The sequence below is a fragment of the Quercus lobata genome, chromosome 8 (genome assembly GCF_001633185.2).
Source record: "Quercus lobata isolate SW786 chromosome 8, ValleyOak3.0 Primary Assembly, whole genome shotgun sequence".
Lineage (NCBI taxonomy): Eukaryota > Viridiplantae > Streptophyta > Magnoliopsida > Fagales > Fagaceae > Quercus > Quercus lobata.
Window position 1 is genome coordinate 32,453,717 of NC_044911.1, and position 72,089 is coordinate 32,525,805.

At 33.6% G+C, this 72,089-nt stretch overlaps 3 protein-coding genes and 3 pseudogenes across 6 annotated transcripts; all 6 read left to right on the forward strand.

Moving 5' to 3' along the window:
* The first annotated feature begins 7,455 nt into the window (after window positions 1-7,455).
* On the forward strand, window positions 7,456-11,109 carry LOC115958510 (putative receptor-like protein kinase At4g00960). 3 transcript variants are annotated; one of them, XM_031076921.1, is made up of 7 exons: window positions 7,456-8,227; window positions 8,409-8,531; window positions 8,604-8,797; window positions 9,393-9,603; window positions 9,719-9,956; window positions 10,048-10,198; window positions 10,810-11,109. In XM_031076921.1, exons 1-7 carry the CDS (start codon window positions 7,456-7,458, stop codon window positions 11,107-11,109), a joined length of 1,989 nt encoding a protein of 662 aa, XP_030932781.1. The 3 variants fall into 3 exon arrangements, with proteins under 3 accessions (XP_030932781.1, XP_030932783.1, XP_030932782.1); XM_031076923.1 differs by having other exon boundaries at window positions 8,658-8,797; XM_031076922.1 differs by having other exon boundaries at window positions 7,480-8,197; window positions 8,409-8,529; window positions 8,593-8,797.
* A 4,570-nt stretch (window positions 11,110-15,679) lies between these two features.
* On the forward strand, window positions 15,680-18,798 carry LOC115956743 (annotated as a pseudogene).
* Window positions 18,799-20,537: 1,739 nt separating this feature from the next.
* On the forward strand, window positions 20,538-24,216 carry LOC115956744 (annotated as a pseudogene). The gene is made up of 8 exons (XR_004084305.1): window positions 20,538-20,546; window positions 21,196-21,931; window positions 22,011-22,124; window positions 22,194-22,401; window positions 22,513-22,723; window positions 22,831-23,068; window positions 23,431-23,581; window positions 23,674-24,216. The product of XR_004084305.1 is annotated as a cysteine-rich receptor-like protein kinase 10 (transcript).
* Window positions 24,217-25,009: 793 nt separating this feature from the next.
* LOC115956745 (putative receptor-like protein kinase At4g00960) lies at window positions 25,010-28,618 on the forward strand. Its single transcript, XM_031075043.1, has 7 exons — window positions 25,010-25,781; window positions 26,927-27,037; window positions 27,113-27,303; window positions 27,399-27,609; window positions 27,739-27,979; window positions 28,073-28,223; window positions 28,322-28,618. The coding sequence occupies exons 1-7, from the start codon at window positions 25,010-25,012 to the stop codon at window positions 28,616-28,618; spliced, it is 1,974 nt and encodes a 657-aa protein (XP_030930903.1).
* Window positions 28,619-35,840: 7,222 nt separating this feature from the next.
* Window positions 35,841-39,650, forward strand: LOC115956746 (annotated as a pseudogene).
* A 20,919-nt stretch (window positions 39,651-60,569) lies between these two features.
* LOC115956747 (cysteine-rich receptor-like protein kinase 10) lies at window positions 60,570-63,893 on the forward strand. The gene is made up of 7 exons (XM_031075044.1): window positions 60,570-61,344; window positions 61,439-61,546; window positions 62,054-62,259; window positions 62,553-62,763; window positions 62,911-63,148; window positions 63,353-63,503; window positions 63,594-63,893. Exons 1-7 carry the CDS (start codon window positions 60,570-60,572, stop codon window positions 63,891-63,893), a joined length of 1,989 nt encoding a protein of 662 aa, XP_030930904.1.
* The last annotated feature ends 8,196 nt before the right edge of the window (window positions 63,894-72,089 follow it).

Sequence of the window (72,089 nt, forward strand, 5' to 3'; positions counted from 1 at the left end):
TTTTTTTTTTTTTTTTTAAGTCAGCTAAACCCTTGTTCATTAAATTATTGCACAATGAAAGTTCAAATAGTGTACAAAACACCCTTGAATGTTTAGACCCCCAATTACAAAACAGCCAATTCAAGCTTTATGACAAACACTAAGTGTGCGGAAAATGAACACAAGCTATAAACAGAATTGGTAAACAATCTAAGCCAATTAAAATCACATCCACAGCAGAAAATAAAAGGCAAAGATTAAGGGAAGAGAGATGTAAACACAAGGACAACACACGATGTGTTATCGAAGAGGAAACCGAAACCCTTAGCGTAAAACCTCTCCGCCGCCCTCCAAGCGGTCAATAATCCACTAGAAAATGTAGTTGGGATACACGAACAGCAATAGACCCTCCAAGCCTAATCTACCTGATGTACCTAAGCCCTCCAAGCTTCTTGCTCCAACGAGGTTGCGCCGAACCTTTTTCTTTTCTAGCTTACCGGATTCTGCTATAATCCATAGCATCCGCCATCCTTGACATCTTCCAATGCTTTCCAAAACTCCAAAAACACTCAACACTCTAAATGGGTATGGGTAGTGTTTGGATAGAAATTTCCTCTCAATAGGTATGACAATGAGAGAGGGAATGAGAAGCGACTACAAATATTTCTCTCTAAGAATGAGTAGCTTTCCCTAATTGGGTGGATGTTTTTAAGAAACCTCTCTTAGGGTTTTTCTTTCTGAATAGCCACCCATATTTTGTGGGAATGAGGGGTATTTATACTGGTGTGAAAATGGAATGCAAAGAGTCAGTTTTTCCAAAACAGGGTTGGCTGGCGACTTGACCTCGCAACTTGACTGAGTCGCGAGTTCAAGCCGCGAGCTAACTTAATGGCCAGTCTGGATTTTTGTCCTGTAGTGCTCCAGGTGGCATAACTGTTCAGCTCTCCTGCATGCTCTGCGCGTATACAAATTTTGGCGGCTTGAAAGCCGTGAGCCTCCCGCGAGTCCCAGTCGCGAGTCTCTGCTTCACTGCACTGTCTTGATCATTTGTTCACACTCTCTCACATACTACCCTTATACGATTCCCACCTAAATACAGGGTTTCTAAGTGCTGTATTACAAGTAAATTTGTCACAGAATAAAGCCAACACATGGTTGATTAAATTTAACCTTACAATCTCCCCCTTTGGCTATTCCGTGACAAAACACCCTAAAATAGACTCTAGACTTAAACGTGAGTTTGGGAATAATGGCAGAACTCACTCACACCTAAATCTAGAAGTTGTGAAGCTCTTGAATCATATGAGCAAGAATCTCCTGAAACACAACAATACACCATGATCATTGTATGCAGAAAAGCCTGAAATGCATATGAAGCAGGCATGATGTGATTAAGCAAAGATGGAGTAAAGAAACAAATCATGGCTTGATCAAACAAGCAATCACTACAAGGTAGTGACCACAATGCTCATTCACACTTGGAATGAACACTTGAACATACAAGCTAACAAGAACAATGCAAGTCACTTGTATGCCCAACACTCAACTAATGCATAATACACTAAGTATATGCATCTAGGAACAATCCTACAAGGGCAAAAGAGTGATAGTACTTAACAAGAAAATGCATGACATTTAGTTAGAAGTACTGATTTAACAAAGTATAAAGGCTGCATAAAGCTTGGTACAAACCATAAAGCCTACAGAATTATGGAAACAAACCCTAAAAACTTACAAAAGCAACATGGGCATAAACCACAAAATACTGAATAAAAACTTAAACAATATAAGCTAAAAGTGCTTAAAATTTCTCCCCTTCAAAGTGATGAGAAGCTGTGATGCACTTGGAACATATATACTTGTAACCTGAAACACTTGCACAAAACACATTAGACCCTCAAGGTAAAGCAAGTAATAAAAGAACAAGTATAATGTAACAAGTAAATTGCGATCAAGTAAACATGATGTGAAAAATGTGAGCAACTTGATCATACACTAAAACAGTCATATAGAAATGACTACAATGATCACATAGCAAAGCAAATGATCATCTGAACATGCATTCAATGGAGCACAATAGCATAGGGATATATGCATGTCCAAAACAAAAACATGATGCGATGAGAACCACAAAGCATAACTCAAAGCACCATAAAGCCAACATGAAAATAAACAGAACAAAGTTTTCTTATTATCTCAATGTCTTCTCCCCCTTGGTATATGCATCTCCCCTATGAAATATCTCTCCCCCTACAAATGTGCATGAGAAATAGAATTTCTCCCCTTTTTGTCAGGAATAGACAAAGGGTCAAGAAGAAACGAGGGCAAAAGATGAAGGTATGAACAATGCTAATGATGCATGAGGGGTGCGAGATGAATGAGAAAATAAAGCTTAAACGTAAGACAATGTAAAATGCTACAAAGCATAAGGTAGACATGACATGCTAGGATGAAGAAGTAAGGTCTAGACCAATCCAAGACAAGGGTAGCAAAGGTGTGTGCAAGAGGTGGCTAAGTGCAATGCATGACCAATGCATGAAAAATGCACATGTGGGGCAAGGTGTGTTAAATACACAACCAATGAATCAAACATGTTCCTGATGAGGAAACATGAGAAACCCCAAAGTTTGGTACTCATCAGAGTCCAAACAAGCGAGAAAATGTCTAAGAGGCATTTTATCAAACACCTAGCATGCACACTATGAAAAATAATGTGAAACAATGTATGAACAACATGAAATCCACTCTTAATACATGTTCTTTTTGCCACAAGGGGCCAACATCCAATGCAAATCAATAAAAGAGACCAATTCCATGAAAAAATTTGACAAAAAATAAGTTTTCCCAACTCCTATGATGAAAATCCCAACCAAGAGCACAAAACTTTCCAAAACATAATCTAAGGATCAAAATTAATGAAAAGAGTTTATAATTACCTTAGAGATGTTAATGGAATGAAAAATCATTCAAATTTGTTGGGTTTTGATGTAAAAATATTGAAAGAGGGGTTTAAGAGAGGATGTGAGAGGTTTAAAATAAGTTTTCCACAAAAAGCCCTTTAAAAAGCTATTTTTGGGTGTTTCGCGACTGGGCGAGTCGCGAGGTACAGTCGCGAAAATTTTCGCGAGTCACGAGTGAGTCGCCAAAGGTTCTGGATGAACTCACGACTGGGGTTTTGCGACTGGCGAGTCGCTAGCTAAGTCGCGAAAAACTCTGACACCTGTTTTTCAAACCAGAACATGTTTAAACAATTAAAAACAAAATAAGCACTAAACATGAACACCAAGAGTGATAAAAATCACTTCCAAAAACATATAAAATGATCAAAAATGTTTTTGGATTGAACCATATATAGTTGAGCACACATACATCACATTTAAATAAGTACAATCGAACAAATGAGTAAGACATTCATTGAACATTAGGTATGTGTGTTGTGTGTGCATATCAAATGTGGAATAATCCTTAATCTAGAGTGAAGTTTCAATGATCAATTCAACCAAGTCATACACAACTAGTACTAAGTCAAGTGATCTATCTCAATTATAGAAATGAACATATATGACTTCCCACAAGAAAATGATTATATAAGATTGAAACTTTTCATTTGGCTTCTTAAAATTCATATCATTTGATCATTTTAAATCAATACAACTCATTTTGAGCAATGCATCTCATTTTTGAGATTGATGCTTGAAATTTTTGATATTTCAATTTGATGAACAAGCCTTTGGCTTTTGGGCATCATACATTTTCATATAAGTCACTTTCCTTTTTTCCTAGTCGAATACTAGTATGTGCGATGGCTTTTACAGCTCATTATCTCTTTTCATTTTAAGATTTACATTTATTGAGCTCTTTAAGCAATAAAAATAAAGAGTGGGAAGAGATATAAGCACAAGTTTACGTATGTATCAAAACTAACATGACTATTGACTAATCATTCATGACAAGCTTGAAGATCGATTTACAACAATCACACAAAGAGGTCAAAATTTTTCCCACAAAGATATAAGTGCAAAAATAACAAGCTAAGCTTGTAAATGTACAAAGCCATTTGTACAAAGGTACAAGGCTAAACTCACATGTGATATGTGCTCAAACATATACGATCAAACTTTTTGAATTTTTTAATTTTTATGTGATTTTAGATTTTTTACTCACACAAAACTGGAACATAAAAGTAAAATAAAAAATGAAACAATGCATACAAATAAATGCAAGATGCACAAAATGCATGAAGATATGACATTTAATGCATGAAGGGTCCTACAAAGATCGAAAGAATTAGATCAAGGACCAAAAGAGCAAAAGCTCAACCATAGGAACCCTTCCTCATCCAAACGGAACGATTGTTTGGAATGAGTGTCTCAAGAGAAATGAGATGAGGGTTGGAAGAATGAGAACCGGAGATGCACATAGTCAAGGAGTTAAGAGCATTAAACATTTTCTTTAACAATATGCTATTTTCACTCAAAACCGGTTTACTCTTTTTAGCACTTCCAAAAAGCTCAAGTTTCTCTTTTCTTTTAATTCTTTTAAAACCATGAAACTTAGAGCATTGAGGTCTTAGATGACCAAAGGCACCACAATGATGACACACAATGTGTTTAGGTCCACTAGGCCTTTTGGGAAGGGATCTAGCAATACGGTTTTGTTCCCTCTTCAACTTATGACATTGAGGTCTTATACTACCAATCACACCACAATGGTGGCAAGTTGGAACAAACTTTAGATCCATCCAAAACCTTAGGTTGAGACCTAAACGGAGGCTTTGACTTAACAGCCTTTCTCTCCACCTTTTGATTTCTTTTATGTGGAGGAATGTACACCGATTTGTCATTTAAGATAGAATACACACTAGGCACAAAATCGGGTATCACAACATGATTGCAACAAATATTATCATCCTTTTTAGCAATAGGTTCAGTAATCAAACACTTGACATGCATCTTAAGAGATTCATTTTCACATTTTAACTCATCAACAAGTTTGTTAGACAAAACAAGTTTAGCATCCAAGTCCACATTCAAACATTCAAACTCTTTCAGCTTTTCAAGAGAAATTTCAGCAAGTTTTTTATATTTCTCAACCAATTCGTTGGATTTATTGAGCTTAGCAATCAAATCATCATTTTCACAAAATAACTTGCTCAAATTCTTTTGAAACTTCTTAGCATTTTTCTTCAAGAGTTTGTCAATAACACCCATAGATTCAAATGACATGTCATCACACTTATGAGGATTAACACTTATAGAGGCATTTTCACAAACACGTGGCATGTTACATTTATCACCAACCAAATCATACAAAGAGGCATACAAAGCACAATCCATGACAAATAAACACAAGGGGTCAAGGATCACACTTAAGTATTTAAACCACAATAAGTGTACTCGCTCTGATACCAATTGAAAGTTCAAATAGTATATAAAACACCCTTGAACGTTTAGACCCTCAATTACAAAACAACCAATTCAAGCTTTATGACAAATACTAAGTGTGCGGAAAATGAATATAAGCTATAAACAGAATTGGTAAACAATCTAAGCCAATTAAAATCACATCCACAGCAGAAAATAAAAGGCAAAAATTAAGGGAAGAGAGATACAAACACAAGGACAATACACGATGTGTTATCGAAGAGGAAACCGAAGCCCTCGGCGTAAAACCTCTCCACCGTCCTCCAAGCGGTCAATAATTCACAAGAAAATGTAGTTGGGATACATGAACAACAATAGACCCTCCAAACCTAATCTACCCGATATACCTAAACCCTCCAAGCTTCTTACTCCAACGAGGTTGCGCCGAACCTTTTTCTTTTCTAGTTTACCGGACTCCGCTATAATCCATAGCATCCGCCATCCTTGGCATCTTCCAATGCTTCCTAAAGCTCTAAAAACACTCAACACTCTAAATGGGTATGGGTAGTGTTTGGATAAAAATCTTCTCTCAATAGGTATGACAATGAGAGAGGGAATGAGAAGAGACTACAAAGATTTCTCTCTAAGAATGAGTAGCTTTCTCTAATTGGGTGGGTGTTTTTAAGAAACCTCTCTTAGGGTTTTTCTTTCTGAATAGCCACCCATATTTTGTGAGAATGAGGGGTATTTATACTGGTGTGAAAATGGAATGCAAAGAGTCAGTTTTTCCAAAACAGGGTTGGCTGGCGACTTGACCTCACGACTTGACTGAGTCGCGAGTTCAAGCCGCGAGCTAACTTAATGGCCAGTCTGGATTTTTGTCCTGTAGTGCTCCAGGTGGCATGACTGTTCAGCTCCCCTGCATGCTCTGCACGTGTGCAACTTTTGGCGGCTTGAAAGCCACAAGCCTCCCGCGAGTCCCAGTCGCGAGTCTCTACTTCACTGCACTGTCTTGAGCATTTCTTCACATTCTCTCACATATTACCCTTACATGATTCCCACCTAAATACAGGATTTCTAAGTGCTGTATTACAAGCAAATTTATCATGGAATAAAGCCAACACATGGTTGATTAAATTCAACCTTACACACAAGTTTATGCATAATTATATTCTTGACAGCCACTCATTAGTTTAATAAAGAGTAAATCTTTATTTTCAAAAATAAATAAATAAATAAAGAGTAAATCTCTTTTAGTTAGGCTTTCTATAAAAAAAAGGGTAAAGGTTTTTTCTTAGTCATTTTCTAGGGTAGGTAAAGAATTGCAAAGTTAATAAGTCAGAATAAAACTGTTAGGTAAAATAGACTAATTATAGTTTATAAGGCCATTCTACTGACCTTGATCCGTTGTATAATTGACCCAAAGCGGTCACAATGAGAAGGTTTTTTATTTATTTTTTTTTTTTTAATAGACCATGAGAAGGTTTTAACATTCAAAGTTGACTGGGAAGCCATCCGCAGCCTCTTACTGATTGTACCATTTCATAGTTCACACGTCTGAAATGTAGCAGAATTGGATAAATAACTTGTTACCCAATCCATAATATCAAATTAATAGAATGGTCATACTTAATTAAGCTCGTTCACGTGATTTAACCTCTTAACAACTAAGCCACTTGTTTAATTAGTCCTTAGATGGTATCAACCATCACTTTTAGTATTTAATAGAAAGCAATATTAATTAAATCCTATTGGACATAGTCACATAGATTAAAAACTACTGTGGGCAATTTATAATTATGCCTAGTATGATGTCAATTTTTTTTTAATCGAGTCTTGTCAAGGTGTACTCCATTGACTTTCGATAATAATAATAAAATGTAATTATAGTATTAGTTGCCCTGGTCAGTCAAGATTCAAAATAATAATAATAATAATAATAATAATAATAATTATCCAAGTATTTTCCTAAATCTAATTCCTAGATGTCTATGACTTTTCATGCATGACATTCTGAGGCCTTGTATGCTTGAGGTGTCAGCTTCTACCCTATCCATCTCTTCTTATTCCTTCTATCTAAAGTAGTTATCCTGTGTGCTATCATATTTGGAAGATGGAAAAAGATGTACTTTTAATTATGCTCTTCTTAATTATACCACTGTTTTTGCTCCCTATCCTTGCCAGTGCAGACCCTATCTCTATCTTTTGCCCCAATGATTCCAGAAATTACACTCACAACAGCCCATTTGAAAACAACCTCAAGCAACTTCTTGAGTTATTGCCTTCCAATACTTCAGTAACAGGTTTCTACAACACCTCTATTGGGGATAACCCAGATACTGTCTATGGCCAAGCACTTTGTAGAGGGGATTTCAATTCCACAGTTTGTCAGAATTGCATACAGAATGCAAGTCAGGAAATCTTATCACAGTGTACAAGTGAAGATGCAATGATATGGTTTGAACTTTGTCAAGTTCGCTACTCATATCAGATGTTCTTTTCCTTGATGGTTTATGCTGGAAAGTATCCAGATGATCAGAATAATCTGGAGCTGAATGTATCAGATCCTGTTCTGTTTGATGTTGTTCTAAAATACTTATTGAATAACATCTCAAATGAGGCTGCGTATGATCCTTCTAAACGAATGTTTGCTACTGGGGAAATTAAGTTTTCAAAGGACACAATTTATGGTCTCGTTCAATGTACTAGGGACATGTCTGGAGGTAACTGTAATAGTTGTTTGCTGTCTGCAATTGGAGATCTTGAGACATGCTGCTTTTCTCGTCAAGGTGGAATAGTCCTAAGTAGAAATTGTAATGTGAGGTTTGCGATGTACCAATTCTACAACACCTCAAGTTTGGTATTGACCTACCCATATTCCAAAGGTAAGTAAAAATGATCTTTGATTAATTGTTTGTCAATGATCTTTGGAACTTCTATAAAAGAACATATTAATGTTGCAGCTGGGCTTTGTTCAATCCTCAAGTAAATATGCTTTATAATTTTCTACTTGTCCTAAGGGTTTAAGCTATTAAAAGAATTGTGAAAAACATTATTATAACACAGGGGCTAAATGGAAGACTTGGATGGTCGTGGTGGTCACGTGTGTACCACTGTTAGTTCTAGCAGTTCTCAGTGGGTCTTGTGCTGTTTATCATAGGCGGAAGAAGAGAACACAACCAGGTGAGTGTTATCTAAATGGATAACCATCATAAATGTAATACAGAATTACCAACAACCAGGTTTCAAGTTCATTTGCAGATGATGAGAAAAGCCAAAACGCACTATTACATGAGTTGGCACGCCCCACTGGAGTTGAGATTACAGAAGATGGTGAATTGGTACCAGGTTCTGAAGATCTTCATTTTATGAATCTATTGACTATAAGGGCGGCTACTGATGACTTTTCAGATTCAAATAAGCTTGGACAAGGTGGGTTCGGCACCGTCTACAAGGTAACCAAAGAAGGAAGTTATTTAGCTAACCTTTTTACTACTTTTGCTATTCCACCTACTTTTATTGTAAGCTATAAAGCTAATAGCACATGCGTTTGGATAATCATCGGTGTTAGTGCCAAAAATTTAGCAATTTGGTAAAAAGTTTATTTATCTATTTTATTATTTTATTTTTCAGGATGCCTAATATCAGTGATTTTATTTTAACATTTAACATAATAAAATAATATTAACAATACAATAAAATAATATAATAACTTTTAATAATATATATATATATATATATATATATATTACCATCTTAGCTACCATGTATAGCCATCTATGGTTGTGCACTGTAGACAGCTAAATTTTTTGGCTTTTCCTCCACTATTGCAACATGCTTTTTTGTATTGGTGGTGCTAAAAATAGCAATATGACTTTTTAGTACCACCAATGCTAATGCTCTAATATATTTGCTGAAAGTTGGTAAAAATACAATTGTAGGTAAAACAAATGTGAGATTTTAAAGAACTACACATAAGCAAATCAACTAAAATTACTATTGTAAGCCACTTGGCTTAGATTTATGCTTGATTATGGATATTCTTATTAGGGTGTCCTGCCAGATGGTAAGGAAGTAGCAGTTAAAAGGTTGTCAAGGAGGTCATGGCAAGGCTTACAAGAATTAAAAAATGAGGTCATACTTATTGCAAAACTTCAACATAGAAACCTTGTGAAGCTCTTGGGATGTGGCATAGAGGGAGAGGAAAAGTTGCTTGTGTACGAATTCATGCCCAACGGAAGTCTTGATTTCTTTATCTTTGGTTTGTTTCTTCCACTCTCCTTCTTATTAGCTTTATTATATTCCAAATTGGTCATACAAATTGCCTTTAAACATGATGCCATACATTAACTCTCTATTCTAGTACTAAATTTCAGATTCAGAAAGACGCACTCAGCTTGATTGGAAGACATGCTATAACATTATTGTTGGCATTACTAGAGGACTTCTTTATCTTCATGAGGACTCCCGGCTTAAAATCATTCACAGGGATCTAAAACCCAGCAATGTATTGTTGGACAATGAAATGGTTGCCAAAATATCAGATTTTGGAATGGCAAGGATCTTTGGTGAAAACCAAAACATAGCTAATACTAGGAGAGTCGTTGGAACATAGTGAGTTTTTTTTTTTTTTTGGTCAAGTTTTCCCCAAACATTTTCTTATTTCATTTGAGAAGAATATGTTGTATTGTGGTGCTCAAAACAGCGGATATATGGCTCCCGAGTATGCAATGGAAGGCGTATTTTCTGTAAAATCCGACGTTTTCAGCTTTGGCGTGATCTTACTTGAGATTATAAGTGGGAAGAAAAATAGTGGCTTCTACCTCACAGGACATGCCCAAACACTTCTTGCATATGTATGTTTCTTTTGTTTGCTTGAACTAAATATTATTAAGTTGGAAAAAGATGGTTCTGTTTTGGTGAAATTGACGGTATTTATGAAATAAAATTTTATTTAACTTGCATAGATTTTGATACCATGATAAATTCCATCTCTCCTAAAAGTTTAAGTTTATTGATATTCTGAATTTATCTTATGTTTGGAAGGTGAGAGATGGAGGTGAGAGAAATGGAGAGGAGAGGAGACTATCAGTAGAATGTACTAAATATTAGTATATTCTAGTCTAGTCACTTTCCCCTTATCCCTCAATCTCCTTATGTTCCAAACATACCTTGAATCATTTAACTATAATACTCTAACACATTGATTTTCCCAAAAAAAAAAAAAAAAGATGCCCTCCAACTCATTACATACTTTTTGAAATTAAAAATATACTCGTCAATAATTCATTGGTTTGCTTGCATAAATTTATAATGATTGTTTGTCTTTTTCTTAATATTTATGCACAATTTCACTTTTCTTTTTTTGTAAATTATGTAAAATCATTATTTAATACAGTATTATAGGCACATTAACAAGGCCTAAATAAATAAATAAAATCTTTTATTATTTAATGTGCATGGACAGGCATGGAGGCTGTGGACGGAAGGGAAAGAATTGGAATTTGTAGATCCTTTGTTGATGGTATCTGGCCAGACAATAGAAGTATTAAAATGCATGCATATTGGGCTTTTGTGTGTGCAAGAGGATCCAGCAGACAGACCCACAATGACATCTGTGGTAGTCCTTTTAGGAAATGATTCAGTAGCTCTTCCTCAGCCAAAACATCCTGCATTAGCTATAGCTAGAGTAATTCAGACTGATCAGCTTTCAGCAACAAATCCTTCTATAAATGAGCTTACTTTATCCAATGTTTCTCCACGTTGATAACTGACAGTATTAATGCCTCTCTTCGTGGTTTCAGCATCATTGTAAATGTGAAGCAAAATCTAACATCAGAATGTAGGTAAAAAAAAAGAGAAGGGTAAATATTTCTGTAATTATACATGGTGGGCTTGTGGACCAATTGCATTTGTGTTCCCGTTGGTGAAAGAGTCTTCGTTAATATTATTGTTATTTTTTATATTCATATATAGTTGCCCTCTGGCAGTATGTTATTTAAGTATGCACATGAGTTGTTAATTTGACTTTGTGATATTTTAATTTGGAAGTGATCTTCTTGTGGAATTTGAGTCATTTGACAGGTTAAGTAAGAAAACTTAGGGTCCGTTTGGTATATAAACTTAAACACATATTTTCAGTTTTTAAACAACATTACACGTATTTTCACACATTTTTTCATCCACACATATTTTAAAAAAAAATTGAAAATTGTTGTTTAGATATATGTACCAAACGAGCCCTTAGGATCCTAAGTTTTCTTACTTAACCTCTCCCCTGTTTTCTGTTCATCAAATGGGCTTAGATCCCCATGGATGAAAGTGAAGTATGTGATGTGTAAGTGAAGGAAATATTCATTAGAAAAAGACAAAAAAAAAAGTTAAAGGAAATAAGTGCATTCTTAAAAAATTACTATAAACATAATTTTAAAAAAAAATATCAATTAAATTTTTTATAACCTTATATGTGTACTACAAAAAGTATATTTATTAAACTACAAATTGTACTAATATTGACAAAAAGTTTTAAACTCTTTTTTAACTTAGATAATTTAATCAACAATCCCTTAAACACTAGACAAGGTGTGGGGGATTCAGTTTGATTTGAATTGGAGAGACCTGTTTAACAATGGGTAATGTAAGGTGTGGTCATATTTAATTCCTTATTATTAAAATTGATGACATATTATTTAAATGTTGTCACACCATTGCTCCGTTAGCTAGTAGGCATTAAGGCTAACAACTATTAACAAAAGAACCAATTGTACTTATTTTTTAAATTTACTTATTTTTTAAATTTGAAAGGTTAACTACACTCGTTTAAAACTCAAGAAACTAATAGCATTGAGTAGCCAAACTTTAGGAACCAAGATTAATTGTATTATACAATAGACTTTACTTATTAGTAGAAAGAATATTATACAATGGATTTAAAAAAAAAAAAAAAAAAAAAAGGTTTTTAAGCATATGCATAATGCATGCATGAGGTATAATATCTATTACAGGATCATTAATTTTATGAACTACACAATATGACAATCACACAACAGATTCTGGTTATCCACTCTGATTTTTCAAATCTCCTCTTCCCTTGGACTGCAAATCAAAATTAGATGCGACAAATTTAAAGTAAATACTATATATTATTTGGTTATCAAACATAATTTCCCGATAATTCCTATTTTGGAATAGGAGTATAGGACAGTCATTCATCTAAAAAAATATGTTGAACTTGTCTTACTTTTAATAAAAAAATCATTGCCCACATGCATACAAAAAGTAAGTAGAAATGAGACGACTTTCCTGGATTTTTACACCTGTGAAAAGAAAAAAAGAATAAAAAAATTGTCATTTTCTCATATAGATGTTACTAGTTACATATGTCTCACGAGGTTCGCGACTTAGATATCTAACTTGGAACTTACGAAGGCTTTATTTTTATTATTATTATTTTTTTAACGAAGTTAATTAGTAAGACTTTTGGGTCAGAAATCAATGAATCATTTCTTATTTAAAATTCGAGCCACCTCCAAAGTAGACTTGGAGACACGCATTCATGCCGATGAGCCAGTAGACAAGCATTTTCTTTAACATAAATATAATTACAATTAACAACCTTCTCTTTCTTTGATTTCAATTTTCTTATTTTTTTAGTTCATTTTCTGAACTCTATCTATATGTCTTTTCTCAAATAAACCTAGCGTGTAGTTTAACACGTAATTGACTTCCTCCATATCATGTCGATATCTTGATCTTGCATACATTATTGTTAGCCCAAAAACCAAATGACATTGTCTTTATTATATGATTAAGTAAGCAATGATGATATGGTTCTATCCGGTATTTTCATTACCGTGGACGGGTCATAAAATCAAATGAATTGGAAATCTTACCTGGTAATTAATTGTCTTATTAGAGAAGACAAACTTCTTTGCCATTAAAATAATTTTCAACTTCCATATAAGGTGGGGAATATTCCAAGGTGTTAATTAGTTTAATATGTGTGTTAAAAATTAATCGGCGCCCATAAAATATAGGATTAATATGATGTAAACATAATGATGTAATTAAGTTTGTCTATATGCTCTTGTTAAAGAGATGCTCAGAACATTGGTGTTTCTAATTGGATCCACAATGTCATTTTTTTTTTCTTTTTTACCTCCATGAACTATTTACAATTAAATATGGGAATATTCGGAAATCGTCTAAAAATTCTCAAAAACCCTAAAAACATTGTTGCGGATCAAACTACTAGTGAAAAGAATTTGACCCTAATCATATTTGCCCTTCCAACATAGAGTGATGTGTCAATTGACTTAAAGACCTTAGCTTTCTATTGATGTAAATTTCTTTTGGATAATTCAGAGAGAATATATTGCAAGTAACAAAATTACAAACTGTACCTTCCTAATTAAAGGGCTTGACTTTATTTGCTGCTGCTGACACACCTGATAATAAGATTTTAGGAAGGAATTGCTCTTGGATATATATTATAAAGCATATAACAACTGTTAGGTTATAAAAATTTAGAACAATTGGCAAACTGTGAGTACAAACTTGTTTAGATATAGATTCCTAGATTTATAGGTTTGATTAGACAGTGTTCAAAGTGTTACAAGTTAGAACACAAGAACATACAAGATGCAGAAAGAAGAATTCAAATTCCGTGAAATTTGACCGATCGAAAATCGTAGAAAATCAAATTCTACAAAATTTTAATTAAGCCCAACAGCCCATTGTCCCATTATGTGATTAGGGTTTCAAATCTATTTTACATACTATATAAAGAAAACCCTAAGGCACGTTTTGAAGAGACTTTGGAGGTGCTCTTATGAGATCTAAAAAGTATTGTGCCTTCCTCTGTTAAAGTCACTGTCGGAAATTATTCTCATATCATTAGATCCGGTAGATCTGAAGTTATTGTAACAAGATCAACAACTACTGATGATCTAAACCTTTAAGGGTGGTCTTGGAGTCACAAACTAGAGAGTTTGTGTTGCAGTAAATCCATGGAGAGAAGAAGTCTATAGATTTGAAACTTGCACGTGGTCGTATCAGTAAATTACTACATGAGGTGGCAATAGATTTAGAGTTAAATCTTTTGTAAAAACTTCAATTCTCTTATAGTGAATTTACTTTACCTTGAGAATAATTAGGTCAAATCCTCTCTAGATATTTACCTTGAAACGGTTCATTTCATCAGTTTTCCTGAGTCATCATATTGTGCTATTATTTACTTTTCTGCTACTGTGCATGATATGATACATGCTTGTTTAATCTAGATCTGAATAATAAACCTAATAATCAACTTGGTTAGTTAATTAGGTTAAACAACCTGTTTTAAGGGGGTCTAAACAAACAAACAACAACTACCTTTGTGCTTGATGAGTCAAAGGGAAGAATTTGGGGGAGAGAGGAGGGAACTCATATACTAAAGAACATAAACACATGTAAATTCTAGCAAACCGTGTACTTATAATGGTATTTTTTTAAATCTTAATAAGGTGAATCTTTGGGTTCCAATGGTCATTGCTGTGGGCATTTTTGGGTAATTAGTTGCTAGTTACTGGACAAAATCAAATGCACCTCCCAACATTGGGCAAATAGATAAATTGCCATGATAATTAGCTACAGTTTATCTTAAAAGCTTAAATAGATAATAAATGTAGAATTTTAACCATTCAATGTAGTCTATGCTAATAGGTCATGTATATATTTGGACAAAACAGCATGTGACAAAATCTACTATGCTTCCATTGTGTGCATGGCCTAAAAATTTAAGAAATAAATCTCAAGTTGGTCTACAAAATGTCAAGAATTAGGCTCAGTATATTTTATATTTATTGCAAATATTACACCTTCTAGGAATCACGAAAACAACTAGTTAAGAAGCTACCAAAGTATTTTTTTTTTCTTATTTTCCTATGGTCTTCTTCTTCTCCCCTTATTATTATTATTTTTAAATGAAGGATATTAGAAAATCCCAACGTTCCAAAAGCTACATAATGCTTGTACCTTTTTTAATTAGACAGCAATAAATTAAAATGACCTATAACCTTGAAAACATAACACCATTACGCGTATTATTATATCTTGCCAATAATTAAATATTTATTAAAAAAAAAAAAAAAAAGTCATAACAAAACCTTACCGTGTTTCTGACTAAAATCTTTTGACAGTGATTGATTTAAGTAGATTTTTGAAGTCTTCCAAGAAATTTAGAGATTATTTGAATGGTTAATATTTAATAGAGATTACTCCCACGAGTGCATGTTATGTACATAGCTACAAAGTAGGACTTCACCATCATCATTGTGCTAGGGCAAAGAAACCAAGATATGGTTCATTCCCACGTTGATTGCTTTTGCTTTACTCGAATTCTTTTGTTCTATTCTCTCTTCGTCCTAGCTTTTGCTGAACCTCCTTATAACTTTTGTTCAAACACTACTATTGGCAGTCCAGTTCAATACAATCTCAATAATCTCTTCCTTTCTTTGCACTCAAATGCTTCAGTTTCAAATTTCTATTATACGTCTATTGGAAATGGCCCAGATAGACTATTTGGCCTCTACATGTGCCTCGACTATGTCACAAATGTAAGCTGTCAGGATTGCATAACAATGGCTTCAACTGACCTCAAGAAACTTTGTCCGGAAGCAAGGGAAGCGGTTATGTGGGAAGAATAATGTGAAGTTCGTTACTCATATAAAGATTTCTACGGCCAGTACATGTTAAATGTCACAGGAAATCTTTTTACAGATATAAACATGATGAATATATCGGAACCAGAGCAATATAGATCCATTGTGAATGACACACTAGGTGATCTTACAAAGCAGGCAGCTTTTGGCTCTTTGGCCAACATGTATGCTACTGGTGAAGTTCCCTTCATAGATAGAACCATCTATGCTTTAGTGCAGTGCTCAGGAAATTTATCTGCAGAAGATTGCAATTCATGCCTTCACATTGCTATCACAGAAATTCTAACTTGCTGCTATTCTGCTATTGGTGCTAGAGTTATGGGTACTAGTTGCTATTTACGGTATGAGGTATATCCTTTCTATGGTGATGCACTAGCACCACCAAAAAATTTGATAGCTGGAAGTAAGTATTTATAACTATTTATTTCGTTTAACACGATTTGTTTATATTATAATTTTATGTAACTGATTGTCAATCATAAACTTCAAATGATTGGTTTAAAATGCAGGTGGTGGAAGGAAAAAATGGATGATCATAATCCTTACAATTGTATCAGTATGCCTGGCAATAGCACTTTTAGGTTATTGTGTCTACTGTCATGTAAACAATAAAAGAACTCAAAAGAGTAAGGTTATTGTGTTTGCTTTCTCTTACTTTCCTGTTAATTTTATTGTTCAGGAAAGAACAAAATTATGATTACTCCAATAACACATGTTCCAGGAAGAAAAGACATGAAAGATCAGGAATCCCCTAATATTAGTTTGACATCTATATGTGAAGCTACTAACAACTTCTCTGAATCAAATAAGCTTGGACAAGGTGGCTTTGGTTCTGTTTACAAGGTAATAGTTTCTCTGACAAAGTATGCCATTGGTATTTGAGTACAAAACATTAAATAATATATTAGGAACTCTACAAAATTTGCTACATTAAATTTATAAATTCATATCACTAATCATAAGAATATAATTACTTCAAATGTTTATTTATAATATTATTAAAGTGGTACCAAACACATTCATTGTTATGTATATTTGTAAGTATTTTGTAGTAAAATTATTAATAATTTTAACATTTTTCTTATCTATTACTGTATAAGTTGATGAGATTTTTTTATATATAATTCTTTTTTGGTTACTTTATAGGGTTTATTAAGTGATGGAAAGGAAGTAGCTGTCAAAAGGCTTTCGAGAAGTTCTGAACAAGGTTTGAGGGAATTCACCACTGAAGTTCAACTAATTATGAAACTTCAACACAAAAATCTTGTCAGGCTTTGGGGTTTTTGTGTAAAAGGAGATGAAAAGTTGCTTGTCTACGAGTATATGCCTAATAACAGCCTTGATGTCTTTCTCTTTGGTTTGTTTCCTTCATTTCCTTCTAAATTTCTTTTGCCTTAAGAACTTAGATCCAATTATGTTCAAATTGAACATTTAAAGGTAAGCAATACCGAGGTGCTTATCTTACACTTTGAACTTTATGTCTATTTGCAATGGATAGATCCAAAGAAACGTGTGCAGCTCAATTGGAGTAGACGTCTTAGTATTATTAGTGGAATTGCACGAGGTGTTTTATACCTTCACGAGGATTCTCGACTTAGAGTCATTCATAGGGACCTTAAAGCTAGCAATGTGTTGTTGGATCATGACATGAATCCAAAGATCTCAGATTTTGGAATGGCAAGAATATTTGAAGGAAATCAAAGTGAATCCACCACAGGAATAATTGTTGGGACATAGTAAGTTAAAGATTTTTCCAATTTTTAGTTCAATTTCCTCAATATTATCCCAAGAATGAGTGGGACAAAAATAAAACAAAATTATTACCATGACATATGTTTCAATATCAATAATATTAAAAAATTCTAAAAAAATCAATTATATTAAAAGGTACAAATTCATTTGTTAAATGATAATTTTTTTTTTCATTTGTTTTTCAACGTATGCCTATATTGTTATGTATAAGTAGGTTAGAAAATGTGCCAAAAATTAGTTTAAATTTTATATTTATGCTTGAGTGTGCTACAAACTACTACAAATTTTACAATATAAGCTATATAAATCGATATGTAACTTTTAAACACAAAACAAAAATGTTAAAAGTTATTTATTATTTATTTCATTTATTGTTAATGTGACATCAATTATATTTATTGTCATGTCAATTTTAAGTTTTATTGTAAAATTACATGTTATGTAGTAGCATAGATTGCTCATTGATTCATTTTGAATAGTGGATACATTGCTCCTGAGTATGCTATGGAGGGAATATATTCCGTTAAGTCAGATGTTTTTAGCTATAGAGTTCTCTTACTTGAAATCATAACTGGAAGAAGGAACGGCTCGAATTGGTCAAATCGTGGTCCAGGTCTCCTAACATGTGTAAGTCATTATCTAGGTAAATTTCTAAGGGTCACTGCACCTACTGGAATGTAGTTGATGTTGTAAAATGATGCATGCAGGCATGGCAGTCATGGAATGAAGGGAAAGTGTTGGAGTTAATGGATCCTTTATTGACTGATTCATGTGATCCAGAAGAATTTTTAAGACACGTCCATATTAGTTTACTTTGTGTTCAAGAAGATGCATCTCATAGGCCAACCATGTCTTCTGTTGTTCTTATGTTGAATAGACAGACCGTGACTCTTCGCCCGCCACAGCGACCTGCTTTCTCTGGGGGACGATTTTCTGATTACAAAGAAACCAATGTCATTTGCTCTGTCAATGCTGTTACAATTTCTAGTATTTTGCCTCGCTGATGGAAGAAAGGAATGGGTTAATTTCAAACTTCAAATGTGTGCCTTGTCGTTAGAAACGGTTTCACAATTCTGTTTGGACCGTAGTTTTTGTTTTATTTAATAGTTAAAGGTGACAAAATTTTATTCAAGGGGATGCAAGAGAGGGCAAGGAAAACATAGGGGAACCTCCTGCCCAAGGGAATACAGAATGTTCGCAAGACCAAAAATTTGGTCAAGGATGTAGTTACCTAAACAATGTATGTGCCTTTTCAATTTCATTTGTGGACTTGTGTTTGTGATTCCAAATTTTCCAATGCCCATCTTTAATTCCAACGGAAGATGTTCCTCATTTCTATATATTAAAAAAAAAAAAGACTTACACATATGAGGCAGAAAAGGACACGCTAAAGCAATTCACTTCATATTCTTCTAATTGTAACCTGCAATATGCCCCATTTTCTTATTTATGAAATAACCAAGGTTTAAAATAAACAATAACTATCTAATTTAAATTTGACAAAGACAGGAAAGGCAATTGACATGTAATATTATTTGTTGACTTTGAAGCACGAAACACATACAACTAAAATGACCTACACCTAGCATTCTTAAATACTGCAATAAATAATAATAAAAAGACTTTGCATTAAATTATGAAAATATAAAAAGAAATATTTATAGTATAAAACTAATGGTCCAACCATGTGTACTAGGCTACTAGTCATATATAACCATTATTTATATATTTATTTTTTGGTAGAAAAATATGACCAATATTTACTGTCATCACATAGTTACTAACATGAAATCTTGTATAGATTCGTTGACTTTTGTTTGGAGGGCAATTTCCCTTTCATTCTTTATTTCAGTTTATTTTCTGGTTGGCTAGAGGGACAGCAAGAGTTGCTAAGCCGAGCGAAGGTGAACTATTTTAGCATAATTATTGGATGGGGAAAAGCTCCTAAGTTTTATGATGGGGCAAACCCCACAAGCAGATCTGAAAGGCTCTATCTAAAACTAGGCCAGCTCAATTGAGCTGGGCCTAAAACAATGGACCCAGGTTGATTTATAGTTATCCTCCAAGCTTAAGGCTTGAACAAGTTAGTAATTCTACTTATCTGTTTGAGGACGGCCTATTTTGTATTGAGTTGATAAAAAATATTATTTTTGGATTTTTTTTGTTAAATGTGTTACAAAAATTTAAAAGCTAATTTATATTTTTTTATAAGAAAAAGCTAATTTATTTAAAAATACTAAAATATAGATTATTTGCTAAAAGGTTGAGAAAAAAAAAAAAAACTTTTTTCAAAAATTACTAAATTCATAATAGGTAAAGTTGAATAGTTCCTCCAGCGGAGCTACAGGCATGAGGTACTTTGAACTAAACTCAAATTAACCTATTTTTTAATGGTTGACAGTTAAGCACCACTACCTAAAATTGAGTGCCTACAGAAAGCCCTCCCCCTTTGATATCAGTATTTATTACTTCCTATCAATCATCGTTTGCATTAAGCGAAACACAACAAGACTTTTCCTTTTGTTGTACTGGTGAATGTTCACTAGGCCCACCTTAGGGGAAAATATACCTTACGTTAGGTATATATTTCCTTTCTCTTATAACTAATGGCTCTACACTAAGGAGAAAGACCCACCAAATGTGAGAGAGGAGAAGCATATACTATACTTGATGCAGGGTATAACTTCTTCTATCTCAGTGAATGATATGCTCCCATATTGGCCCATTACTTAAGAATTGCAATATGATTAAGGTTGTGTTTGACATTGGTTTAAATTTTTTTTTTTTATTACTATTTAGTTTATTTTTGCTACTATTTATGAGTTCTACTGTACTATGTCAACTACCTTTTAGTTTTATCTATATTTCTTTCATCAAAAAGGTTTTAGTTTCAACTAAATAAACTGTTCCCAAACAGACTCTAAATGAAAAAATTAACTTACTTAATAAGTACAATAGATGGACCGGGGTTTCATAGCAAATGAAAAGATAATGATTTATACCTATTCTTATCAGGATTCCTTCATAATTATGAGATGTTTCGTTGTTTTTAGTCACTTTCAATTGTGGCTCTAATTCTCTCCCTTGAGTCTTTCCCTACTTGAGCAGGTGAGCTCTGATATTTCTTTGAATTTCTCAGTCAAACAAAAATTATTTCCACAATGTGCTCAGTGGAAAAATCTAGGAAATGATTGATACAGAAATTTTGGCCTAGGAATTCTTCCAAGAAATTATGTATCAATTTTAGTGACTCCATGATTTTTCGTATAAAATAATGACAAAATTATATTATAAGGCCTAAGGTGAAACAGGATAGAGTCCATTTCGAGAGACTCGGCCATTTTCATTTTGGTAGTAGTAAGAATGCAAAGTATGCTTTCAAGAATGATTAATTGCTTAAGCTTTGTTCTTTTCTAGCTCTCATTTATGAACTTGCTTGTGCTGACCCTCTTAATGATCCTCCTGATGAGCTTTGTTCAAGCACTACTAATTACACGGCGGGTAGTCGTTTTGAAAATAACCTCAAAGATCTCTTCCTTTCTTTATCTTCAAATTCTTCTTTTACTAGGTTCTACAACACTTCTTCTGGAAACGACCCAGATAGAGTTTATGGACTGTATATGTGCTTCAACTACGTAAATGGAAACGACTGCCAGAGCTGTGTAAGCCTTGCAACAACAGATATTGTGAAGCTCTGTCCAAACAGTAAGGAAGCATTTGTAGGGGAGGAACTTTGCCAATTTCGCTACTCAAATCAAAATTTCTTTGGCCAATTGAATGTTACAGGAAACATTCCCAAACAAAATGAAGTGAACATTTCAGAGCCACAATTGTTCAAAGGTGTTGTAAACAATGTATTGAGTAACCTTGCGAAAAAGGCAGCTTTTGATCCTAACATGTATGCTACTCGAGAAGAACCCTTTAAAGATGATACAATCTATGCTCTAGTGCAGTGCAGTACTGACTTGTCTGCAAATCAATGTAACTCATGCCTACAGAAGGCTATATCAGATATTCAAACATGCTGCTTTTTCTCTGTTGGTGCAAGACTTTTTAGTCGTAGTTGCTATTTGCGCTATGAGTTCTACAACTTCTATCAAGTTCTACCTTCTTCCACAGATAATATGAATGGGGAAAGTAAGTATCCATAAACACTTTTTGACATATTATTTGTGTTTTTATGAAGTGACAATGATCAATAATTAATTGAATGCAGGTAGTGTAAGGAAAATATGGATGATCATAATCTTGACGGTTGTACCAGTATGCCTTGTGGTAGTACTGATTGCTTTCGTTTACTGGCTTGCAATGAATAAAAAAAGCAAAAAAAGTAAGGGGATTGATATAAAGTTGCTTGAAATCTACTCTCTCATTTTTGTCTAATTCTATTTCTGTTCAGGGAAGAATGAAATTGCAACTCAAGGACCTATTTTTCGTACCGTTCATGGCCAACATAACACTGACTTTCAGCACCAAAATTTTCAAGGAAGAAATGAACAGCAAGATCAAGAACTCCCTTACTTTGATTTTGCATCCGTAAGTGCAGCTACTGACAACTTCAGTGATTCAAATAAGCTAGGAGAAGGGGCTTTGGCACTGTTTACAAGGTAATAACAGCTTAATTTCTGAAAATAGAGGGAATGTTTGAAGTCTAAATTGTACAAGCTTTCTATTTCTCCATTAAGTGAATTGGAACTAAAAGAAATCGTCTTTTGTAGGGTATACTGAGTAATGGAAAGCAAGTAGCAGTGAAAAGGCTTTCCGGTTGTTCTGAACAAGGTTCATCGGAATTCACCACTGAAGTTCTGCTCATTATGAAAGTTCAACACAAAAATCTTGTCAGGCTTTTAGGTTTCTGCATAGAAAGGGAGGAAAAGCTGCTTATCTATGAATACATGCCGAATAGCAGCCTAGATTTCTCTCTCTTTGGTTTGTTTCCTTCAATTAAGTTCACAGTCAACTCAAAAAAATAAAAATCTATAAACCTAATGTGATTTTTCAATCTTTGAGTATTTTCTCTACATTTCTATGGTTAGATGCAAATAGACGAGAGCAACTCAATTGGAGCAGACGAATTAATATCATAAATGGAATTGCTCGGGGATTACTTTATCTTCACGAAGATTCTCGACTTAGAATAATTCATAGGGACCTAAAACCTAGCAATGTGTTGTTGGATAATGACATGAACCCAAAGATTTCAGATTTTGGGATGGCAAGAATCATTGAAGGAAATGAACATGAAGCTAATACTGCTAAAATAGTTGGGACTTAGTAAGTAGTCCTTTATTCTCCTGATCTTCAGTCTTTTTTTGGGTTGTGGATAAATCTTGAATGATGGAGAAAGGGGATGGAAAAATGAAGGATTTTTATTTATTTATTTATTTCTGTTGTGGAAATATAGGACAGAAAGGGAAAATGCCTGGTGAAATTTTGTTAGCGAATAATTTTCTGAACAAAACCATCCATTCAAATTAGAACTTGGTAGTTGGTAGGAAAACTTTAAAAAGAGAAAAGTATTCTTTCAAGAAATTTACTATTTAATTTTATGTGTTTTTATAAGATGTAATTGTCTTTTATTTAAGCTCATCATATATATATTTTTATTGACTCAATTATTTAATTACATTGATCAGTGGATACATGGCTCCAGAGTATGCTATGGAAGGATTATATTCCATAAAGTCTGATGTTTATAGCTTTGGAGTTCTCTTGCTTGAGATCATAACTGGGATAAGGAATGCTGGCTTCCATCAATCGAAACGTGCTCCCAGCCTCCTAGCATATGTAAGTTTGTCTGGCATGTATTGTTAATACGTTCATCAAGATTACTGGTGTTGCCGCAATTGCTGACCCTGTTAGATGATGATTCGTGACAGGCATGGAAATTATGGAATGAAGGAAAAGGATTGGAGTTGATGGATCCTTTGTTGACTAATTCATTTTCTTCAGATGAATTTTTGAGATACATTCATATTGGTTTACTATGTGTTCAAGAAGATGCATATTACAGGCCAACAATGTTCTCTGTTGTCCAAATGCTTAAAGCTCAAACTATGACACTCTGTCGACCTGAACGACCTGCTTTCTCTGTGGGGAGATTCACAGATCACTATGAAACAAATCCTAACAGCTGTTCAGTCAATGGCTTAACAAGTTCAGGTGTTTTGCCTCGATGATGGAGATGAGGGATCGGTTTGATATCTCACAATGCCGACATTTGTTTTGTGTGTTTCCAGACTGGTCATGACATTGAAGACCGTACAAACTCAAGGTTATACCTTAAGTTTATGGGGGCATTAGAGATAATATGGCCTTAGAAGCCCAAAACTGTTATAGGCCCATTTACTTGTAGAAGAAAGCAAACTAATTCGAGTGTTAGTCTACAATTATCTAGTATATAAACCCTATGTTTGATCATTGTAATATATAAGTCATATGATAAAGATGTAAACAACAATTGCTTCTGCTATAAAATTAGACTATTAAGCTGAACCTTGCTTCTGGTTTTCTCATTTTCCTCACTCAACTACTATACTAGAAATAAATTTACTATGTTAAGCCAAAAAATGCATGCGGAGATATTGTCCTAGAAACTTGCTCAAGAACTACATGAATGGAGCATGAATTCTCTATTTTTGGAGCATGGCCTATAGAAAGAAAATTAATAAATAACTTATAGCTTGTCCTATATAATGTCATTGTCGATTATTTTACAATTGAACTTGATTGTATTCCTTTGACATTTAAAGAATGTTCACAGAAAGTGCGTTTGATCTGCATATTTAACTCTGATATTGACATACCATATAGACTGTACAAGCACACCACATAGAAAATTGGTATCTTCACGTTCACTATCAACGACTTGCATACTATTTAGTGCGCCCAAGACCCAACTGCTTTGATTCTACAAAACAAAGATAAGAAAAATAAAAAAAGACCCAACTCTCTTCCATTCAAGATTCCCACTTTGGGCACGGCAGCTTCTGAGTGATGGTTAATACTTAATACAATAACCGTATAGAAAATTCTGCCAACACATTGTTGTCAATCATGGAATGTCACGCAGCCTTTTTGGACCACACATTGTTTTTTGTCAAACATGGAAAGACAAGTAACATTATAGGACCTCGTGAGCTAGAAATCTCTGCACATTTCTTTTTTCCATATTTAGTGTCTTCAGCTTATCCAATTTGTTATCAAATTAGGAAGATGGACAAAGGTGTACTTTCAGCTATGCTTTTCTTCATTATACCACTGTACATGCCCAAAATTGTTGCTGCTGAAGATTCTCTCTTTCTTTTTTGTTCAAATGATTTCCAAAATTACACACATAATAGCCCATTTGAATACAACCTCATGCACCTTCTTGGGTTATTGCCTTCCAGAACTTCAGTAACAGGTTTCAACAGCACCTCCTTTGGAGATACTAACAAAGTCTATGGTGAAGCACTTTGTAGAGGGGCTATCAACTCCACAGCTTGTAAAACTTGTATTGAGACTGCTAACAAAGAAATCTTGCAGTGCAAGAACGAAGAAGTGGTAATATACCTAGAACTTTGTCAAGTTCGCTATTCCTACCAGCAATTCTCAATTATGGTTTATGCTGGGAAGTATCCTGACAGGAATAAAAGGGAGAAAACCATATCAAATGAGGACCCGGTTCATTTTAATAAGGTTTTCAAGCATTTAATGAATGTCCTTTCAAATGAGGCAGCACTCAATCCTTCTAATAAGCGCATGTTTGCAACTGGGGAAATTCAATTTTCTAAGAACAGAACAATTTATGGTTTAGTACAGTGTACTAGGGACATTTCTGATGTAATCTGTTATAATTGTCTGGAATCTGCTATAGGCGATTTGAAGGCTTGCTGCTATTCTCGTGAAGGTGGAATTGTTGTTAGTAGGAATTGTAATGTGAGGTATCAGCTGTACAGATTCTATAGTTCCTCAAGCGTTCTAGTAACTTACCCAAGTTCCAAAGGTAAGGTCATTCAATCTTTGATAATTTATTTTCTATCAGTGCATTACGTTAACACTTTTTTTTTTGGTAAAGTGGAATATGCATTAAAACTAGGAAGAAAATAGAGGTCCAGGACAAAGCCTGTTAGAGTACAACCATTGGCTATCAGCCTCAAACACATTCAAAAGTTCCACAGGCGGACTAGAGAACAAAATAAAGTCTGAAACTTATGAACATCCTAAATTAGCTAAGCGATCCGCACAGCTGTTAGTCTCGAGGTAGACGTGTCTGATGCGGTGCTGGGAGAAACTAGTAACCAATTGCCTGCAGTCATCAAAGAGGGCAGAAACAATAGAGTTAGAGTAGGTCGGGTTAGCAGACCCCCTCCCCCTGCTATGCCCAGCAAAGAATTGGAGGCTCCGTCTGCGTTAAGTTTCATCCATCCCGGATCAGGTTTCTCCCAACAAACTTTCCTGGTAATCATGTTTTTGGAATTCTTAAATTGGTCAGCACAATGAAAGAATTCCGTCACTTGTCTGACAATTTCCTTTTTACATTAACACTTTGAGAACAATATGTCTACTAACACAACAAATTTCACTACATTTTTCACAACTGCAAGTCTGTGAAGATGACATGTTATGATTGATGTACAATAAAAATGATGTCAATGCTCATCCCATGTGAAAGTGATGTTACATTAATCATAGTTTGCCACGTTAACAAGTTGTGAAAAACGTTATGAAATTCGTCATGTATCATTGTTGCTTCGAGAAAAAGCCTATATATGTCTTTTGTGCAATGCATATTTGACATTACACACATAACTACTAGATGACATTGATTGGAATATGTTGAGAAACTGTTATCCTTACCCGTGCTATTAAGACAAAAACACAGTCTAGTACTAGTTTTGGAATTGATATGTCAGCTTGAACTTAATAAAATGTAAAAGGTTGTAAATGATTCTAATTTCCATGATTCCTGACTTGAGAGACTGATGTGTCATACAATAAAATCATAGCTATACCTCTGGGTGAACCTGAATTGAAAGGTAGGTCAGGGGAAAAAATGGTAAAAGAAAGAAAAGAACTGAATGCTAGAAAATTTAGTACTGTGTTTTTTCTTTTAATAGCTATTGAGAAAGTCTTTCCATTGAAAAACAGGGAAAAAACTGAAAATTTGGATGGTTGCAATGTTTACATGTATATCAACACTAGTGGTTCTACTTGGTTCTTGTGCTGTTTATTGCCGATTGAAAAAGGGAACAAAACAAGGTAAATTTATATATCTTTCTAAATAAACATCCTAATTATCTGATTTACTAATAACCAAGACTCTGTCTTTGGTAGATGAGGAGAGAAGCCAGCATGCATTATTGCACGAGTTAGCAAGCCCCACTGCAGTTGCAGTCACACGAGAAGGTGAATTGGTGATCTCTGAGGAACTACCTTTTATCGATCTAGCTACAATTAGATCAGCTACAGATGAATTTTCAGACTCAAACAAGCTTGGGCAAGGTGGATTTGGCACCGTGTACAAGGTAAAACACTTTGTACTTCAAATTTTTGTGCTTACTTCCATGTAGCTGTATTGCTTCATTAGCCCCATTTGCATCTGACTTTGGAATTCTTTCAGGGTACGCTACCAGATGGGAAGGAAGTGGCAGTGAAAAGGCTGTCGAGAAAGTCATGGCAAGGCTTAGAGGAATTTAAGAATGAAATCATACTAATTGCTAAACTTCAACACAGGAATCTTGTGAAGCTATTGGGATGTGGCATAGAGGGAGAGGAAAAGGTCCTCATATATGAATACATGCCCAACAGAAGTCTTGATATCTTTATTTTTGGTTTGCTCTTTTCTTCCTACATTCTGTTTCATAAACTTGCTAATATTTTCAATTGCATTTAAGTTTTCTACAATTCAATTTTACACATGATGTCAATGCACTAAACATTAGTTTCGTACTGAATTTTAGATTCAAAAAGAAGCTTGCAACTTGATTGGGAGACATGCTATAACATTATTGGTGGGATTGCTAGAGGACTGCTATATCTTCATGAGGACTCCCGAGTACTTAAAATCATTCACAGGGACTTGAAGCCTAGCAATATTTTGTTGGACCATGACATGATTGCCAAAATATCAGATTTTGGCATGGCAAGGATCTTTTGTGAAAACCAGAATATAGCTAACACAAGAAGAGTTGTAGGAACATAGTAAGGTGCTTCTTCCTATATCCTTTTCCCCCCTTGTAGCTATTTTGTTATTGATAATAATAATGGCAAGCATAATTTTGGGACACAAAACAGTGGATATATGGCTCCAGAGTATGCAATGGAGGGACTATTCTCTGTAAAGTCAGATGTTTTCAGCTTTGGTGTGATCTTGCTTGAGATTATTAGTAGGAAAAGGAATAACCGCTTCTACCTTACACAGCATGCCTCAACACTCCTTGCATATGTACATTTCTTTATTCTCTAATTGACAATTTTACTTCATATAATTTCAACTGGGAAACAAAAATTTCTATAAAATACTACGGATTAAACAATTAACAGGCATGGAGACTATGGAATGAAGGAAAAGATTTGGAAATTGTGGACCCTTTGCTGATGGAATCATGCCAGACATCCGAAGTCCAAAGATGCATTCAAATCGGACTTTTGTGTGTGCAAGAAGATCCTACAGACAGGCCTACCATGTCCATTGTGGTGGCTCTTCTAGGAAGTGAATCAATGGAACTTTCACCACCAAGACAACCTGCACTTTCTGTTGGTAATGTGGTTCCAAGTGGTCTATCTTCAACAACTCCTTCTGTAAATGAACTTACTGTTTCTATTATTTCACCATGGTGAAGGTTGAGCTTGAGTTTGTGTAGCAAGATCTGGCTAGCAATTTTTTTATTTATTTATGGATAAATTGTTAGTTGGGATTAGAGAATTTAAAACTTAAGGGCTTGTTTGGTTTGAGCCAAAAAGGGGTGTATTTTGTATTCATTTTCAGTTTTTTTTTTTTTTTTTGGGTGAGATTCACCACTAAAAAACTTGTTTGACTTTGTATTTGTATCCAATTTTCATTAGAAGTATCCAAAAAAAAAAAAAAAAAAAGGATTTGAATACAAAAACTAAAGTAAATATATGTTTTATTCATAATCATATTTTTTCTGAATTTTTCCAAAAGGTTGATAAGGATTCATAGATTTCATAAGTTGAAAGAGAAATTATTGCAAAATTTAGTCACAAAATCAATATATTATAAATGATTTTAAAATAATGTCTAGTTCTATTTTGATAGATAATTGATTTGAAATATATTGAGCAAGAATTATTTTGTGCCCTTTTAAAATCAAATTGTAAATGGCATCTTTTAACATTGGGTCATTTTGAATTTATTTTGTAAAATTTAAAATTTTGGATTTTGGATCTTGACATCATATGCAACATTTTGATTTGAGTCCTTCCATGAATACCCATTACCAAGGAAACTCAAAATCAGGGTCTACCCAACCACTAAGGCAATTATCATGGTTTTGAATATTGTTCCATTATGTTGGAACAAACGGAAAATCTTGTACCGATATGAAAACAAGAACAACAACCCCCCAATTCTAACATGGGTAAAATTATAGCCAATTCCAAATGTTTAAATCAGTTTCAGCCAATATCGGTCAAAATTAGATTCGGTAGAAAAGTAGAAGAAAATTTTGGCCTATTAATTATCTTCTTGAGTATTAATTAAGACTCAAAATTTAGCCAATATGCATGAAAATCTCCATCTTAATAGGTGTGCAATTTTTCTACCTCTCTTTTAACAGTTGGAATTCCTCTATCCATGTGCAACATAAAATAGTTCAATATATAAACAGAATCATAATTAATATGTTATTCTAAAATGCGTAGCACCATATATAAACACAATCATAACATATAACTATTAATAACTACCATAACAATTAAATTTTATATTTATAATTTTTTTAAAATCACATTATTTACTTTTTTGTTCATCGCACAAATTACAGACTAGTATTATAAATTTGGGATTCAAGTAATTATTGAACGTTGTAAGCTAATACCATAATTTGTGATAACCCTTGTTCAAATCTCACATTCCCCTCCCCACTATTTATCTATAAAAAAGAAAATAAAAACCATGTAAATTTATTATTCATGCATGAATCACAAATCATGGAAAAAGAAGTCTAAGATGACCAGGGGCAAAACCATAAATTTTTGCCTAGGGGACCAAGACTAAACTATCATTTTGAATCTCCATTCAAGTAAAAAATCAAAGCACTACGAGAGCATCATATCTTTCTAAATCCTTTTGAGTATACACAAATTTTCTAGTTTGCAAGACATATGTATAAAAAATATATTTTTTTTAAAAAGGATTCAACATCTTGACCTTAATGTGGCAATGCGGCATTATGCGAAAAGAGTAAATCATATGGCATCAAATTTTACTCTTCTTTAAATAATCAAATGATTAAGCGTACAAACATAAGAAGAAAATGTATTTATTAATGGATAATCAGTTGGGTTTATAAATTAATAAGATAAAAATGAAAATCATAAGCCACAAGATAAATAAACTTAAATTGAACTGAAATATAAATGAAAAAGGGAAGAAAATTTTTGTAACTCTCATGATTTTAAAGCCATTTTCCCTTAACTTCAATTAAGAAAACACTTTATTTAGGAAAATAAAATAAAAGTAGCTGAATAAGATTGTGAATGTGACTATAAGACCACTATATGAGACCACCAAATGGATGGAAGTCAATGAAGAGTATAAGATTGAGAAAAATTGCACTAGGATGAGAATCTTTTAGAATTGAGTGGTACGTGGCTTGAAAGTAGAGTACGAGAAAGGAAAATTACTAGAATGTTGAATGAGAGCTTCTAAAAAAAGCTAGTAAACAAATAAATAAAAAATAAAAAAGAGAAAGGAAGAAGGGTTGATTGGCTAGTAGCTAAGAGCACTCACATCAATGGGTGCATAATAGAAAAAGATTAAAAAAAAAAATTAACATAATTTGGCCTAAAATTGACCCATACATGGTTACTGTAGCTGTGTATTTGAATATTTTCTTAATTTCTTGTTTTTAGTTTTACACAGTACTTGTAGCTATGTAATTAATATTTTATTGATTTTTTGTTTTCAATTTCACTTCTCTCTCTCTCTCTCTCTCTCTCTCTCTCTCTCTCTCTCTCTCTCTCTCTCTCTCTCTCTCTCTCTCTCTCTCTCTCTCTCTCTCTCTCTCTCGTCAATGACCAAGGTCTGGGAGAGCTTGGGATTACTTGGATTTTTTGGTGGTGATAATAAGGCGGTTGTCAAGAAGGATTAGGGAATATTTGTTTTGAGTCAAATCAAAGATGGTTTTCTTTTGATGGGTTTTAGAGGCTTCGTTAAGACTCATTGATGGTTGAATTTTGCAACAATTATAACATAGTGGTGTCTGACTGATTTTCTAGGATGGCTGATTTTTGATTGCCACTTCATGGCAGTAGGGATGGGTATGTTTATATGGGTATGAATTTTCTTTTTTGCCATGATTTTCTGGGTTTATGGGTATGAAATTTTCTATAAATTTTTGGGTTGTTACAATTTTGTAGATCCATGGTTGATATGATATTTTTTTTTTTGGGGGGGAATTTTTTGGTTGTTCATGAGCTATTGTGTGATCTTTGTTGCTCTTGTATTTGTGAAAGTGCCTTGGATGGTGGGGAGGAGATTGTGGTTGGACTACAAATTGAGTCTCTATATATAGGAAGAGAATAAGAAGACAATGATTGAAGGAAAGGAGATAGGAAGAATATGTTCTAACTATAAAACAGACATAAATTTTTAGACAAACTGATGCGGCTCCTCTAACATGTTTGGGAAAGAAATTTGGGGCCTTAAAGAGACATCAATAGGTGGGGCTTTGCTAGCGGTGGTGGTGGGTGGGATGGGGGATCAATTACCTTGGGGCTAGCTCATTAAAAAAAAAGGTATTGGCTCACTATTTTTTTTAAGTATTAGCATTTTTTTGTCACATCTTTATGTAGTTTGTACCTACAATAAAATGTTTGTAAAATTTTTCGTACTTGTTTTACACATCGTTGATTAACTTTAATTTTCCAATGTCGTATCATTTTGAAATGTGCAGGGGTGAGTGGCTCGGCTTTTTTCACAGACTTCAAGTCTGTTTGAAAATAGTTTATTTAGCTGAAAATGAAAACTTTTTGCTGAAAGTACTATAATTAAAGTTATAAGATAACTAAAATAGTACATTGAGACCTATTAATAGTACCAAAAAGTGCAACGAGATCTATGAATAGTAGCAAAAATATGCTGAATAATAGGAAAAATATGCTAATAGTAAAAAAAATGGCCTTTTGAGCCAATACCAAACACAACCTTCATTGGATCTCAATATTGGAAAATTATTGTGTACACTGATGTAAAATAGCGGAACCTCAAATTACCAAGATTGATTATAAAAATATTTTAGGTTTATGAAAGATCTTCAAACTAACAATAGGAACGAAGAAAATTAATCCAAAAGAAAATAAACACAAAACAAGAAGAATTTACGTGGTTCAGCAATAGCCTACATCCACATGCGATGACGAACAAATTTCACTATAACAAATTTGGGATAATACAAATTGGTGTAGAGACACTCTCACAAACCCAAATCCCAAATACACCCAAATAGCTTCCTCTCACAAATACAAAACCAAAGAATCAAAAGTTCACAATTACCAAATAACAATTGCACACAAACTAAAGAGAGAGCCACAAAACAAATCTAAAAGTTACAACGCACCAAGAAAGAGCAAATTACCAAACCGCAGAACCAAAACCAAGCAGTAACAAACCTCTCTCACTATTCCAAATTGCAACTCATAAATATCAAATAACCAAACGAAGAGAGAGTTTTTTTCTCACACACAATCTCTTTTCTCTTTCTCTCTAATTTTCTGTAGCAGCACTATGCTTATATAGGAGACTTGAGTAGGCTAGAATATCTAAAACCAAGAAGGACTAGACTTTTTTTCCACACACAAAAGGAGAATCACTCCTATTCTAAAAAGAATTTCAAATCAAGTAGTAGACAAGACTTCTAATAGAGGTTAATAACTTCAAATAATAGTAACCCAAAAGGAATAAAATTCCTTCCTTATCCAAATCCAACAAGGAGTCAAACTCCTAATTCAAGTTATATTCTACCAATCTCCACCTTGGCTTGAATTCCATCAAGCCTCACAAATGACATTTGTAGACCACCAAATACAAATCCTTAACAAGTCTCCACCTTGACAAGACATCTCCCAAACCACAAATGCAAAGCACTCAATCAAATCAGAGCCTAACCAAAAAAAGTGCAAATTATCCAAAACTGCTTCTAAATACGCCAATGGACGCCAAATGCACCCAAAGATGGTGCCAAATAAGAGTCCAAAACAAAGTGCATATCACCACAAACAAAACTTCTCTGTCACCACCACCAGAGCCCCTACGGGCTAATTCAAATTGTAAATACCGAACATGTCCAAGCAACACTTGAACTTATGCAAAGGCTTAATCACCATGTCACCACCAAAAAATAACATCCTTGGGCAAACACAAACGAATAGTGCCACAAGCTTGTCTATTAATCTTTTCCCAATCCTTGTCTGACATCCCTTCAGGTTTGTCTTCCAAAGTAATATCCAACTCTTGTTGGACCAAGACATCCATAACTTCGCGTTGCCACATGCCAAAGTTATTCATTCCATCAAATTTATCTACTTCAAATTTGGCATTAGAAACCATCGTTCTAACCACCAAAGGTTTTGCAAAAGACTCTGACAAAGGCTTTTTTTTCAGAAGAATTCGCCGAAGATTTTGTAGAGAAATCACCTGACATCTTTCTCCCTAAAAATCAGATTCACGAACCAATCACCAAAATCTCCAAAGAGAACAAATCCAAACACCTTTACCAAGATTGATTGTGAAAATATTTTAGGCTTGCGAAAGATCTTCAAACTAACAATAGGAACGAAGAAAATTAATCCAAAAGAAAATAAATACAAAAAACCAAGAATTTATATGGTTTAGCAATAGCCTACAGCCACGGGTGACGACGAACAAATTTCACTATAACAAATTTGGAATAATACAAATTGGTGTAGAGGCACTCTCACAAACCCAAATCTCAAATACACCCAAATAGCTTTCTCTCACAAATACAAAATCAAAGAATCAAAAGTTCACAAATACCAAATACGAATACCAAATACCAATTGTGCACAAACCAAAGAGAGAGCCACAAACCTAATCCAAAAGTTGCAACGCACCAAGAGAGAGCAAATCACCAAAACCAAGCGGTAACAAATCTCTCTCACTATTCCAAATTGCAATGCATAAATATCAAATAACCAAACGAAGAGAGAGCCTTTTTCTCACACACACTCTCTTTTCTCTTTCTCTTTAATTTTCTATAATAGCACTATGCTTATATAGGAGACTTGAGTAGGCTAGAATATCCAAAACCAAGAAGGAATAGACTTCTTTTCCACACAAAAGGAGAATTACTCCTATTCCAAAAGAATTCTAAATCAAGTGGTAGACAAGACTTCTAATAGAGCTTGATAACTTCAAATAACAGTAACCCAAAAGTGATAGGCCAAAAACGTATTGACCTCTTGTGATGAATTAATTGATTAATTAGCCAAGTTTATTAATTAATCAAATTAATATGCAAACGTGTGGTAACACAAACAAATCACCAATTAAATTAAGTGCAGCGGAAAATAAATTGACACGGTGATTTATTTACGAATGGAGAAAACCAACACGGCAAAAACTCCACCGGGTGATTTTAAGGTCACCACTCCCGAAAATCCACTATTATCACAACAAGCGGTTACAAGTAAAGGAATCTCAGTGTCTTATATCAATTTACAATTGAACCCTTACCCCAATATCCAATTGGAGTTGTTCTGTAATAACAAGCTCTCCTTGTAATGAACAGCTCCTAGTATGTGACTAACCAATTGCACGGATTCCAATACGCAACTTCAATCACCAACTAGAGAAAGTTGTTGGCTGCAAAATTCTTCAGTTCATCCACGATGAAGATCCAGAAGATACTTGGTCACAAAATCCTACGGTGCACAAGCATAGCAACTTCTACACAAGAATGATGAATTAGGGCAAATTCTGTCTCCGGTCACAATTTGCTTGAACAAACTTTGCTCAACACTTGTGCAACTTGTGTCCACCTTTGACGGCCCTTAAAATAATCATTTTATATGTCTAAGGTTGTGAGAAAAGAAGGCTCAAATACATAATCACAAATTAGAGTCAAAACAAAACTGAAAATTTATTTTTCATAAACCTCGATAGATAGCCATCTGTCGAGTAGCTGTCGAGCAACTATCGAACCACGGGGCTAGAACAACTCTTCAAGCTCGATAGATACTAGCTATCGAGCTTTAATGAACTTGCATGGCTTCAACACTTGATCTTGAAACAAAGTTTATTGAGGTATTAAACACATCCTAGATCTACCAAAATACAAGTAAAGTGCGTTTTGTCAAAAGATTAGTCAATTACATAAAATAATGGCATATGTTCCTAACAAGTAAATCACATATATCCTAATAAAAAGGAATAAAATTCCTTCCTTATCCAAATCCAACGAGGAGTCGAACTCCTAATTCAAATAATATTCTACATACACCTCTCTCCCAGATAGGAGTGGATCCTAACTCATGACACCTTAGACTCCTGAGTCAGATTACGAGCACAAGACAGATCATATAAATATGGGCATCCCTAAGCCTTACAAGTGAAGCAGCCCAATACAGCTACCATTTCTATTCAAACCAAACCACTTTCACCGCCAATAGTACCTACCATTCTAACCTCAACAGCCTCCTCTTTTTCCTTTCCGCAAATTCCACTCGTGAAACCGGCTTCTACAACACCACAGTGGGTCAAACTCAATCCCCAGAGAACACTATTTACGGCCTCTTCCTCTGCCGTGGTGACCTCACTACCAATGAGTGCCGAGACTGCGTGTCAACCGCAACCAAAGAGATGGTTCAGCTGTTCTGCCCTCAAAGAAAAGTGGCCTTTATATGGTATAATGAATGCATGATACGCTACTCAAATCGATCGTTCTTCTTGGTCATGGAAGACGAGCCGAGAAAGATTCTGTGGAACGTGTTGGATAGAATAGAGCCAGATCGCTTCCTTCAGCTAACATTTGGTGACTTGGTGCCACGGGCTGCAAATGCTTCGTCTAGTGCTAAAAAATTTGCTACCAAAGAAACCAAATTCACAGAATTACAAACGCCATACAACCTTGTACAGTGCACCCCCAACCTATCCAGCTTTGATTGCAGTAGGTGTCTTTGGGGAGCAATAACAAAGCTGCCCACATCTTTTGGTGGAAACAGAGGGGGTCGAGTTTTGTATCCTAGTTGTAACATTAGGTATGAAACTTTCTCGTTTTACCCTATACAAGCTATCACCGCACCAGGACCTGGACCAAAAGGTACATATCCATTTTATTGATTCAACTTTCTCGTTTTACTGATGAAACTCAATCACTTTATTAGGCCGCACTTCTTGTAACTGACCATCAACTGTTGTCAATAAAACATATTGCTTTTACAGGAAAAGGCAAAATCTCAACGGTAATAGCTATCGTTATTGGTGTCACAATTGCTGCCTCTGAGGTGCTAGTTATTCTGCTTTACTGTTTCCTAAGGAGGAGTGCAAGAAAGAAGTCCAATGACATAAACAAAGAGAATTCTCAGAAATCTGACTGCCTCCTAATTTATCATGGTATACAACTGGTTTTATGTTCAAATCATATGTCACACTCTCCTCATTTTCAAAAGTCCACTTGATGGAATCCTTTCAATAAGGATTTGTTTTAAAACTAAGCCTCTCTTGAGGGAGTGTTAAAGACTATATAAATTAGAAATAATAAATTCCTTACTATTTGTAGGTTAAATTTCTAGAAGAATTTGGAAGAGGGTTAAGTAAGTATTGGTGCTGCCAAGATTCCAAAAGGGATGATAGGAAAGATAAATCTGCCTATGGTAAAAAACAAGGCTTAGTGTTGCTGTTTACCACAATTGGTGTCATAGAAATGCAATCATTTTCAAATTAAGATTGATTGAAACAGAAGATTAGATTGTGGGGCTCATCAGAAAACAAGTCAAGATTCAAATTGAAGGGGGTAGCATGTTCCCTAGATTGTGGGGATTCACAGATTCTATTCTTCAGAGAGCCTCAATTTTGCTTAAGGATGCTGCCGAGGCCTCCTTTCTAGCTTTATGATGTTGTTTGTTGTTTGGTTTGCTGGCTATCTGTCGTTGAGTGTTGGTTGCATTTTGTTTCGATTGTGCTTTAATTTGATTGCCGATTTTTTTTCATTTTTTTGTTGTAGTTCTGTTGTGGTTCTGCAGGTTTGTAGGTGGTCTTGCTTTGAGTGCCTTGGGGCTGGGCTTAGTTGAGGTTCTTGTTGGTTTGTTGTTATTGGTCTTTCTTTTAAGGAATCTTGTTTGATTTGTTGCTGGTTTGGGTTGTTTGCAGTTCTGTATTGTTGCTGGTTCTCCTACTCTTTCAATAAAGGTTCTTGATTATCAAAAATTATAAACTTCTAGGATGGTTAGTAATTTGTCAGAAATTATATAGATTAAATGGATTATGTACAAACTCTTACCTTATCATATCTGCAAACAATGCTCTTTGTAGTGTAATTTCTTACATTTATTATTGTTTTTTGGATGTTTAGCTGTAGGTGAAGCAACAAAAATAGAATCCATGCAATTCGATTTTGGGACAATTGAAGCTGCCACAAACAAATTCGCAGATTACAACATGATTGGTAAAGTTGGATTTGGAAAAGTTTACAAGGTACGTAAAATCAATATAATCTTTATCATTTTTGACATAGAGAATGGATATGAGATGGAAAACTAAAGGAAGACTTTTCGAATTAAAAACTACTACATAGAAACTATTGAAAACACTATAAAAAGAAGGATTATATAGTTAGCCACTTACAAAACCTTTGCCTCGCCTACACCAATGCAACCTTTGCAAACACTCAGTTTGCCTTCCTATCATGGTATTCTATTTAGAATTCTTATTAGTGATCTCCTCTAAACCAAAACATTAGCCACTTCAAGAACGTCACTGAATTTTGGCTCTGATTTCAACCACACTCTTGCTTACAATGGGATTAAAATATAAGTGGGGTAGATAAAGTTGGTTCCATGATCTTGCCTTAATCAATGGAATGTAAAATCAAAGCAATCAAGAACTCAATACAAAGATGATGATGATGAGGAAATTTTTCCAGTTTGCTCTTAAATCCTCTGACTCTTAAAAATGGCTAGGGGCTGTGTTTTTTATTAAAACAGCAGACCAAAATATAAGACACCATAAGTCGGCTAGTATCATTTAATTTGTTATTTTGAACTCCAAAACCGAGTAGTGAAAGAGCTTCCGAAAGAATTTGGCTATTGCTTATTTGTTTTTCTACTTTTTACTTTTTCCTCAGTTTTACGGCAAATAATCTAACATTTTTAGTTTCTTTCCAAAATAAGTTAGCTTTTAACTTTTTGTCACACATGTACATAAAATTTATTAAAGACTATATCTTTTGATAAAGATTACACAAATAAGCTACCACAAATAAATTGTTCTCAAACACATGAATCAAAGTGGGCTAATATTATTTTTGTCGCACAGGAAAAAAGACTTCAAATGGTAATCTAGTAGAATCCACACCAATTAACAACTTGGTTCTGAATTTTGTCTATTTGGAAGTTATTTCATTTAGGGTGTGCTACATGAAAGCAAGGAAGCAGCAGTTAAAAGGTCCTCAACGAAGTCATTGCAAGGCTTAGAGGAATTAAAAAATGAGGTCATACTTTTATTGCAAAACTTCAACACAAAAATCTTGTGAGGCTATTGGGATGTGACATATAGGGAGAGGAAAGGTTGCTTGTATACAAGTTCATGCCTAACAAAGGCCTTGATAGTTTTATTTTTGGTTTGTTTTTTTCCTGCATTCTGTGTTATAAGCTTGATAGTATTTTGGATTCATTGAAGATTTCTAAAATTCACATGTATGCATGATGTCATAGCTTATAATTAATATTGAATTTCAAATTCAAAAAGGCGCTCGCAACTTGATTGGGAGACATGCTATAACATTATTAGTGGGATTGCCAGAGGACTTCTATATCTTCATGAGGACTCCCAACTTAAAATCATTCAGAGGGACTTGAAACCTAGTAATGTGTTGTTGGACCATGACATGGTTGCCAAAATATCGGATTTTGGAATGGCAAGGATCTTTAGTGAAAACCAAGAGAGTTGTAGGAACATAGTAAGCTAATACTTCCATTATTTCTCTTCTTATTGGTTTTTTTTACAAAAATTAAAAAATAATATTAACGTTGGTGTCCATAAAGCAGGTACATGGCTCTAGAATATGCAATGGAAGGAAAATTCTCTATGAAGTCCGATGTCTTCAACTTTGGTGTAATGTTGCTTGAGATTATTAGTGGAGAAAGGAATAATGGCTTCTACCTTACTAAACATACACAAACACTCCTTGCATATATAAGTTAACTTTTGTTTGCTTGAATAAGAATGGAGATTGGTGTGAAAATAAAGTATTAGAGTTTGCGGACAGCTTCTTGATGGCATCATGTTTGGCATCAGAAATTGCAAGGTGCATACATATTGGACTTTTGTGTGTGCAGGAAAAATCCACAAGACAGACACACCATGTCGACTGTGGTAGTTCTACTGGGAAGTGAATTAATACCACTTCTTGAACCAAAATACCCTGCATTCTCTCTGGATAAATTCATTTAGATTGATGATTTAAATGAGCTTAGCTTTTCTAGCATTGTACCACGATGAATGCGTACAAACTGTATAAGATTGCCTTTGGGTCTTGCATGATGGTAAACTAAATATTGTAGCCTAAATTTTTACAAAACAGGAATAGGATACGTATTGGGAAGGAAAGTACATTTAATTGAGAAAATGATTGTGCTGTACAAAGTTATTAGATAAGATTGTATGTTGTGAATAAAATGAATTTTTTTTTTTTTTTGGGCATAATTTCGCTTTTATTCATTGAAACAAACACAAACTACTAAGGGAAATCTTAAAATAAACCAACTTAGGGAAACCTCCAGCAATCAAAAAACAAAACTAATATATGTATATATATATATATATATATATATATATATATCTAAAAACTGAAGGGTAACATTTATTATTGCTACGTTCCAATTAATCCACATTAACATCCACTTCATTATCTTTTTTCTTTCCAATTTTACTATATTTCCTTTTTTTTAACATTTACTTATTTTTTAAATATTTACACTTTCTCCAACCTTTGTTCTTCCCCTTACTTTTTCATTTCCCCATTACTCTCTACTTTAATATCATTATTCATCTTTCCTTTTATCCTCCTTTATTTGTCTTTTCTTATTCACTTTTTCTTACTATAAATTTGTCATTTTCTCTTTCATTCTTTGCATAGTTTTCCCCCACAAAAAGGCTCTCTCTCTCTCTCTCTCTCTCTCTCTCTCTCTCAATTTTTTGGTGGATTTTTATTTTTCTTGCATCTCTGCTTTAGGTTTATATTTTTTTTTTTTTTTGAAACTCTAATTTAGGTTGATACAATTTAGTTTTGTGTTTTAAGTTATTATTGTTATTTTTTGTTCTCTTTGATTGTTAAATATTATCCGATTACATTATAAAGAATTAAATATAGTAGATAAGAATATAATATTATTCTATTACATAGCATGATTTGGATAATTTAGTGTTTATTGTTATATCTTTTAATTTTACTTATTTTTTCTTCTCATCTTATTTTATTCAATATTGAAATTCAACCACATCCTCATTATCATTAAATTATTTATATTCTCTCTCTCTCTCTTTTTCTTTTTTTAAAATGTAATATTTACTTAAATTCAAATAAATAAAAAATTGTCCTCATCAAATTGTATTCATTTTTTTAACATCTACACTTTTTCTAACCTTTCTCCTTCCCCTTACCTTTTCATCTCCCTAAACCTTCTACCTTAATATCACTCTTTCCCTTTCCCTTTATCTTCCTTTATTTTGTTTCTTAGTATAAATTTGTCATTCACTCTTCCATTCTTTGCATAATTTTCCCTCACAAAAAAGGGTTATTTCCCTCTCTTTCTCCATCAATTTTTTGGTGGATCTTTTTTATTTTTCTTGCATCTCTTCTTTAGCTTGATCAAGTTTTGTGTTCTTTAGAACTCTATTTTGGGTTGATGTGATTTAATTGTGTTTTACGGTTTTTTTTTTTTTTTTTGTTTCACTTTGATTGTTAAATTTTATCCTATTGCATTTAAAAGAATTAAAGATAGTATATAAGAATATAATATTATTATATTACACAGAATGATTTGATAAGTTAGTGTTTATTGTTATATATTTTATTTTTAATTTTTTCCATCTCATATTATTTTATTCAACATTTGAATTCAGCCACATCCTCCCATATATAAAATTAAATTATTTATATTTTCTCTCCTTTTTTATATTAAACACATAATATTTTTCTTAAATTCAATAAATAGAATTGTCCTCATAAAAAGTGGAGTAATGTTAGGGAAACACTCATTCTCGCACCCAATGCATCAAAGGAAAAATAGAATACAAAACAAATGTCAATTTAGAAACACTAAATTAAAAAAAAAAAAAAAAAAAAAAAACTAATAATGCAAATTTAATGTCATAGAATCATCTTCAAATTTTGGAAAACGATAGGTTGCCAATGAGAGAGAGAGAGAGAGAGAGAGAGAGAGAGAGAGAGAGAGAGAGAGAGAGAGAGAGAGAGAGAGAGAGAGAGAGAGAGAGAAAAGAATACAAAGTAATAAAGAGTAGATAAAGAAAAAGAAAATCAAACGTTAATTAGTAATCACTAATTGGAAAATAAAGAGGTTGTAAGGAGAAGTAAAAAATAAAACAGAGATGACCATATGGATAATGTTAAAAACTATATGGTGTAGTAAAATAAACCATTAAATCCACTTAAAAATTAAATAATAATCAAAAATTAAATACAATCATAGTACTAAATTTAAACTTAAAACTAATCAAACTCTAACTATGGAAACCATATTTCTAATCATAACTAATAAAGAGATGTTCTCTGGTAATAGTAGAAATTACATAAGAAATAAAGTTAGAAAATTTTAAAAACCCTTTTTTGACATTTCATTTAACCTTATTTATAATATATGTGTGTGTGTGTGTGTGTGTGTGTGTGTGTGTGTGTGTGTGTGTGTGTGAGGTTAAAAAAAAGGTATATTTAAGGTTTTTATTAACTTAAAAACAAATGAAAAACCAATGATTAGTAACTAAAATTATAGTATTAAAATATTGACAAAAATGCAAAACTGACCCTTTAACCATTTTTCATTTCAGTCCTCTAACTTTCAATTTTTGTCAATGCAGAGCTCTGTTACATGGCTGTTAGTGGCTGCTGTTAGAACCACTAAAACAACGCATTTTTACCCTTTTTTTTATTTATTTATAATTTGGAATTAAAAGAAAATAAGAAAAATTTGAAAAAAGAAGAAGAAGAAAACATTAAGGGGAACCAAGAAATGACGCAAGGGGAGCAAGGGTTGGTAGTCGAAGATCTCCGAGCAATCGACAACGCAATCGAATCAGCTCCAAGAAACGACGCTTTGACGATTTTGTGGAATCATCAAATCCCCAAAGAAGTAGAAGTCGGCGGTTGCCAAGATCGATAGTGGCTCTCCAACACCCAAATCCAAATCCTCTATCTCGATGTGAAATGAGATTGTTAATGATGAAGTTTGGGGGTCGCATTCTGTACAGCAAGACAGCCATCGATGTGGAGCAAGTTGTAAACCACCTTCTTCACACCATCGCTAACTCCAAGTCCAAGAAGACTCAATTCGTTCTTGGATTCGACATTGAGTAGCGACCCACTTTTAGCAAAGGAAATTTCATGAACTAAGTAAATCTAGATTTCAAAGCTTGGCAAATTCTTGATCAAGCACTTGTTACCTTGATCAATTCAACTCTCACTCCATCTATCTTCTATGTTGTAGTAGGATATGATTATGCAATCGAAGCTTGGAGGACCTTAGAGAAGAGACTCATTTCTTTCTTTCACCCTAACATCTTGAATCTAAAGATTGAACTCCATAGCATCACAAAGGTTAATGATTCTATGAATGTTTATCTTCACAAGATTAAAGAAAAAAGAGACAAACTCAGAGCTGTTAGAGTCAATGTTTGGAGAAGTTTCAACCCATAATCCCTTTTATGTTTGGAGAAGTTTGTTGGCAGCAAGGGACATTATCTCTGAAGGCTTTATTTGGAAGGAATATTGTAGTTTCAACCCATAAGTGGCTTCCGCACAGACCTGTGTTTTTGGGTGATGACCAGCCGAATTCGCATGTAAGTGACTTGATTGATAGTACAACAATGCAATGGGATAGGGAAAAGATCTTTGATCTCTTTGTTTATCAAACTAGAAAAGAAATACTAGCCATTCCTCTGTCCTTGACTGCCTCTCAGGACAAGTTGATATGGAAGGAAAATTCAGCAAAGTTGTTTACAGTGAAGTCTGCATATCAGGTTGCTTTAAAGCTAAAGGAAAAAAATCAGGTTGAGCACTCTAGAGTAGTAACAGATCAGGCTCTCTGGAAAAAAATCTGGACTCTAAAGACTCCTCCTAAAGTTAAGATGTTTGTGTGGCACGCCTGCTAAAATATTTTACCTACAAGAGAAAACTTGCATGGGAGAAAAAATGAAAATTGACCCCCAATGTGAAATATGCTGCCAGAAACCTGAATCCATCGGTCATCTTCTTTGGGAATGTCCCTTAGCAAGGAATGTATGGGCACTTTGCCGAGGGAAAATCCAAAAATGTTCGAATGCAGAACAAGACTTCTTTGCACTCTTTAGGATGATGGCAAATAGGCTTACACAGATGGAATTGGACAGATGGGCAACAATATCGTGGGCATTATGGAATGCTAGAAATAAATTCTATTTTGAGAAGGTCCAACAACATCCTAAAGCTATATTGGAAGAGGCAACTGGCTACTTGGAAGAATATCAGAGATTATGTGCAGCAATGGGGAACCATTAATAATGTTTTTTGAACCTTACTATAATTTGTTGTGTGTTGTTCTGGTATGTAGTTCTCTAACAGTTCTGCAATTATGCACATGTGCTGTGAAATTGGAAGGTGCAATTGGCTTCTTGGAAGAGTATTAAAGATTATGTACAGTAATGGGAGTTTTTTTTAACCTTTTTATAATTTGTTGGAGGCTATTCTGGTATTTTATGTACTTCTCTAGCAGCTCTGAAATTATGCACCAGTGTTGTGATATTGGAAGGGGCAATTGGCTTGGAAGAGTATTAAAGATTATGTGCAGTAATGGGGTTGTTTGTATGCTGGTCTGGTCTTTAGCAATGTGTCTTTAGCAATGATGAAGCTACGCACCTGTGCTGTGATATTGGAAGGGGCAATGGAGAACCATTAATTCTGTTTTGAATATTGTTATAATTTGTTGTGTGTTGTTGTGGTATTTGTTATTTTGATGTATTTCTTTCTAGTAAGCTTGGAGTTTATGCGCTTGTGCTGTGATGGCTATGGTGCTATACCTTTATACTTTTATATAAATAAAAGTTTCTATCTTTATCTCCAAAAAATTTAAAAAAAAAAAAAAAAAAAATCAATGTAGATAATGAGGAATTACTGCATAATGTACTCAAGGGAACGCCTAAAGAATACAATACTTTGTGCTATGCACAATTCTTACAAGAACTTAGCACTTGTCCTTTGATGAATTACATACTTTTCTCTAAGTAGAAGAGAAGATCCAAGATTTTAATGAGAATGCTAAGAATCACAGTGTCCCACCATTATAATGGCAATGTTTGTTGTTGGACATGAGCCCTAATTCTTCTCAAGCCCAATTCCATCTCAAGCAAGGATTAGGATGAGGCAGTGGAAGGAGCTCTAATCATAGAGGAAGGATTAATCAATCCTCTCAATCTTTCCGACAAGCAGGTAACACCTATCATCAGTCTCCATCTTCTAAGTATGATTCTAGACCATCATGTTAAATTTGCGGGAAAATATAGACACATGGCCTTGGATTGTTTCCATTGCATGAATTATATCAATCAAGGAAGGCATCCACCAGCCAAATTGGCTGTTATGGACGTAGGATCACATAACAGTCAAGCCAATGATCCACGGATGACTGATTCTAGAGTAAAAGATCACCTAATTGTCAATCTTGGCAACCTTTCAATGCAAACAACTTGTAAGGGAGCAAAACATATTACAATTGGCAACGGCCAAGCATTACCATTCAATAACATAGGTAATGTAATCTTAAGAACTAAAACTTTTAATTTTAGATTTCAAAATATTTTACATGTACCAAAAATAGCTTCAGTTCTCTTGTCTATGCATAGATTATGCAAAGATATTAATTGTAGGTGTCACTTTGATGCTGACCATTTTTGTATTCATAATTTGCATTCGGGAAGGTTCTTTACAATGGCCTGAGTGAGAATTGTTTGTGCCCCTTCTATCCTAGTCATCTTTCATATTCTACAGCTACCAAAAGTCCTCTTCACAAGTTTTGTGTCTGCATCGCTTTGTCTTCAAGTTCTACTACAAATAAGTGCTATCTTTGGCATCAAAGATTTGGCCACCTATGTAATAAAGTTTTACAAACTTTATTTCCTGATTTGATTGCTAAGTATGTACATAATGATTTAATTGATAAGTCGTTGTGTGAACACTGTTTGAAATAAAAAATGCACAGTTTGTCTTTTCCCAAATCTGTTACTAATTCAAATAAACCCTTTGAGGTGGTTTACACTGATGTTTAGGGTCCTGCACCCATTACTTCCATCAATGGATTCAGATTTTATAAACTGTTTGTGGATGATTATAGCAGGTTGACATGTTTGTTTTTGTTGAATAGCAAATATGAAATGTTAGACACTTTTATGCACTTTAATTCTTTAGTTGAAACTAATTTTCAACCAAAATTAAAGTACTTAGATTAGACTGTGGGGTGAATACATATCTAAGTCCTTTACTAATTTTTGCAATATGAATGGAATCATGCATCAATTTAGTTGTCCTTATACCACACAGCAAAATGGTTTGGTTGAAAGAAAACACAGACACATTATAGAGTCTTCCCTTAGCACGGTGTTTCAAGCCAAATTACATCTCACTCAACGGTCCTCAGCAGTTAACACTGCAATTTTCTTGATTAACAGGCTGCCTTCCACTGTTTTGAATTTTGTTTCTCTTTGGGAAGTTCTTTTTCAATCTAAACCAGACTTGTCCCAACTCAGAATCTTTGGTTGCATTGTTATCCAACACAAACTCCAATTTAGAACCACTCCTTGCCTTTTCTTGGGCTACCCTCCTAATTGCAAAGGTTATATTTGCTTTGACCCTTCTACAAGCAAAATTTACTTATCTAGACATGTCCTTTTTGATGAAATGGGCTTTTCACCATTTCCACACTGAGCCTCCTGCACTCCCTCTCTCACTGCTCAATCTTGGATATCACTAGTCTCGTTTTATCACTTGTGCTCAACAACAAAGCCTTCCTCAGTCAATACTACAACACCTCACTCTTCTACTCCTTTGTACCCATAAGAACCTCTTCCTTCTGCAATTCCTCAAGATGTATCACCTTCACCATCCATCTTCCTCAGTCTACTTCATATAATTTACCTACAGACTTGTCTTCTATTACTACCTCAAATCAATCTCAACCCAAGACAACCTTTTACCTATCACAACCTCCTGTTTTAATTCTGTTCCCTCCACTAGTTCTAATCAAATCAATGTCCATCCTATGCATACTAGATCCAAAAGGGTATCTATAAAGCTAGACAATGCTTTGAGTCCAGTATTGACTACAATGTTATAGCACCACTCTCGGTGTTGCTAGCCAATATCCTCAATATTGCATAGCCATGGATGAAGAATTTCAATCTCTTCAACAACAACAGACTTGGATCTAGTGCCACCACCCTAAGACAAGAATATTGTAGGTCCTAAATGGGTTTCTAAGCTAAAGAGGCACAGTGATGGTACAATTGGAAGGTACAAGGCTTGGTTGGTAGCCAAAGGCTACCATCAATAGCAAGGTATTGATTTTGATGAAACCTTTATCCTAGTCATCAAACACACAACTATGAGATTAATTCGGCATTCAATTGGCCTTTAGGGCAACTTGATGTGAAGAATGCATTTCTCCATAGTGTGCTTAAGGAGGAGGTTTACATGATCCAACCTCTAGGTTATGCTCATCTTGATCATCCCTAACATATTTGTCTCCTTCAAAAATCTATTTATGGTCTAAAGTAGGCCCTCAAAGCTTGGTTTGAAAGATTTACAATACATATTCTACACTTAGGCTTCACTTCTTATACTGCAGACCCTTCCTTTTTCCTTCATTTTCACAAACCACCATCATTTACCTTCTTCTATATGTGGATGACAGTCATCACAGGTAATTCACCCTCTTCTATTGCTTCCATTATCATTTCACTCAGCAATGAGTTTGATCTTAAAGATTTTACTTTCTTGGTTTTTAATTGTCCCATACTTCCTCAGGTCTTTCCATAACTCAAACCAAATATGCCACTGATCTACTTCACAAACATCATATGTTTCATTCTAAATCTTGCCAAAAACCCTGCTCTTCCACTAGGCTTTCACCCACTGCTGGTACACCCCTCTCTGATCCTCACTCCTATAGAAGCTTAATTGAATCCCTTCAATACTTAAACTTTACTAAACTTGATTTTTCCTTTGCTGTCAGTCAGGTTTGCCAATTCATGACTAACCCCACAGATCTTCACCTTCATGCTACTAAACGCATCCTTAGGCACCTCAAAGCTACTCTATTGTCTAGCTTGTTGTTCAAACCTCGGCCTATACAACTCTCTGCATATTCAGATGCAGAGTGGGCTGGTGACCTATCTAATCAAAGATCCACAACCAGTTTTATTGTCTACATGAGCTCCAATCCAATCGCCTGGGCTGCCAAGAAGCAACCCACAGTTTCTAGAAGTTCCACTGAAGCAGAATACCAAACCTAGCTTCTACCACTGCAAAATTATGTTAGCTTTGCCTTAGTTTCTAACTTGTTTCATTCTTCATTTTGTACATGTGTAAGACCAATTTTAAATTATTTTTCACAAGAAACAGGAACCCAAAAAAAAAAAAAAAAATGGAGCTAAAAGAAGTTCAACCTAATATTACTAGATTATAACTTAAAGAATCAAACTTTGTAAAATGTCCTTTTGTTTTTTTTCTTTTGACAATTAACATGTACTTGCTATTATCTATTTTCTTGGAAAAGCCACCCAACATATAGGAACTGCTAATGATATTTCAAAAAGGTTAGGGCTTTTATACTTAGCCTTAATCAAGAAACAAAATCCAATTAATTAAAGGGTAATTTACACAAATCTATCTTAAGATTTGGAGGAATGAGTGAATGACACTCCATCCCAAACCTTAAGGGAAATGACACTCTCCTCCCTTGAGGTTTGAGGAATTCAACACATTTATCATTCCATTAATAACGGTAATAGAATATTCTAAATTTTGAAAAGATTCCTTTGATCAAACCCTAACCACAGTTTGGTGATGATAAACTATATTTAACCCAAAAAAAAAAAAAAAAAAAAAAAAACTTTTACCAACCATAAGGTTTGGTTAAGGACATCTTTTCAAAATGTGGAATATTATGTTACTGTTATTAAGGAAATGACTAATGTGTTAATTTCCTCAAAACTTCAACGGCAGTGAGTGTTATTTCCATTAAGATTTGGTGTGGCTTGTTATTTCCCCAAACCTTAAGAGTGGTTTGTGTAATTTACCCTTAATTAAATACAAGAAGAGGGGAGAGGGAAAGACTTGTCAACATCAGTAGTGTGTTACTACATAATATATGATTCAGGGTCTTTTTTCTTTTTCTTTTTTCTTTTTTTTTTTTTTTTTTTAAACTAAATATTTATTGCATTTAGGCTTTAGTGAAACTACAAAGAGAAATGAGAAGTGATCACTACCATAAGATATCAAGTGCATAGTAACAACAAATTGTATTAATTATATAATATTAGTTGCAATATCTCTGATGCTGCATAAAGAAGAAACTTCACCCTATTTTTGTCAACTGGCTGATTGTAACATGAGGTTTAATAACAGTTCCTGATCCAATAGAACATATGCACCAACAACAGATTTTGGATATGAACATATGCACCAACAACAGATTTTGGATGAACTATGGCACCCATCTCTATTAGCACAGTCAGGTCAATGCAAGCTGACTTCGGGAAAGTTCCACCTCCATTACGCCATCTTTGAAATTCTTGGTGACTTATTCCAGCACCATCCTCTAATCTTAGAATTCAAGCCATGTGAATATGTGACAAATGCCTGCTAATGTAAGTCAATGAAGTAAACCACATGAGCTTCAATAATGTATGCTTATAAAATTCTTTAAAAAAACAAAAAAATTTTAAGCCCAAAAGACGAGGAAAATTCTATAAGGATAGTTAACATCACACTGAAATGAAAACAACGCAAATAAACTTCATAACCCACGTCAACAATGCAACAAAGTCTTTTGAATTTCAGTAAAAATCAATCATCATTCATTAAAAACACCTCAAGCTAAACTATTATTACATTACATTATATAAACATTTGCATTTACTGGGGTGGTTTTTAACACAATAACATAAAATGTGGTCAGCACCTAGCATCTCAATGATCTCATGGTAACTGTATTGCACTCAGCAATGTTAGACTACTCGCTGTGCTTAATGTTTTTGGACAATGCCTAAGCTCACTTCTCAACAAGCCTTCAGCATGAGTATTTCTCTTTTTTTTTTTTTTTCTTGGTACAATTCAAATACGCATTCATTTTAAGCTCAATTAAAAACACATACCAAGCATGCTACAACATGGTATATAGCAAGACATGTACTATTCTCTAAATGGGTTTACTCTCACAGAAATTTTCACAAACAGTTCCAGTGCATAACAATTAAAAAAAAAAAAAAAACCTTCAACTTCATAGTTCAACAAGACACACCAGACCCAGTTTGGTCAGCGCAAACGGAGAAGGTGCAACGACTAGTACCATTAGTCCACGGAGATAAAGCACGAATATAGGCGTTTTTGTTGAGGGACACGAGGTGAGACATTGCTAATTTTTTAACAGTGAGTGACATGGCTGAGAGAAGAATGGGTCTTACGTTGTTTTATTTATGTAATGTTGTGTTAATGTAGTGTGAGTTGAAAGTTGAATTTCTGTTAAGGAAATGGGAAAGAAAGTGCCTCGGCTTGTCTGCTTCTGAAGATAGTTACGGAGTCCGGACAGAGACAGAGGGGCAGTCTCGTTATTCCAACTAGGTAATAAGGGTAGTTCGGTCCACCGGGTGATAATGTATTTGACGGAAGGTTGTTGCACACGTGTGCTTCCATCGGTCATGTCTATAATACTATTTACGGGCTTTTTCTGTTTGGATTATATTTTTTTGTTCTAAAAAACCCCTAAATCTTTATATTTAAGTAAAGACAAAATTAAAAGACACTCTGATAAAAAATACGACCATAACTTTAACTAAAAATTGCCTAAAAAATAGAGTCAGTCTCCTATTGATTTTCAAATTTATTTTTTCACTTATAAATTAGATTCTCAAAATAAAAATTATATATATATATATATATATATAAAACATATATTTTTTTTTTGCTACTACCATTTAAAAAAAAAAAAAAAAGCCTTATCGTACTTGTGAAGTTCATGTGATGAGGCTAGCAATTATAAGGTATTTTGGTCATAAAAGTAGTTTTTATTTATTTACTTTTATTTTTTTATTTATATCATCATCATTATTTTCCTAGGTACTTTGAGAGTTTTATAAAAGATAGAAATTTTACTCTATCATAATATTAGTGTATATGTGTGTAAAACTCTCCTAAAAACTTGAACCTCAGTTTTTACCTCCTACACCTCACAAGTACTTATACTTGTGGAGTGATCACTGCAACAAAGATACGCGGTGGTAGTACTTTAAAAGTTGAAACTGAACCTTTTTGATAATCGAAGTTGACTTGTTTTAGGGTGGAGAAGTAGACTTGTTTTAAGGCTTGAAGTTGGGATTAACAGTTTTGGTATACTTAAGGATCTAAAGCATTCATATTAGTTTCTTTAGAATTATAATTAAAACTAGTCGCAAACCTGTACTATGCACGGGAACCTACTTGTTTGTTTAATAGATTAAAATAATTATATAAAATTTAAAATTGATTATGAAACTATACTATTTCATGAATTTCTCCTGTTTCACTTCAATTTTTATTACGATTTGATAAAGAAGTCATTGTTTGAACGTGCAATTTCTTGTGAAAAATCTACCAATTGATTTCAGATATTAAAATTCTCGAAATGCCAAAAAATATTAAAGAATAAGAAGATTCACTACCTATAAAATTTTGAAACAAAAAATATATATTTATGACTACACAATAGAGAAATACAAGAGAAAAATAGGTTATCTTTAAAAGAATATATAATTCATGGTATAACCGTTGAAATCTGCTAAACATGTTCAGATATTGCAATAACTAATGCAAAAACGCATTTTTTAATTTTTTGCTGTTATCTAATATATAATAGCAAAAAAAAAAAAAAAAAAAAAAAAAAATTAACGCATAATCAAAAGATTTTGAAATAAAAAAAAATTATATTCTATAATGTAGAGTTCAAGAAGTTTGGTAGGGTTTTAAAAAAATTAATTAACTTTTTTTTTTGGGTTTATTGCAATAAAGCCGATATTTATCCTTTTATTACAGTTTTTTATTTTTATTATTATTATTTTTTTTATTATAAATAATCATCTTTGTGGCATATGGTGATATATATTTAATTTTTTGTTGTTATCTAATATATAATAGCAAAAAATAAATTAACGCATAATCAAAAGATTTTGAAATAAAAAAATTATATTCTATAACGTAGAGTTCAAGAAGTTTGGTTGTAGGGTCTTTAAAAAATTAATTAACTTTTTTTTTTTTTTTTGGGTTTATTGCAATAAAGCCGATACTTATCTTTTATTGTAGTTTTTTTTTTTTTTTTTTTTTAATAATCATCTTTGTGGCATATGGTGATATATATTTAATTTTTTGTTGTTATCTAATATATATAATAGCAAAAAATAAATTAATGCATAATCAAAAGATTTTGAAATAAACAAATTATATTCTATAAAGTAGGGTTCAAGAAGTTTGGTTGTAGGGTTTCTAAAAAATTAGTTAACTTTGTTTTCAGGATTATTGCAAAAAAGCAGATACTTATCCTTTTATTGCAGATTTAAAAAAAAAAAAAAAAAATCTTTAGATTAAAGTCAGCTTAAAATATAAGATTTTATCAGATTTTATCCAAAAAAAGAAAAATAATTTTTTTTTAAAATAATAATCTTTAGATTAAAGTCAGCTTAAAATATTAGATTTTATCCGAAAAAAGAAAAATAAAAAAAGAAGATAAGTATCAGGTTTTGGAGAGAAAAATAGTGTTTTTAATTTTTAAATATTGTGTTGTGCTGACGTGGAAAATTGTGGTACCAGCAAAGGCTTCGGTTATAATGTTGTTCTAATAATGTTGTTTGTATTTTTTTGAAATAGGTGTGGATGAAAAAATGTGTAGAAATGTGTGTAATGTTATTTAAAAACTGAAAATGTGTACTTTAAGAGTTTAAAAACAATTTTCTAGTTTATCTTTTTTTTTTTTTAAATTACACATATTTGACTTAATATTTTATGTTTTACTTTATTTTGAATATTTATTTTTCTCTCATCTTGCTCACTCTCCTCTTAACATATTCGTATTTTCTTTCTTTCTCAATATCAACCACCAAAGACCCAATTGCCAGCACACATAGCCATGAACTAACCAAATCAGCTAGCCACCATTGCATGTAGTGGACATGATAGATTTGGCCACCAATTAGAATAAGCCAGATCATTTACACAAATTAAAAGCCCAAATTGGGGAAGAACAAAATCCAACACTGTCAGCCCACCATGACACGAGACCGCTACCAAATGCAACAAAACTCTCCCTAAAACCACCACCACAAGAACTCTATATACAATGAATCCCAAATACAACCACATCAAACAACTAAATCCAATATCAAACCCACATCAGAATTGAAACTCCATTAAAAATCCAAATCTGATTCGCACGAGTTGAAAAATATCCATTTGTTGGGCAAATATTGAATAGTCAGGGCAATTTAAGGCTAGAAGCCCTAATCTTGTTGCAGCTTTGATCTCTAGACCACCCCCAACAGCCGTAACCTAGCAGATCTACTCTAATCCGCTTCAATCCATGGCATTCTATAAGTGAAAGATGACATATATGTGACGACTCATTCAACCCCTATATGTTCATATTAATAAGTCTATTTACAAAAATTTCACACATTTTATTATTATTATTGAGAAAACATGTTATGATTGGTTTATAATAAAAATGGTATTAATGACCGCATTGTCTACTATTTGTGAGTATTACGGAGGGTACTATAAACTTTATTATATAATTTTTTTTATAAATTAATGTGTCATCTGAATTGAGTAATCTAAGACTAAGACTGAATCTCGTCATATTTAAAGAGTAAAATATGAAGAAAAAAAATGATGACTCTTATATTGTATGATTTGGATTCCAAAGCTTGATTGCCTGCATTATAAATAAAAGTATAAAACACTTCTTCCTAGGAACCTACAAAACTATCTAATATTTAGAATTTATTTATTTATAAATGTGAGAAGACTTTTCTTTTTGCTATCATTATTTGTGTATTCAAACTTAATGATGTACGAAATTAGTAGGTCGTATTCTTCGAACTTCAGTGGTAGATCAACAACCTAAAAAAGGAAGAAAGACTATTGAAGGTGACCATAGTGAACTGGCCAAGGATCCTCCAATGGTTAAGTCAATATTTCTCTCAATAACCCAAGTATGATAAGTGGATGAATGGTCATGCATACCTTGGTTTAGTGAGACTTGGTTCCTTTTATAGAGAGTTTGGAGTGGATTTACTTGTTAGGTACCACTAACATCGAGGGAGATGTGTGGATTTAGTTGGGACAGTTAAGCGAATTTTGAGTAATTCACTCCATGTCTCGGAATTGTGGAATGTGGTGCAACTATTCTTGGTTTGTAAAAAACACCTTAGAATTCGCCAAGTATTAGTCGTCCATAGTCTTTTGTTGGTAGACAATCTATCTTTCCTTTAGATGACCTTGCTCCTTGATGTTACTATTTTTCCTTCTTTTCCTTTTGGACGACTATCTTAGACGTGGATCTCTTAGACAACTCTTATGGACGATATATACTTTTTTCAATTACCCATCAAAACTAATTAATGATCTTCACCTCATGAGCAAGGGTGGACCCACTTAGAAGGGTGGGGGGCCATGGCCCCCCCAAACTTTTCTAATTTTATAAAATTACCCTTAGAGTTTTCTAAATTTTTCAAAAAAAAATATAAGATTGGCCCTCCCAAACTTCTTAAATTTTATAATTTTACCCCTAAATTTACTTAAACTTTTCCAAAGAAATATGATTAGCCCCCCCAACTCTTCATATTTCTTGTATGACACTATTAAATTGGTTCAACTTTATATTTATTACTAGTCGCTAACCCGTGCGATGCACGAGAAAACTATTGAAAATAAGATTTTAAAAAGAAAATTTTATTAATTTTAGTTTATATCAAATATTTTTTTATGGTAGTTTAAAATATTATTTCAAATCTTCATTTCATTTTATATTTGTTGGAATAACTTATATAATAAATGAAATGCTTATAAATAAGAGATGACATTAATAATGTACTATATATAGTTAGTGATTATTCAAGATATCATTCAAATATGACAATTTTTTTTTTTGTTTTAAAAAAAGAACAATATTAATGCATTGAAACACAAAATACTATATTGTCCAATAGATATTACAACTTTAAAACTAAAACATGAGTAGTGATTTTTAATGAACTGGGGTAATAGCACAACTTTTAATAGAAAAATAAATGATTTAAAATTTTTTGGAGTAACACTATAGTAAAAATGCCGAAAGGAAGCAAGAAATTCCACTGAAAAATTCTACAAATACATTTGGGCTTTTTTTTTTTTTTTTTTTCATTGAGCAGGTACATTACTGTTTAGTAGAGTCTTAATACATGGGGGACGCTCCTCCATCCAATACATCATTGTCTAGCAAACCCAGCCAGTTCTTTGCTTCAAATGCTATCTTCTCTGTTGGTCTGTTTGTTCAAGGAAAGCCACAAGAGAAAAAAATATTCCTAATAGAAGAACCAACTACCAAGTAGTCTACCCATCAAAAAATAAAATAAAAACTACCAAGTAGTCTAACATCATTAAGGATGTGGCCAATGCTCAAATTGGTAGGTCCAGCGGACTTTCCTTCATCTACTGGACTTTTAAATTCACATTCTACCTCTACTCCATGAAGCCCCAAATCCACAAAGGCCATGTACACCCTTCAACAGGCTATCTAGACTGATTATTTCTCTAAGCTTCCATATATTCCATAGCAAGTTTACAGATTGTTTGCACCAAATCCACTACTAACTTAAGAGTTTCATCTACATGCCTTTGGTTTCGATTTGACATAATAGCCAACCTCCACCGCAACTAATACAATCAACTAGATTGGTTAAAACAATATATCAAATACTGGGAATATAAAAATACAAAACTTGGTATTATGTATATGATACTGTTGAAAGATTTAAATATCATTGCAGGCTTCCTAAATTCCACCCATCACAAAAGCCATGGCTTACATCAAATTGGCCTTTGAAATCTTGATCTCCTTCATCCCTGGAACCTAGAAAATCAAATTTCTAGACTAATTGAAAATTTGTAAATATTTCCAACTATCATCTAACAATGAAATTATTATATCTTTTCAAGAACAAAAATGAAAGCAAAGACCAAACGTTCTATGTAGCAAATTTAAACCTATCACCGAGAAAAAGAATTAAATTTATTGGAAATTCATTCATTGGTACCAATGCAAGTAATTAGTACGCTAAAAGGCTCATATTAATAACAAAAAAATAAAATAAAATAACCCATCTGAAATATAAGATCAAAGTTAAATCAAGATGATTAAATACCAAAACTTCCTCCCGCTAAGGTGAAACATTCAGCCATAGCAACCCAAAACACCAAAAGTAGATCACCCATATGAACAATTGAAGTGGAGAGAAAGAGCAATATATAGAAAATAATAACAGAGTAAGTAGGTCTTCGATTGAAAGCGAATACTCAAAACCTAAACACAATAATTTTACGAAACATACTGTCCCTTTTCTATGACTAAATTTTGTCATGATATATCCCTCCTTAAAATAGACACTATTCAATGTTGTCCACCATTCAAATTTGTGTAGTTTGACTAATTTAAATTTCAAAGTGCTATATGCAACCAAGAACCATAAATAAAAATTAGAGGGAGGAAGGCCAGTTTAAGTGCGGAAAGAATAAAGTCCTCCAAAAAAATTCAAACTCATGTCAATAGCAAGCATAACCTCCCAAAATTTTGGGCTCTTTTTTTTTTAGCAAAAAAAAAAATCCATTTTCAATGCACTTCTCAAATGATTGGCTCAATCTAAAATACAAATATAATGTACAATAATAAGCTTATAAATTGTGGACAACTCCCACTGTTCAATTCGAAGATTCAACTTAAATCAATCAATTGGTAGGACAACCCAAGAAAAATCAAAGAATTAACACTACTTGTTTTATGACTTTGAGGAAAGAAAATATATTGATGAGTAGATAATGGCGACGATGAGAGAATAAAACTTTATAGGAAAAAAATAATATGAATAAATTACTTGTGTATGCTTTGAAGCTACTACCATCTCTATCAAAATTTTGAGGAGAAAAATAGAATGAAATATATTAATAAAAATAATATATAAATTTTATTATTGATGCAACGATTTCTCTAATGTTAAACTGAAAAAATAATATTCACTCTCACAACAACTCAAAACGTTTACTTAATATATATTATATCATCCATACCATCCAGCCACCACTTCCATTCCAGGTGATCATCTCTAACCACCCTCTGAAATTTTTTGGTTGCCTATGTTTCCTGCCTAACATAAAATTCTGCTCTCCACCATTAAACAAAACTTGACAACTTCACAGATAATTCTTGTCACATTTAGAGATCTCAAACCAACCATTTTCATTGTAGAAACCAAAATACACACTCAGTAGTTCCACCACTAAAACTATACAACAAACTGAGCTATAGCAAATCTAGGTAACACAAAATCTCATAAAGGATTTAAATGTATATTCCAAGAGGAAAAAAACAACAAAATTTTAATACAAATAGTTAGAGTCTACCTTTTAATTTGGAGTATGTAAATGTTTTCTTAAAAAATATAATCATATGAAACTTGAAAGCAAGTTCAAAGAATAGGTGCAGTACATAAAAGCCAGTCATTCATTTATGTTGGAGAAAAAAAAATCCATTCTAGTTCAATTGAAAAAGCATTAAAAAAAATGACAGTCATGTTTTTACATCACACAAAAAATAACATTGAGAAATAAGGCCAACAAATACATCTCAACCTTATTAAATCAACAACACAGCATCACATTCCCTACTTATCTTCCTGCTTACCACTCTCCATGTATTATGACTTCTAGAACAACAACAAAAAGTCACTTACAAATTTTATCAAACAGCTTGTGTACATGTAAGAAAAACAACACTTAATGAAAAGAAAGAATTTTAAAAAGAAAAGAGAGTACCATGTTGTAGCAACACCAGCATCAATATAACCAAGGCCTGTGCAAGCTCCTTTGTGCCTAAAAATTGAAAACATAACTCCAAATTAAAAGGTACTATGACACCTCATAAACAGGCAAGAAGTCAAAAGATTAAAAATCTGTAATATGCCTTTTGATTTTGCATAATGATAAAGGTATTCGTTAAAGCTTGCTATTTGTTAAGTCTCTCTCAACCCTCTCTCTGAATCTCTACCTCAAATTTATAATATCTAATACCATGCCCATCTTGCATAATCATATATAAATGAGTTATATAACTCTCAAAAAACTATACTAACCAACCCTGACCTTCAAAAAAAATTCCCACAGAATCCAAAATAGTGGTAGCCCCAACATAACATTCCGTAGGCTATCATATAAGACAACCCAGAGATTATAATAATTTATAAAAAGGGAAAACCAATGTAAATGAAGACGACAATAACACTATATATCAAACCATAGCCTTCTGTAAATTCTTGTAGCAGAATTCTTTTAAACAGAGAACAAAAGACATATTACAAATGAATCTAAGAACAAACACCTGAGCATTCCAAACTTGTTCAAGAAATACCACAATGAATTGGCAAAGAAGAATCAGAGAACAAACACCTGAGAATTCTATTAAACACATGTTCAGCAATCTCAAACTATACTAACCAACCCCAACCTTCAAAAAAAATTTCCACGGAATCCAAAATAGTGGCAACCCCAACATAACATTCCATAGGCTATCATATAATAAGGCCCAGAGGTTATAATAATTTATAAAAAGGGAAAACCAATGTAAATAAAGACGACAGTAACACTATATATCAAACCAAAACAAACCCAAAATTGAAATCAAATAGAAGAATCCCAGGAAATAAAAATCCAATAAAAATTGCATAACCAAAAAAAGGGAAAAAGAAAATCCAAACAAATGTAAAATGAAGATGAGAAAAACACTATATATCAACTAAAACAAACCCAGAATTAAAACCAAATAGAAGAATCCCAAGAAACCAAAAATCCAATAAAAATTGCATACAAAAAAAAGGGAAAAAGAAAATCTAACTACAAAAATTTCATGATTCTTCTTTGCCATAGATTTGACAACAAAGGAAGAAGAAGAAAACGTGGAAATCTGCAAAGAAAAAAAAAAAAAAAAAAACTTAAATCCAAAGCAACCCACAACCATAAACCAACAAAATTCCATGAAAATAAAAACAAAAAAACTTAAATCCCCACAGCCACAAACTAACAAAATTCCATGAACAATTGAAGCGGATAGAGAGAGAGCAATATATAGAAATTAAGGAGAGTAAAAAACATGTTTTAATTAACTCAAAATAAAACATGATGGGCTGGATTGAGCGACAATGGAGAGGCAAAGAGAAATCTATGTAGTGGCGGTGGTCCATGGTGACAGCGGCAGCGGCAGGATTTGAGTTTAGGGGTTAGCATATATTAGAAAACAGAGAGGTTGTGGGGTTAAATGTGAAGACTGAAGACTGAAGAGGGAGTTGTATACTTGTATTAGGGTTCTAAATTGATAATTCTTATATAATAATAAAACATTAAAAAGAATTTTTTTTTTTTTTAAAGGTGACGTAAAAGCTGATGGAGGAGTTGTATTATTGTATACTAATGGGGAGTTAAATTGATAAATTCTAATATAATAAAACATTAAAAAGAATTAAAAATACAAAAAAAAAGTGACGTGGAAAATTGTAGAGTTAGCAGAGGCTTCGGTTTTATATATATATATATATATTAATATATATAGATTATTTTGTCCTCCATTCATAAAATTTTAGTTCCACCCCTACTCATGAGGTATGATTCCTAGTGTTATACACCAGTCATTGGGATGAAAGATTACTCCACATCCTCTAGGATGTGCTCTCGTCTCAATGGGAGGAAAAGAAAAATATAAAAATATTCTATTCTAGCAAATTATCCTTATATATATGGAATCTATGCCTGTTTATTTCGGAAGCCAAAACAAACCAGTCACCCCTAGTTCTTTAATATATCGAGATCTATAAATCTTTATCAGGTTGTTAGCTTTGTAGATTTGAAATTTGTGTTTTTAACACACGATTTTAATTCAAAAAGTAAGTATAATAGTGTGTATAATAAATACTATTTCTGTCCAACTGGTTTAGAACTTGAAAGTCTCGAAGTACTTATGCTTATTGCTTGATGTCAATGAAATGTTCTTCAAAGTCAGACAACCTATGGAACACTTAATTTATATTTTCAAACATGCACCTTCCTCGGAACTACAACTCCCTCCCATTTTCTATTCATGTGGCTAAGATTGTTTTATACTAATAGAAAATTTTCCCTTGACTGTCATTGTTAAAAACGATGACATATCAACATCCCGTAGTTACATAACAAATACCGTGGAATAATATAAGAAATAAAAGTCCAATTGGATGCAAATCACAATTGTAGCCCACTAGCCCCTGGATTAGCTATCATTGAATATTTGCTTTCATAGGCCAATAATACATTTTTTTTATTTTTTTACAATGCACTCCACAAATTGGCAGACGTTGAATTTAAAACAATGATTGACTTGATGTTGGCCTAGGAGCTCTAATAAGAAAATGGTCATCGATTAAATTTGAAGAGACTCCAAGTATCCAAGAATGGTTTTAAATTTTTCAGTTCTAGCCTAAGGTGTAACCCAAAAAAAAAAAAAAATTGAACTTCAGCTACTATATATAGATAGCTAGAGATATTTCCGATTTCCATTATTTCGTAGCAAAACACTCAGAAAGTGAAATATGGTTCAATTCCATATTGTTCCAAAAGTCTTTCAATTGCATATGCTCTTTGTCTTCCTTGCCCTCTTATGGGATCTGGCCTATGCTGACCCTCCATATCCCAATTGTTCAAACACTGGTAACTATACAGTTACTAGTTCATTTCAGAATAATCTTAACAATATCCTCCTTTCTTTATCCTCGAATGCTTCCATTTCCAAATTCTACAATACCTCCACTGGCAATGACACAGATAGAGTTTATGGTCTCTACATGTGCCTCGACTATGTTACAAACGAAAGCTGTCACGACTGCATAACTACGGCTTCACAAGATATCTCGAAGCTTTGTCCAAGCACAACAGAAGCGGTGGTGTGGGAGGAGATATGTCAATTGCGCTACTCCAAAAAAAGTTTCTTTGGCATATTAGATGTCACAGGAAATATTCCCTTAGATAACCAGAAGAATAATTCACAACCAGAAGTGTTCAAATCTATTGTGAACGTGACCTTGAATACGCTTGCTTATCAGGCAGCTTTCAATCTTTCAGCTAACATGTATGCTACCGGAGAAGCAGCCTTTCAAGACAAAACAATCTATGCTTTAGTACAGTGCACTAGAGACCTGTCTGCCATTGACTGTAATTTATGCCTTCAGAGTGCTACAGCAGATATTTTGAGGGTCTACTATTACTCCGTTGGTGCAAGACTTCTCAGTCGTAGTTGCTTCTTGAGATATGAATTGTATTCCTTTTATGAAGGCACATCTAACTCTCCTGGTTCTTCACAAATGGGAGGTAAGTATTTGCAAAAAATAAAACCAATTTTGATTTTATAATATTCACAAATGACAATCAATAACTAGCTGCAAATGATTACTTTCAAATGCAGGTGGTCAAATGAAATTGTGGATGATTGTAGTTGTTACTGTTGTATCAGCATGCTTGGTGATAGTCCTTCTGGGTTCCTATGTTTACTGTCGTATGATGAATAAAATGGGTAAGAAAAACATGTAATTATATACATTTAGAATAAATCATAGTTTTGGTGCCTGAAATTTGGAAAGGGTTCGATTTTGGTACAAAATATTTGGATTTGGCCCCAAAATTTTTACAAAAGGTAACAATTTTGTCCCATGTCCATGGGCTCCATTTAATTTCAGTCTCTTAATTAACATTTGGTTAGTTCAACTTTGTCACTAAATATGGGATTGATTTGATTATAGTCCTTTAAATACGTGATTGATTTGACATGATCTTTTAAAAATATTGGGTATCCTATATCCCATTAGTCACCCAAATTGAAAAGTAGATGAAATGACCAGATTTTTCCCCTTATGAAATTTTTGGGACCAAATTTGATTGTTTTAGATTTAAGAGGTCAAAATCAAACCTACACCAAATTTCAAGGACCGAAATATGTAACTCATATATATATATATATATATATATAGCTCAATAATTTTCTACTTTTTCTTTTATCTTATGATACTGCCATTCAATTCAGGCAAGAAGAAAATTTTAGAACATGGAATAATTCAAAACATTGGTAGTTCCAGTAACTTAGACATCCATCACCTGCATTTTCAAGGAAGATATGAATCGAAATCTCAGGAGTTCCCCTATTTTAATTTGGCATCTTTGCAAGCAGCTACCAACAACTTTGGTGATTCAAATAAGCTTGGGCAAGGTGGCTTTGGTCCTGTTTACAAGGTTATAGCATTTCTTAGGGCTCATTTAGAAAAGTTTATTTTCAACTTATTGACTTATGTACAATTTTTAAAGCTTTATTTTTATAGATACAATTGTATTTTTGTCTCCTTTTTTTTAAGCATGATCTAAGTCAATAAAAATAATCTCTCTTAAACTAGCACTAAACAAAGAAATACCAATGATGATTATAATAAAAGGGAAAAGTCCATCCTTGATTTCTAATTTTACAATTTGAAGAATTATCCATTTCACTTTTATGTTAACTAGTTGAAACAACCAATGATCTTTTGTAGGGCATACTAAGTGGTGGAAAGGTAGTAGCAATTAAGAGGCTCTCATGCTACTCTGAGCAGGGTTTAGAGGAATTCACAAATGAAGTTCTACTAATAATGAAACTTCAACACAAAAATCTTGTCAGGCTTCTAGGGTTTTGCATAGATGGAGAGGAAAAGCTACTTGTCTATGAATTCATGCCCAACAGTAGCCTAGATGTCATTCTCTTTGGTTTGTTAATTTCCTCGCAACTTTTTATTTTCTTAGCTCTTGAATTGACTTTGTACATATTCAGGAATAACTACTAAATACATTTCATTAACTTCAATAATGACTTCTTTGAAGCTATTGATTTTCTTTTGACTTTTGATGGTTAAGATCCAAGGAATCATGCAAAACTCAATTGGAGCAGACGTCTTAATATAATAACTGGAATTGCACGTGGAATTCTTTATCTTCATGAGGATTCTCGACTTAGAATTATTCATAGGGACCTAAAAGCTAGTAATGTATTGTTGGACTATGAAATGAACCCTAAGATCTCAGACTTTGGAATGGCAAGGATCTTTGCAGGAAATGAAGGCGCAACTAATACTACTACAATAGTGGGGACATAGTAAGTACATTTAAAAAAAAAAAAAATTTCAATTACATTCCTTAGAGTCGTTAGATGCTTAAAAATGATGTACTCTTTTTGAAAGAAATTCATACTATGCCATATAGTAAATGAATGAAGGAGCTGAAAAGATTAGAGTTATAGGTATTAATCATGAAGAATAAAAATGTTTTACTAATTATTTCTTCTCTATATTTTGTATAGTGGATACATGGCTCCAGAATATGCTATGGGAGGAATATATTCTATTAAGTCTGACGTGTTTAGTTTTGGAGTACTCTTGCTTGAGATCATATCTGGGAAGGGAAATGCTGGCTTCCATCAATCAAAATGTGCTTCTAGCCTCCTAGCATATGTAAGTTTATTTGTCTTAAGTCAAGACCATACTTCTGAGGTTAACATTGCAGTAAAAAATGATCTATAAACGCATTGAATCATGGTGCAGGCATGGAAACTATGGAATGAAGGAAAGGCATTGGAGCTAATGGATCCTTTATTGATTGACTCGTTCAATAGAGATGAATTTCTAAGATACGTACATATTGGACTTTTGTGTGTTCAAGAAGATGCATCTGATAGGCCAACAATGTCAGTTGTGGTTGTAATGTTGAAAAGTGAAACTGTGAGTCTTAGCCCACCTGAACGGCCTGCCTTTTCGATGGGTAGATTCACTGATAACAACGAAACTGATCCTAATTGTCTCTCTGTTTCCGGCTTATCTATTTCCAGTATTAGGCCACGGTGAAGGATCCATAAATGGATTTGAAACTTCATTAATGTCTTATATGATTATATCATTCGTGTGTGCTGTACAGAAACAAATGTCTGTATTCGCTTGTAATTTACAATTGACCTTATAATGCATGTCATTATAAATGTATCCTATATTCCCCATGTCATGTGACATCGTTTGAAAAATGTTAATAACTTTTAACATTCTAGCAGCACTTGCATGTGGCATCAGTAATTGTATAATAGAAAAAGTAACTCATTTTAGCGCACCAAACTCAAAATTTGCCTACATCATGCCATGTAAAATTGTGAAAAATTACATGACTATTTAAATTTATACTAAAACTATTCATTTTGTAACTTATTTTTTTATTATTTCTTTATGTATCCTGTGGATGAAGAAAAAAAATGGATGATAGTTGTTATGTGTGAAAAAAGTGAAGCAATTAAAAACATCAAGAAAAATTGATATTTTAAATTTTTAATAAAATATTGTGCAAAATAAATAATCTAATGTGAAGTATTTTAAAAAGTGAATATGTAAATAGAAAAAGTAAGTTATACTGCTAAAATAGACAAATAATTTGCAAGGAATTGATATGAATGCTCTAATTATAATAAACAAGAAAGTAGTGGACAAGCCAATGATGACCCTTTAGTTTGATCGGAAGATTCCTCCTTGCCTTCTCTCTATACTACAAAAGGGCTTACTAAGTTAATAAAAATTAAAAAAAAAAAGTAGCTTTTATCCTTGACTAAAAAAATTCAATTGTTTAAAGTCAGTCCCTAGGTTTTTGGAATTGTTATCCAATTTTACCATTGTCATTATCTCACTAACCGAAAACCCCTAATTAGGATCTATTTGGGATCTGTTTATTTTGTTGAAACTGAAAATTTTTTGCTGAAAATACTATAGATAAGGTAAAATTTAGCTGATATCATTATCTCACTAACCGAAAACTCCTAATTAAAGTCTATTTGAGATTCATTTATTTTGCTGAAACTAAAAACTTTATACTAAAAATACTGTTGATGAAGTTAAAAGTTAGCTAAAATAGTACAATGAGACCTATTAATAGTTCCAAAAAGTGCAGTAAGACTTATAAATAATAGCAAAAATAAGTTGAATAATAAAATAAGCTGACCTTTTAATTTTTGCCAAACATATACCTAATGACCTTTGAATTACAGCTTAATATTAGAATTTGACCTATATGAGATGGGTGTGTCCAAATTAATGTTTGGTAACACTAACCTCTTCTCTCAAGAGGTCTTCTTTTAATCCCTCAAAAAAAAAAAAAATAAATAAATAAAAGAAGGTCTTCTTTTACAAAAAAAAAAATTGTGTATTATTTATATATTTATTTATTTATCCTCCATCTAAATATTTTAAAGTTGACAAAAAACCTTAGAAATTGGTGAAATTACTTAGTCTTTTTACGAAGAGTATTAAAGTTTGAATCCTCATTGTAACAGTTGTTTAAAAATACAAGTTATGTTGAGGATGGAAAATCTATTTTAAATTTTAAATGTTGCCGTCACCTAAAGTTTAGCTGTTTGAATATATTATCATTTTATTTGGCCTTATTATTTAAACTTATTTTGATTAATGTGTCAGGATATGTATGAAAATATTTTGTACCATTTCAAAATAGAATAATAGATACAAAAATGTTGTATTTGTGCTAATAATATGTAGGGTGAAATTATCCCAATCACTTCTAACGTTAAAAAAAAATGAAACTTCCTCAAACTTTTTATGAAATGACACTTACACCCTTAAGATAGTCTCATTAAATGAAAGTTAAATGAAATATTTTGGACCATTTAATTATGCCAATCATAAATAAATCCATTAATTTTTATATAGATAGTCTCATTAAATGAAATATTTTGTTAGAAAAGTGAGGATAAACTTATTTGTTACATTTTAAAATTTTCAAGAGGGTGTAATTTATCTTAGTAGATGACTATGAAAACGGATCTGGATTCGATTTGCACTGTGCTACTGCTGTTTTGATGTGAGAAAAAAAAAAGAAAAAAAAAGTTAACAATGTGAAAAAGTAGAATGGCAAAATATTTTTTAAGTTAAAATTAAGAGTGAATTTTTCAAATTTTAACTTTAGCTATTAAAAGCGCAATCTGATTTAGATGTGAGGCAATAAAAATGTGTAATTACTTGTAGGGACACGATTTTAGGCCTAGGCCCAAAATGTATGGGGTACTGGCCCAGTGAACCCAGTACAATAAAGTTGTAGAGAGTGGGTAGAAGAACTAGGTTTTAGTGAATGGGATAACAATTATAATGAGTTTCCAAGACAATCAAATAGAAACAAATCAAGTTTGTACAAGAAAGTTAGTCCTCGGCACAATCCGAGAGCTCTGTTTTAGTATATATTGGATGACAATGGTTGGCGGAGTTGTTGAGATTGCTGCAATGCTATTTCTTCCCCCCCTTTCTCCCTTGGTTCTCCTTCTCTTTTATACTAGCATTTACCCCCCTTCTAGTGTCCACGTGTAAGCTCCACTTTCTGGGGTTGAGACTTGTCCCATCAGCCCATACCTGGAGTGGTTGGGAGTGGTTGTAAAAGTTGAATAGCATGGTGAAAGGTATGGACCTGTCAGACGTAGAGTCCTTTATTGCTGTATTGGCAGCTTTTTCACTTGGCCTGCTCCTGTACTTAGCCCGTCCCTTCCTTTAGGCGTTCTATGGGATGCTGAGCATAAGATCGTCCTCGGCCATATCCTTGGGACTTTATTAGGCTTTCATTATGCATCATCGGCAATAGTTGTCCTCGACTTAGGCCTTGGGCCTTAATGTAAAGTGGGCCGGCGCCACTAATTTTCCGGCCCCACAATAGCCCCTCAAAATCCTGCTGTCCGACCTCTTAGTTGGGGAGGAGGGTTTTGGTAATGTCGGGTCCACATCATGGCTTGCCCAGCACTGCACTTCATTAATGTCGGTGTCTCTCCATTTGCATGGGAGGTGTGCCGGATTATGAAACATTCCTCTAGATTTACTCACGCGGAGTCTTCGCCGTTTCAGTGCTCGAGGCACGTCTTCACGAGGCCACCTAAATCCTGTGGTTGTAGACGGTGTGGGGAATTGAATAGGAACTGTCTCTTCTGTAGCGCTTTTTGGAAATCTGCGTAGATTAAATGCCGCCCACTTGCCCTCCATATAAGAAGCAGGGTAGGGAGTCAATCCCTTTACGTGCAGATCTTTCAGTCCCTTCAAATTCTTAATCCTTCAGCTGTGCTCCAAGTCTTCATCTCCAACGCAATTAAACCTTAGAGTGATATGTTTGAGGCACGAGTGGGGATGAAGGAACCACACCCACTCCAGAGGCACCGGGTCCTTCCGAAACTCAAAATGGTGCAGTCAGGACAGGGGAGACACTGACTCAAGACAGTTCTCCGCTTTCACAAGGTGGGAGCGATGCCTCCATTTCTTTCAGTCAAAATCCAAAGCAGGTGCTGGTCGCGTCAGATTTTTGATGCGACAGCAGTGGGGATCCTCGTCGTCAGTACCATCCGCTCTATCCCGAGCGCCACTAATATGGCACCTTCGTGTTAGGAGTCAGGGCTGATGTGGGGGTTAAGTATCCCTGCTTCCTCCTCTCTTCCTTCACTGGTGCCCCTTTCTATCTCCGCCTCTTCTTCTTTCCCATCACCGGGGACATCTTGGTGTTTCTACTTTTTCTTCCTCTGCTTCTTCTTCTCTTCCAACGTGATAACAGCAGAATGCCCTGTATTGCGTGCGAGGCAGTCATCCGAGAAGGATTAACCTAAAATAAACCATTCGAGAGGGTTGCCAAGTACTAGGGGGCTTGGCCGTGTTCTCGGTAACATATGAACTTAATCGTTTTTGGTATCTGGTCCGAGGATCGGGGTATGGCTATACCGGGTCTAAACACTCGTTTGCGTTAGTTTCCTTAGAATTGAGGATCCGAGGATAGATTGGGACTTCCATTCGGTCCAGGATTTAACCCAATTTTTAATGGGCAATCTCTCCATGGGTCAGAGTCCGAGGACCATACAATACCCTGGTTTTGTCCGGAAATTATAATAACAATTAATTAATAATAACAAAAATCTCTTTTAGGCTCAAGTTCGAAGATCATACAGTGCCCTAGTTCTATCCAGAAATTATAATAACAATTAAGTAATAATAATAAAAATCTCTTTTAGGCTCAGGTCCGAGGACCATACAGTGCCTTGGTCCTGTCCAAAACTCTTTTAGGTAGTTGGTTTCCCCATAGTCTTGAGTCCGAGAACCATACAATGCCCAGATTCTGTCCAAAACTTATATTTTCTTTTTGAAGTACTTGGTTTCCCCATAGGCTTGAGTCCGAGGACCATGCAAGACCTTGCTTCCGTCCAAAACTTATATTTTCTTTTTGAAGTAGTTGGTTTCCCCATAAGTTTGAGTCCGAGGACCATGCAAGACCTTGGTTCTGTCCAAAACTTACATTTTCTTTTTGAAGTACTTGATTTCCTCATAGGTTTGAGTCCGAGAACCATGCAAGACCTTGGTTCTATCCAAAACTTATATTTTCTTTTTGAAGTACTTGGTTTTTCCAGAGGTTTGAGACCGAGGACCATGCAAGACCTTGGTTCTGTCCAAAACTTATATTTTCCTTTTGAAGTAGTTGGTTTCCCCATAGGTTTGAGTCTGAGGACCATGCAAGACCTTGGTTCTGTCCAAAACTTATTTTTTTTTCGAAGTACTTGGTTTCCCTATAGGTTTGAGTCCGAGGACCATGCAAGACCTTGGTTCTGTCCAAAACTTATATTTTCTTTTTGAAGTACTTGGTTTTCCCATAGGTTTGAGTCCGAGTACCATGCAAGACCTTGGTTCTGTCCAAAACTTATATTTTCTTTTTGAAGTACTTGGTTTCCCCATAGGTTTGAGTCCGAAGACCATGGAAGACCTTGGTTCTGTCCAAAAATATATTTTCTTTTTGAAGTACTTGGTTTCCCCATAAGTTTGAGTCCGAGGACCATGCAAGACCTTGGTTCTGTCCAAAACTTATATTTTCTTTTTGAAGTACTTGGTTTCCCCATAGGTTTGAGTCCGAGGATCATGCAAGACCTTGGTTCTATCCAAAACTTATATTTTCTTTTTGAAGTACTTGGTTTCCCCATAGTTTTGAGTCCGAGGACCATGCGAGACCTTAGTTCTGTCCAAAACTTATATTTTCTTTTTGAAGTACTTGGTTTCCCCATAGTTTTGAATCCAAGGATCATGCAAGACCTTGGTTCTGTCCATAACTTATATTTTCTTTTTGAAGTACTTGGTTTCCCCATAGGTTTGAGTCCGAGTACCATGCAAGACCTTGATTTTGTCCAAAACTTATATTTTCTTTTTGAGTTTCGAGGATTAGCCCCTTGACAAAATTATAAGGCATTAACTTGATATTGGAAGCCCCTAGAACTGCTCGTGCCACTGGCACTTCACAGTGTAGCCTGGAGTGGGAGCTGCGTTAAGGTAACCACCGCACGCTACTGGAAATGATGGGGGAGTTTTCGCATAGCTTGCACCACTGCGATAATGATCTCTTTCGAGGGACCCTTGTTGATTGGAGCTTGATCCTACCATGGTTGACCGTTGCATTCACTAACGCACAAGCTCTTTCCACAGACGGCGCCAATTGTAGGGACACGATTTTCGGCCCAGGCCCAAAATGTATGGGGTTCTGGCCCAGTGAACCCAGTACAATAAAGTTGTAGAGAGTGGGTAGAAGAACTAGGTTTTAGTGAATGAGATAACAGTTATAATGAGTTTCCAAGACAATCAAATAGAAACGAACCAAAGTTTGTACAAGAAAGTTAGTCCTCGGCACAATCCGAGGAGCTCTGTTTTAGTATATATTGGATGACAATGGTTGGCGGAGTTGTTGAGATTGCTGCAGTGCTATTTCTTCCCCCCCTTTCTCCCTTGGTTCTCATTCTCTTTTATACTAGCATTTACCCCCCTTCTAGTGTCCACGTGTAAGCTCCACATTCTGGGGTTGAGACTTGTCCCATCAGCCTATACCTGGAGTGGTTGGGAGTGGTTGTAAAAGTCGAATAGTATGGTGAAAGGTATGGACCTGTCAGACGCAGAGTCCTTTATTGCTGTATTGGTAGCTTTTTCACTTGGCCTGCTCCTGCACTTAGCTCGTCCCTTCCTTTAGGCGTTCTATGGGATGCTGAGCATAAGATCGTCCTCGGCCATATCCTTGGGCCTTTTTTGGGCTTTCATTATGTGTCCTCGGTAATAGCTGTCCTCGGTTTAGGCCTTGGGCCTTAATGTAGAGTGGGCCGGCGCTACAAATTCTCCGGCCCCACATTACTCATTACAATTGGAGGAAAATAGTTAACAAAGTGAAATATGTATATGGGGGGGGGGGGTGGGGTGTGAGGGATTAGATGCCATGGCTATCACAAGTGGCTTCACCAAATTAATTGCAACAAGCGGCTTTACCAAATTACAGCAATATTTTGGATAAAAACTATTTTTAGATAGTGACAAGTAGACAACAACTTCTTCTTTTTTTTTTTTTCTTTTTTTTTTTCCTATCAATTTCTTTAGATAAAATAACAATAAGTTTTTTGAACAAAACATGAAACATACATTTTAGATAAAATAACAATAAGTGTTTTAACTGAAGATGTAACATGTATTTAAGTTTCAGTCGATAGAGACAACAACTTATTTGTCTTTATTAATTTATTTACATTAAGTAACAATAACTGTTTAAAAAAAAAAAACATATAACATGCATTTTAAATAAAACAATAATAAGTATTTTAACAAAACATGCAATATGAATTTAAGTTTCAGTTGATAGAAACCACAACTTATTTGTTCTTATCAATTTCTTTAAATAATATAATAATAAGTATTTTAACAAAACATGCAACATGTTGCATGTATCTAAGTTTCAGTTGGTAGAGACAATAACTTATTTGATCTTATCGGTTTCTTTAGATAAAGTAACAATAAGTGTTTTAACAAAACATGCAACATGGATCTAACTTTTAGAAATTTAAATCCTACTCTAAATAAAAATTTATTATCAAAATTTTAAAACTTATATATATTCACCAATGACTTTTCCATAGAATCTCTCTTGCACCCTATGTTTTTGTTTTTGTTTTTTTGTTTTTTTGAGTTGCAACTTACATATATTTGTGTGTATTGGAAGGATATACATGTTATATAGATTCATAGGAATTAATAAATTTATATGATACCTCTCTCTCTCTCTCTCTCTCTCTCACAATTGTTTTTCTAAAAAACAACTACTCTCATTAATTATTATTAATTGTTAGGATATATCTCCTCATACTAAGGGATAAAATTAACAATATTTTAATTTACATAAAACTTTATCATTTAAATTTTTAGTAAATTTAAATTCTATTCAAACGAAAAGTCTATTATAATTTTTTTTAGCTTCCTTCCCTAAGAAAAAAAAAAATCTAAATTGAAATCCGAAATCCCACACAACACCCCGCGCTTTTTTTCCCCACAAGCGGCATCTTACGTTTTATTAATTATTTTAAAAATTATTTTATCAATTGTTAGGATATATTTCAACGAATCAAGGGATAAGATTTAATTATAATTTAATTTAGTTAAAATTTTATCATCTAAATTTCTGAAATTCAAATCCTACTCCATCTAAAAATCTATTATTAAAATTTCAAAACGCACACACACACACACACACACACATATATTCACCAATGGTCTTTTCATAGAATCCTTCTTGAACCCCATGTTTTTGGTTTTTATGTTTTGCAAGTTCTAACTTATGCATATGTATTAATATATGATAATTTTGATTAAATAAATTCATTTTACTTATTATTATTTGTTTCTAAATTTTCATGTATAGATATTAAGTCAAAAGAAGTCTGTTATAAAGAAGCAAAACAAGGGACACTCATTTAAGTTCTTAGTTTCTCTTAGGTAAGTTTTTTATTTTTATTTTTAAATTCTCAACATTTGAACTATTTTGTGTGTCTTAGATTTTGGTTATTTTATGTATTTATTAGTTTGTAAGTATTTTAATTTTTACAGTTGACTATCACTATGAAAAATTTGGTTCAAAACATGTCTTTCATGTGCTGTATATGATTCCAAATTACTTTTACTAATTGATTGTTAAGACTTTATCAATGCTTATCTATTTTTATATTTATAATTTTCATTGTG

What these genes read in the sequence shown, in the direction of transcription:
- LOC115958510 (XM_031076921.1), top strand. Translation starts at nt 7,456, where the DNA reads ATGGAAAAAGATGTACTTTTAATTATGCTCTTCTTAATTATACCACTG. An exon ending in TCTTGATTTCTTTATCTTTG is followed by an intron (nt 9,604 to 9,718) that starts GTTTGTTTCTTC and finishes ACTAAATTTCAG; the next exon opens with ATTCAGAAAGACGCACTCAG. An exon ending in AGGAGAGTCGTTGGAACATA is followed by an intron (nt 9,957 to 10,047) that starts GTGAGTTTTTTT and finishes TGCTCAAAACAG; the next exon opens with CGGATATATGGCTCCCGAGT.
- LOC115956745 (XM_031075043.1), top strand. Translation starts at nt 25,010, where the DNA reads ATGGACAAAGGTGTACTTTCAGCTATGCTTTTCTTCATTATACCACTG. An exon ending in GAAAAAGGGAACAAAACAAG is followed by an intron (nt 27,038 to 27,112) that starts GTAAATTTATAT and finishes TGTCTTTGGTAG; the next exon opens with ATGAGGAGAGAAGCCAGCAT. An exon ending in GATTTGGCACCGTGTACAAG is followed by an intron (nt 27,304 to 27,398) that starts GTAAAACACTTT and finishes GAATTCTTTCAG; the next exon opens with GGTACGCTACCAGATGGGAA.
- LOC115956747 (XM_031075044.1), top strand. Translation starts at nt 60,570, where the DNA reads ATGGTTCAATTCCATATTGTTCCAAAAGTCTTTCAATTGCATATGCTC. An exon ending in TCGTATGATGAATAAAATGG is followed by an intron (nt 61,547 to 62,053) that starts GTAAGAAAAACA and finishes CATTCAATTCAG; the next exon opens with GCAAGAAGAAAATTTTAGAA. An exon ending in ACTACAATAGTGGGGACATA is followed by an intron (nt 63,149 to 63,352) that starts GTAAGTACATTT and finishes TATTTTGTATAG; the next exon opens with TGGATACATGGCTCCAGAAT.